Source organism: Trichosurus vulpecula, chromosome 9 (genome assembly GCF_011100635.1).
Source record: "Trichosurus vulpecula isolate mTriVul1 chromosome 9, mTriVul1.pri, whole genome shotgun sequence".
Lineage (NCBI taxonomy): Eukaryota > Metazoa > Chordata > Mammalia > Diprotodontia > Phalangeridae > Trichosurus > Trichosurus vulpecula.
The window spans coordinates 169100215-169172303 of NC_050581.1; positions in this window are offsets into that span (position 1 = coordinate 169100215).

Here is a 72089-nt window from a genome sequence, read left to right on the forward strand (position 1 = left end):
CTCAAGGAATGTTGGGGAGTATACACCACGGACAAAGACAAGTGAATGCCATATATATGTACACATACATATGTTTCTGTATGTATACGTACAAAGTCACAATATTTTCAAGAAGGAATGATCGCTGCAATTGGAGGTCATCCAAGGCAGAAAGAAACTAAAGATGCTACGAGGCAGAGGCGAGGAAGGACCACATGCTAGTCATGGCAGCGGCCTAAGCCAAGGCATGAAGATGGAGATGAGCGTCTTCTATGGAGAACAGCTAATAGGCCGAGTTGACTGGAACGGAGAGTCTATGAAGGAGAGTAATCACAATATGGCTTCCACTTAGTAAAAGGAAGGGTAGAGGGGAATCATATGAAGGAGTTTCAATGCCAGACTGAGCATTTAGGATTTCTCCTAGAAGCAATAAGGCAGGGGTGGGGAATCTGCAGCCTCAAGGTCATATGTGGCCCTCTAGGTCCTCAAGTGTGGCCTCAAGGCTGCAATAGGGTATCCCTGGAGACTTTTGAGATGGAAGTCATGTGTTAAATCTATGATTCATATAATCAGGAAACACTGGGAAATGCTCCAGTTGTTACATCCTTTCTCCTCTTTCTCCTACCCCCTTGAGATGGCTCTGCCCTTAGGTCCTGCCCTTCTGATTAGTGACTCTCTAACCCAGACTGCCTTTTTATGAGGCACATCAGTCATGCTCAATTCACTCTCCAGGCTTTGCTTCCTCTCCAGTTGCCTTGCCAGTTCCTAGATACTCTCTCCTCTCTCATCCCTGTTCCTACTTAATGTGTTGTGTTCACCTTTTAGAATAGAAACCCCTTGAGGGTAGGAATGGTCTTGTTTATTTTTGTTTGCTTAGAACTTAGCATAATGCCTGGCACATAGTAAGAACTTAATAAGCACTCTGTCGGTCTATCTATCTACGTATCTATCTATCTACCAACTTACCTATCTATGTGCATGCTGGATTTAAAAAAAAAATCATCATTATAATTCACATGCTTCATTTCAAAGCCTGAAAGCTGAGATCCTTAGAATCCGCCATGGGGACATTTGAGAATTAGACTTTGACAATACAAAGACTGGGGACATAATGAGCTTCTAGCTGGAATCACATCCCTTTTTTGGAATATTCTCTCTCCTTAATCAATACGGGCACTATATTACTCGGTGAGTTTACCCCAGCCAAATTAACCGGCAGGCAAAATCCCCATATTTCAAGGACAAAATGTAAATTTCAAATTCCATTAGGCATTTCCCTGGAATCAAGGGTCAACCCAGTTAAAATTGCCTCTAATTGGCACCCATTCCGACAATCTGTTAGATCCCCTTACCTGAATCCCCGAAGTCCGCGTGAAGGTGTGAAATCCTTTTCCATCTTTGAAAATATAAAGACATAATTTCCCAGAGGATCCTTTTGGACCAAATGTAGCTGATTGGCAGGCACAGGGAGATGAGGCTTACTTTGAGAAAGATATGATTCCCTGTCCTGAGTGCTCTCAAAGGTCTCGGTGGTTTGCAAAAGAAGAGAATATTGCTGCAATTGATCATTTGAATACAGTTTCCTTTTTAAAGCCATTCTTGCTGGTTCAGCTCTTTCTTTCGTAGCAGTACTTTCTGGGACTGACTGGGAGGTCATTTTACCCTTCCCTCTAGATGGTTCAAATACCTTTGGCTAAAGCTGTTAAAAATGTGCTTTAGAAAGGGTACAAGGCAGCATGATTGATCAGCCTTGGGAAGGCAAACACTGGATTAAATGCAAACATTTTTCATAGACTTCCTCTAAAGCAGGGGTTCTTAACCTTTTTTGGGGGGATGAGGGACCCCTTGGACAGGGTCTGATGAAGCCTGTGGACTTCCTTCCCAGAATCTGGGTTTTAAATGCATAAAATAAAATACATAGGATTACAAAGAAAAATGATCGCATTGAAATATAATTGTAAAAACATATGAAATAGAACAAAAACCAAGTTCACAGTCCCTAGGTTAAGAGGCTCTGCTCCAAATATTCAACTTGTATGAAATTAGAGATTGTATTTTACACAGTTATCTCTTCTTGTAAAAACTAATATGAAGAAATAGCGAGGTAGCTAGTGTGCACAGGCAGTTCAGTTCAACAGGCATAGTACCCTCCTCTGACCTGCTTTGGGTCAGGTACTAGGCTAGACCTGGGAAAAGGAAAAAAAACTAAAATGGAAACAGCTCCTGCCCTCAAAGAGCTTCTATTTTGCCCGGAAACCACCAAAGGATGAATAATAGTGTTGGAAAGGCCTTCAGAGGTCATTGGGTTGAACTGGACTTGAGTAGGAATTTTCTCTATAAGAGGTCAACCAGCATCCACTTGAAGACTTCCAGAGATGGGGAAGGAAAGCTACCCCTCTGCTGAGGCAGCCCATTTCCACTTTTCTGTGTTTTAAGTCTAGTTTTGATACCTAGTAGCAAGGGAAGCCTGAATAAGTCCTTATGCCTCTCTGTGCCTCAGTCTTCCCATGTGAAAATGGGAATACTTTTATCTACCTTGCCGATGAGGCAATATCTGGGAAAGTGCTTTAATATCACTGAGCTGGAAGGGACCTAATAGGCAGATTTTACAGATGGAGAAAACAGAGATCTAAGGAGATGAAGTGATTTGCCCATCATTATGGGGTTAATAAGTGTCAGGGGCAGGGTTTGATTGTTCTGATTCCTGAGCCAGGGTTCCTTCCACTGTCCTAAAAATGACCTTCATCTCCTAGTCTACCACTTTGATGTCTCATTCTGCAGTAAAGGCTCTGAGGTCTTGAACTCAGTCTCTGGTAGGTCCCTTCTGTATTTTCCATCCATTCCTAGGAATTCATCAGGGTACTCCCTGGGTGGAAATTCCCTCCCTTGATGCATCCTGGCAACTTAAATTTTTAGAGGGCTTTCTGAGAGTACTGAGAAGCATTATAAGATTTCAGATTTAGATATGGAAAGGACCTTTGAAATCATTCAGAGCACAACGCCTGGTACATGGTAGGCACTTAATAAATGTTTATTGATTGATCACTCTAGTCCAAACCCATCACTTTACAGATGAGAAAACAGAGGCCTAGGTAGGTTAAATAACCTCCCCAAAGTCACAAAACTAGTTAGTTCTTGAGGCAGGATTGGAACTCAGGGCTTCCTCATGGCAGCTCCAACTCCAATGCCACTCCACCCTTTCATTTTTGTTCAGTTGTTTCAGTTGTGTCCAACTCTTTGTGGCCCCATTTAGGACTTTCTTGGCAAAGACACTGGAGTGGTTTGCCATTTCCTTCTCCAGCTCATTTTACAGATGAGGAAACTGAGGCAAACAGGGCTAAGTGACTTGTCCAGGGTCAGACAGCTAGCAAATGTCTGAGGTCACATTTGAACTCAGGTCTTCCTGACTCCAACCCTGGTGCTCTGTATATTATGCTAGCTGGTTGCCCCACTATGCTATCCTGTCCCTTAGTAGTTTTCTAAATAAAAAGGCTTAGCCTCTAGACTAGATGACAGGTACAGGATCATCATAAGATCACTGTGGCTACTATGGAGAGATTCTCTGTCATACAGTTGTCTGCCAGGCAGGGGATGAATTTTCTGTTTGTGACCACTTATTCTCCAAGTGGGATGGCCCACCTTGGGGCTTAGTGGATTTCTGGAGCCTTCAGACAAAAACAAAAACAAAACTGATGTAACTTGTTATGATCCACATTGGTGGAGGAAAGACCCAAACTCAAGAAATCCCAGTTTTTAAAGTTTCAAGGAAATGCTTACTGACTCATGGAAGATTACTCTAGGAAAAGGAGGTGTTGCCATATTTCTTCTTCCCATCTTTGGGATGAAGGCAAGGTTTCATAATGGGTTGAGTGTGGGCCTTGGAATCCAGGGAGCTGGGATCACATCATTCTTCAGACTTGTTGGTTCATCAAAGCTTGACTTAAGTGAGGCTTACTATGCAAAGCCTATCCTGACCCTCCTCTCCCCTGGTTGCTGGTGTCCTCCCCTTCTGTGCTCCCTCACAGGAAATTCCTTGGAATATCTTTTGTATTTGCTTTTCTGTGTCTGCGCTGTTTTCTTTTCCAATAGAATGTAATTTCCTGGACAACAGGGACTTTTCTTTTTGTCTTCATATCCCCCAATTCTAAGACCAGTGCCTTACACATAGTAGGTTTTTCATAAATGCTTATTGAATGTCTTGATTCTGCATCCACATTGCCTGACATGTGTTGTTGTTCAGTCGTGTCCTACTGTTTGTTATCCTGTGGACCATAGCACACCCCTATTGTCCAAGGGTTTTTCTTGGCAAAGATACTGGTTTGCTATTTCCTTTTTCAGTGACTTACCCAGGGTCACATAGCTAGTAAACGTCTGAGACCCCATTTGAACTCTAGAAGATGAGACTTCTTTACTCCAGGCCTGACAATCTGTCCATTGCACCACCTAGCTCTCCCACCAAAAAGTGTGGTTTCCCTGATTATCCCTTTTAATTAGGTCTATTTTTGCTTTTGTTTTGCCTAAGATCATAATTGCTTTTTGTTCAGTTGTGACCTCATTTGGGGTTTTCTTGGCAAAGATACTGGAGTGGTTTGCCATTTCCTTCTCCAGCGCATTTTACAGATGAGGAGACCAAGGCAAACAGGGTTAAGTGACTTGCCCAGGGTCACACAGTTAGTAAGTGTCTGAGGCTGGATTTTTAAGCCTTCCTGATTCCAGGCACAGCACGCTATCCTCTGCACCACCTAACTGCCCCGCCATATGACCCATACCTGAAAATAATTCCTTCTTTTCAGGGTCGTCGGTAGGAAAGTGATCTCCAAAGCTTACGACGCTATGTAGGCCTGAGTTATTATTATTCATTGTCAGGAGGTAATAAATGTAATTTGAGATGTACGTTCGACCTAGCACAGATTTAGAAGGTTCCCTGTTGTCTTTTCAAGACTCAGATGGGATGAATTTGTATCCATGAGCTTTCCTTAAGGTATGGGTTAATTGAAGCCACTAATCTTAAAAAAAAAAAAAAAGTCTCCAACCCCCCACCCTCATGCTTCCACGGCTCAATGAGCATTTCACCTGTTTTTTGATTAAAACCATATGTAACCATGAAGCTTACATGTCTCATAGTGGGAAACTACAACTGAATCCATCCAGTCAGTTCCGGAACAGATTTAGCTCACTCCCTGCTTGGGAAACTCTCAAAGGGCTTTTATGAACTTGTCCCCAGATTTCTGAACCATAGGAAAACTCTCAAGCCAGGCTGGCTCACCCAGCACAACAGTCCGTCCTCTCTGGTCCCAAGGGTGCCTCACACGTTAGTACCACTCCTGGCTGACCTGTCCCTGGGCAAATCCATTCCTCCTCCTCCTCCCTCTCCCCACCCCTTCCTGCCCTCGTGGGTTCCACGTCTCCCCTTTCCTCTGCCTAATCCCAGGGTAGGATATGAATGGGCTAGACTTGTCAGGATCGCTGGCATTTCTAGGGAAAGCTGGGAGTGCTAGAACCTCACTGTTTTCTTTCATAGCAAATGACAAGTGAATCATACTTTTTGCAAAGCCTCTTAGAGAGGCTGAATTCTATAACTTGCTCATGTCAGCAGAGCACAGATTGAAACATGACTATAATAAAATGAAAGACAGTTACCTAAGCACCTGATTACACAGGGAAAAATATTTGGTTTCAGCACATATTTCAGGTCCTGCACTCAGGGGTAATCTTGAAGGACCTTCACTGTATAAATTAGAGAAATATATTGTCAGTCCCTTCCCTAGTCCAACAAAGAGACCAACAAAGCGGGGCCCTGTTGATGGTGGGGAAAATCTCTCAAGGATAGGATCCTAGAATAATTTTTTTAAAAACCCAATAAAAAATATGCTCGATTTAAAAATCTGCTGTATTCTGTAAAGTCAATCAGTGATCGAAAGCTTAGTGCTGGATAAGACCTTAGATCCTCTCAGCAAGCTGAGGCCCAAACAGATTTCAGTGACTATCCCACAGCCACAAAACTAATGAGTAGTAGAGGGAGGATTTGAATCCAGTACCCCTGCACATAGGCAGCTCCTTGCATGGAAGGGAGTGGATGGTGGTTACCACACCACTTAGAGAGCCCTGAATTATCTCAGACCAGTCCTCAGCAAAAATTTTGTGTTAACCACGGGCTGTCTTGAGCCAGGCATTCCCCCTTCCCCGGCTTAATTTTATTCTCAAGAGGATCTTAAGGGGAATTTAATCCATATGCTTTGGATTCCCGAGCTCATCAAAATGCAGTTTTCCAAGAGCTGTTTGATCGCCAAGATGTCATACGAATGTCTTTTCTTTTTCTTCCCCCTCCTCTTTCTTGTGAGGGAGGGAGGGTGGAAAAGGAACATGCTGTTTGCCAAGAGAAAATGAACTCCAAACCTGAAGAGTTTTAGTCTGCTTCGAAACATGAGGTCTAAGACGTCGAGGTGAATTGCTGCTTGGCCAGAGGCCTTGAGTATGTTTTTTGTCTGATGACAGTTTTCCTAAGCCTGGATACATCCCTTACTCAAAGCTCAAGAGAGTAGGAACTCACCCTTCCAATTTCCTGTCCCAGGTCCAAATGACCCTCTGCATCATAGCAGCTCTGAAGCCTTCTTCGGAACATGTTTCTTGGGCGGGTGCACATTTTTGTTATTCAGTTAAGGTTCACAGGTTAGAGTATTGTGTCCATTGATACACTTGGGTTAGAGTTAGGATTAGGGTAAAAGTATCACCATATTTTCTAGGTCTTTCGAGTGACTCCCTTTTCCCAGCCTGATTTTCACCCTTCCTTCTAGTCCAAAAGCTTTCCCTTTCTCTTTAGTGTTGTTGTAACATTTATTAAATGCCTATTATGTGCAAGGTATTGTGTGTGGCACCAGGGGATACAAAGATAAAAGTGGCAATCCTTGCCTTGCCTTCAATGAGCTCATGTTTATTTGACTGTGAAAAAATAAAATAACCTAGGCACCAACCTTGACTTTGTTTGGGGGTCTCTATTTTGTATGGGAGAAGAAATAGCGTACGGCATAATGAGCTGCCAGTTTGGCCAATTCTTTCAATCAAGGAGCTGGAGGTGCACAGTGGCCACACCCCAGTAAACCATCTTGGCACATGTTAAGGGTAACCGACAGGTCTCACACCCATTGGTGAGTTAGGGGGATGTCTACCTCAAGCATGTCAAGAGTTCCACGCTACCCCCCCCCCCCGCCCCCACCCCCTGGTGGAATGAGTAGATGAGAACTATTTGTTCCAATGGCCATCAAGGTGCTGGAAGCAGGTGCTGCGGAGAGCTGAGGTGGTCAGACATCAAAGACGCCAAAGTCATCCCCTGCATCCTGGGTCATCATCATCTTGACTTATGTCTTGCCACCGGACTCTGGAAAAGAGAGTGAGGCCGATGACTTTGTGCAGCTCTGGTTCACTTAAATCTAATTCATGCACAAGTCAAGATATCATCCAAGCCTATCATTGGTCCTCTATGAAAACAAAGGATGAACAAACATGGTGTTGTATTTCAAAAGCAAGTGAAAATTCGAATTCAAGGGGAGCTTTGTCTTCACTGATCTGCTTTTATTTTATACATCACCGAATCTTATTCCAAGACTTCATTGTGACAAAAAGGGGCACCCGAGGTCTCCAATGCCATGCCAGCTGATAACAAACCTTGGGGATTTCTAACAAGCTAGGAGAACTTTGAATATGGGCTCAGTAGTGGATTGCAGATGTCTGTGGCTTTGCTGACCATCTTCCACCCTCACACTCCAAGGCTATTCTCCCAATGGGGGCCTCCAACTCCTGCCCTGGGACTCTGTGGTCCTGGTCAGTGAGAGCTCACCCTATCCAGTCAGTCCCAGACAACTGATCTGCTTCACCAACATCTTTCTTCCCTTCTTCCTCCTACCCCATTTCCATCCCTTTCTATCTCTTGCTATGGGAAATCAAATCAATATTATTATTGTTTCTAGAAGAGGCACTGCCCTATGGTTCAACTCACCATCCCTGTGACTTTCCAGACCAGAATTCCCTTTCTGGCCACCGTATGTTATGCCCCCACTAGAAAATATATATATATATATATATATATATATATATATATATATATATATATATTTTATATATAAAATATATATATATTCCCTTACTCTAAGGAGAGTAGAGAAAGAGAAAAAGGTCCTATATGTACAAAAATATTTATTTTAAGCTTTTTGTAAAGGAAGTCAAGTCAACAAACATTTCTGAAGTGACTACTATGTGCCAATTACTATGCTAAGTTCTGGGGATACTAGAAAAGGCCAAAAAAAAAAACCCCACCCCAAACCCAGGCCCTGCCCTCAAGGAGTATGCAGTCTAACAGATGGGACAATATGCAAACAACTGCATGTAAATAAGATATATTAGGGATAATCTCAGAGTTAAGGCACTAAGATTAAGGAGGATTGAGAAAGGTTTCTTTTGGAAGGTGGAACTTTAGCTGAGGCTTGAAGGAAGCCAGGAGGTAAGATGAGGAGAGAGAGCATTCCAGGCATGGGGGATAGGCAGTGAAAGTTCTTGGAGTCAGGAGATGAAGAATACTGTGGGAGGAACAGCAAGGAAGCCAGTGTCACTGGACTGTAATGAGGCAAGTAAGGCATTAGAAGACTGGAAAGGTAGGAAGCAGCCAGGCAATGAAGGGTTTTAAAAGCAAAGCAGAGGATTTTATATTTGATCCTGGAAGTGATAGGGAGCTACTGTACTTGATTGAATGGGTGTTGACGTGGTCATACTTATAAACTCGACAGCCGCTGGAATGGGGAGAGACTTATGGCAGGGAGACCAAGCTGCAGGCTATTGCAATAGTCCAAGTGCGAGGTGATGATGTGATAAGGTGATGACCAGGGTGGTGACAGTGTCAGAGGACAGAAGGGAGCATATAGGAGAGATGTTATGGAGGTAGAAGTGACAGGGTTTGGCAACTGACTGGATGTGGGGTGTGAGAGAGAGTGAGGAGTTGAGGATGACCCCTATAAGACTGGGAAGATGGTGGTGCCCTCGATGATAATGGGAAAGTTTGGAAGAGGAGAAGGTTTTGGGGAAAAGATAACAAGTTCAGTTTTGGACATGTTGGATTTAAGATGTCTACGAGGCATAGAGTTTAAGATGTCCAACAGGTAGTTGGAGTTACAAAAATGGAGGTCAGGAAAGAAGTTAGGGCTGGACAAATAGATCTGCGAATCATCTGCACAGATGATTGTTAATTGAATGTTAATTGAATCCACAGGAGCTGATGAGATCACCCACCAAATTGACCTTAATTTGGGCTGGGCCCTATGGATCAATCCCCCCATGAGTGAATAGGACTGACCTGGATGAAGATCCAGCAAAGAAGACTTAGAAGAATCAATCAAACAGACAGAAAAGGAGCCAGGAGAGAGAGCAGTGTCATGTGAACCTAAAGAGAGAGAGTGATCAATGGTGTCAAAGGCTAGACAGAGGCAAAGAAGGACAATGATTGAGAAAAGACCATTAGATTTGGTAATTGAGAGATCATTAGTAATTTAGAGAGAGCATTTCCCGCTGAAGGTAAGAAGCCAGATCTTAGAAAGTTAAAAAGAAGGTGAGAGAGAAAGAAGTGAAGGCATCTATTGTAGACAATTTTCTCATAGAATTAAGCCAAGTAAGGAAGGATAGAGATGGGATGATAGCTAGTGGGGATGGATAGATCTAATGGGAGTCTTTTCAGACTGGGGAAGACACGGACATATTTGTTCAGTTGTTTCAATCATGTCCAAGTCTTTGTGACCCCATTTACGGTTTTCTTGACAAAGATACTGGAGTGGTTTGTCATTTTCTTTTCCACCTCATTTTACAGATGAGGAAACTAAAGCAAACAGGGTTAAGTGACTTGCCCATGGTCATACAACTAGTAGGTGTCTGAGGCCAGATTTGAACTCAGGTCTGGCACTCTATCCACTAGCTGCTGAGATATATTTCTAAGCAGTAGGAAAATAGCCAATAGATAAGAAGAAATTGAAGGTAATGGTGAGAGTTGCGATGAGAGAGGGGCACAATCTGCCAGAGAAAATAGATCAAAGGGGAACACTTGCTCATGTAGATGGGCCTTCCTTGGCAAGGAGAAGGGCCACTTCATGTGAGTCAAGGGTGAAACATCGGTATGATTTGAGAATAGAAAGAAGAGGAGAGACTAGGGAGCTCTTAGTGAATGAACTAGAAACTAAGAGGTTGCTCATCAATTGGGGGATGGCTGAACACAGTGTGATATAGGAATGTGATATGATAATAGACTTTAAGAAAAAAAAGGAAGAGACAGTCTCAAAGAGCCTCAGAAGACTTGTATGAACTGATGCAGAGTGAAGTGTTCAGAACCAGGAGGATAATTTATAGAATTATAATTACTATATTATTATAATTGTTATATAATTTATAACATTAATACTGTAAAAAGAAACAACTTTGAAAGACTTTAGAGCTGTGATCGGTTCAATGATCAATCATTATAACTATGCAGAGACATAACACATTTTTTTTTCTTGCCAGGGCCAACAGAAGAACTTATTTTGCTTTACTGTGCTTCTTTGTTACAAAGTTTTTGTTTTTGTTTTTGTTTTTTTTTTAGGGAGGGAGAAGAGAGAGGAGAGAAAATACACTTGATAATTTAAAAAATATTCTTAAAAAAAGTAAGCTGCTTGAGGGCAGTGACTAGTTTGCTGTGGTTTGTCATTCTCAAAGAGGACCAAATGATATCACTGTGTGGGAGTCAAGGTACAGTGTATCCAACTGTGACTGATCAGACCAATACAAGCTGGGAAGGCTCTACCACAGGTCAGGCACAAATAGTCCATGTGAACATTTGGGGTGGATTCTCTAAATTTGCACATCTCAAGTTTCTTTTGAGCTATTTCAATTCTGCTTTGTCCATAGAGCACAGTGCCTTCTCTGATGAGGTCATGGCATGCTGGGCAGTCCTGTGCCAATGTCTCTCATGTCATGCAATCAATTGCAAAGTTCTTAAGAGAGACCCTGAGAGTGTCCTTGTATCACTTTTTCTGACTATCATGTGAACACTTGTCCTGTGTGAGTTTTCCATAAAATTGTATTTTAGGCAAGTACACATTTGGCATTTGAACAATGTAGCCAGCCCATTAGAGCTATGCTCTCTACAACAGAATTTGAATGCCTTGCAGTTTAGTTCAAAAAATAACTTCAATGTTTCTTATCTTATCCTGCCAGATGATCTTCAGAATCTTCCTAAGATAATTCGAATGGAAGTGATTCAGTTTCCTGGCATAGTGCTGGTATACTGTCAAGGTTCCACAGGCACACAACAATGAGGTCAGCACAAAGGCTCTGGTAGACCTTCAATTTGGTAGTCAGTCAAATATCTCTTCTCTCTCATTCTTTCCCACAGACCCTCTCAAACACTGAGCTAGCTCTGGCAATTCATGCATCAACCTCATTATCAACGTGTACATCCCTGGAAAGTATACTGCCAAAATAAGTGAACTTATCCACAGTATTTAAAACTTCTCTATTTGCTGTAACCGATGGTTCCACATGTGGATGGTATGATGATGGCTGATGCAGCACCTGTGTTTTCTTGGTGTTAATTGTTAGGCCAAAATTAGCACAAGCAGCAGAGAATCGATCTATTCTGTTTTATCTCAGCTTCAGAGGCTGCATTGAGTGCTCAATCATCTGCAAACAAAAAATCATGCACCAACGCTCCCTCCACTTTAGTCTTGGCTTGTAGCCTTTTCAAGTTGAAGGATTTACCAACAGTACAGTAGTTGACCTTGAAATGGTGCTCATCCTTATTGAAGACATTTGACAACATAACTGAAAACATCATGCTAAAAAGCAAAGAACAAGCACACAGCCTTGTTTCACTCCATTGGTGACTGGGAAAGAGGGAAAGCATTGTCCATTATCCAGAATCCAGGCAAGCATGTTGTGAAATTGACATTTAATGCTGATGAACTTCTCCAGGCAACCAAATTTTGACATAATTTTCCATAATCCCTCATGACTGACCGCATCAGAGGCCTTGGTGAGATTTACCAATGTTGTGTACAAACCTCTCTTTTGCTCTAAGCACCTTTCTTGGAGTTGTTGGGCAGCAAAAACCGTATCAACAGTTCTTCAACCCTTTCTGAAGCCACACTGGCTCTCAGGTAGATGACCATCTTCCATGTAAAGGATCAGCTTATTAAGGAGGACTCTGGCAAGAATCTTTCCAGTAGTGACTAAGAGAGAGACTCCCTTGAGATTGTCACAGGACAATCTATTTCCTTTACCTTTATAGAGATGCACAAGAGAGGTGTCCTTGAACTCCTGGAGGATAATCTCCTCTTGTCATATAACTTTGAAAATTTCAGTCAGCTTTTTTGTGTGAGTAATGCCCACCCTCACCTTGTAAATCTTAGCTGCAGTAGAATGAGCACCAGGTGCTTTGCCACAGGAGAGGAGCCCAATGGCATGCAAAACCTCTTCTTCAGGTAGAAATTTGTATAGAAAAAGGTTGAGGTAAACAGTCAGTGGTTTTAGTGTTGATTGATGACAGTCTGTTGAGAATACTATGGAAGTACTCAGCCCATCTCTCATGTCCTTATCCCTAATCAATGTGGCTTCATCAGCACTGAGTAGTTGAGATACACCATGTGCCTTTGGCCCATAAATAGCCTTCACGGCATCATAAAAAACACTTTGGATTGTTGTTATCAGCATAAAACTGAATTTCATCTGCCTTTTTACTGAGCCAAGAATACTGCATCTCTCTAAGCTTTGCTTGTACTTTACTTTTGATGGCGTTTAATGCTGTCTTCTTAGAGCTGGACGAACTATCCGGCTGACAAACCCCCTGGAGTTCTCATTTTTCGTTTGGCAGCTTCTGAATTTCCCCATTATTTTCATCAAACTAGTCTTGATGCTTGTGAGTGTTCTGACTCAGATGAGCAAATGCAGTGCTATACACCAAGTCTCTGAAAGCTGCCCACTCCTTTTCTGCATCACTGTTGCCAACTTTGTGTTGGCTCGACTTTCTCTCCAAGTTAGTGACAAAAACTGTTCCCACTCAAAGAAGTACTCTAAGCTGTTGACATTAAGTCTTCTGGTAGTCAGTCATTTTGCTTTGGGGCTGCTGCTTTTGTTGAATGAGAATATTTAGCTTGGAGAGGACAAGTCTCTGATCAGTCCAGCACTATGTGCCACATATTGCCTCCATCACTCTCACGTCCTGTCTGTCTCTTCTCCTTACAATCACATTGTCTATTAGATGCCAGTGTTTACTGCCGTGGTGCATCCACAAAGTTTTATTGTGTTTAGGTAAACAGAAGACAGTGTTGGTGATAAGAAGATCATGAGATGCACAAATCTTCAGTAGTAAGTGACCATTGCTGTTGCTATTTTCAACTCCATTCCTCCCAAGAACCCCTTGCCATGTCTGGTAGTCTGAGCCTACTCTGGCATTAAAGTCATCTAGAACTATAAGCTTGTCCTCTTTTGCCACATTGATTACAAGGGTCTCCATAAATTTTTTCTTGCACCTTATCAGGGTTCATCATGGTGGGAGCATATGCACTAATGATGGTGGCATGGTGCTTTCCTGCAAGTGGCAATCACATAGTAATGAATCTGTCATTCACTGCTTTTGGTAGGCATACAAGCTTGTTGACTAGACTAGTTTTGATTGCAAAACATACACCAGCTTCATGGCGCTCCCCTTCACTGTGACCACTCCAGAAAAATGTGTATCCAGCTCTGACTTCAGCAAGCTGGCCTTCATTTGGCAGCCTTGTTTTATTTAGGGCTGCTATTTGAGGTAATTCCTGCTGAGTTCCTTGCAACAAGAGCTGTTTGTCTTTCAGGTCTACTGGATTTTGTGTTGTCTGTAAGTGTGTACACATTCCATGTACTGATGGTGAGTGGAATCATCTTTGCAGAAGTTTTTGTACATATTTTTGTGTGTTTTGACCACAGGATGGGACCCCTGCCTGCCACAGAAATCAGGCCAGGGTTGGGTAAGCAGGCAATTTTTAGGGTACCTTTTGTAGCCCCTTCCTCACACCAGGAGGTGAGCAGTGCTGTCCTTAAAAGGCTGCTCAGACACCCAGGGGCTTGCTGAATCCCACTGCTGCTTCCAGTAGGAAGACTTATGTCCTGGGCCACCTGTGTGTAGGGTTATCACTACACCTCCTGGTGTATCTGTACCTGCTTCTTCTTCTCTTCCCTCTTACCACAGGACTTTGAGATAGGTAAAAATGGTAAAATGGGTATGGGTGACATCTTTTGATTTGTGAGTAAATTGTATTTAAATGAGGTAGAGTTGCACAAAGTTGTCAGCCTCACTCTCTCTTCCAGAATCATCACAGTCCAGTGGCAGGACAGAGTCAAGACAACTGGTGATGGCTCAAGATGCAGTGGATGACCTTGGTGTCTTTGATGTCTAACCAAGCTCTATGTGCTCCACAGAGCCTGCTTCAGCTGCCTTCATGCCTGTTGGAACAAATTACTCTCATCTGCTTATTCTACCAGGAGAAATCTTCACATGCTTGGGAGAGACACCCTATAACTCACCAACAGGTTTTAAAGCCCTGGGTTACCTTCAACCTGGTTTAGCCCATCTGCAGAAATGGTTTACCAGGGTGTGGCTGCTGCTCATGCTATAGCTTCTTGGAGTCATGGGTGAGAGTTAGGTGGATCAGGTAGGCACCAAAGGTGGAAAACAGCCCTGAAAAGAACTCAGCAGCCCTCACACCAGAGGTACTAGTCTTTCCTGAACACACCATACACCCCACATAAATTTCTATGTTTCTTGTGTATATGTATCTTCAGTACAGCACCATATACATGGTAAACAATGAATGTTTTTTCATTCATTCACCCTTATACATGTCAAATCCAAATCTTACTTCTCATTTACTTTACCTTTCCTCCAGTGTCAGGTAGAGATGTGGCACTCATCCTTGCTGAGACCACCCTTTTATACATGTGCCCAGAATTCCATGCCTGTCCATCTCCTCCAGGAATTTCTGCCTTCAGTGATTCCCCATCCCTCCTGACCTTCAATCTCTCTTTATACATGGGCTCCTTCAATACACCTAACAACATGTCTAGATCTCTTTTGTTCTTAAACACAAAAAAAACCCTTCACTTGACAGCCACGCTCTCAAACTAACTCCTGTCCTAAAGCCAATTGGTATGGAATTCTTTCCTTATTGAGGGCTCTGCCCCAAGTTAGGGGTGAGGCACACAGCTGGTGGGAAGTGAGAGCTTCAGTTTTCTGCCAGTCCCCTTTGGGACTCTCCAAGAGAAAGTCCCCTTTGAATGCTCTTTGGAGGACTCTCCAAACAAGAGTCTTCTTTGAGTATATGAGTGGTCCTGGCTTCCAGCCTCAAGAGAGAAGATGGAAGAAGCCAACTCTACTTCAGGTTGCTGAAGGAAAAGACTCTGTGAAGACAGAGGAAGAGTGAATGACCTCCATCTATTCCCACCTTGCTACTTGGAGAGGATTTTCCTTGGGTGAGATCCAGGACATTTTCTCTTGGTTGAGCTGCTCCCCACAGGAGAGCTCTTCATTCTATTATTGCCTAGTTTATATCCTCCTATTCATACCTTCTCTGATTTCCATTTTGATCTGAGTTGGATGAATGGACATCTTTGCTATTTGCTCTGCATGTGTATTGTGGAACTGGTATTAGATGGGGGAGGGTTAAGCCTTGGATATAGAGCTTGGGTCCCACTTCCTCTCAAAATGACAAATCAATCAAAATTAGATGGAACCAAATCATATCCCCTAGATGAACAATATTTAAGGGAACAGATAGATATCCCTCTAGACTGGTAATGCGTCTCCCTGAGGAGAGTGAAGTGGCCTCAGTCCTAACCTCCAGCTTCATTTCCTGGCAGGAATGAAAACCTCCTTGGAGAAGAGTGGAGGGAGATGAGGCCAGGGATGTCTAACCTGCCTCCCTTTGATCCATACACATCACAGGCCCTCAGCACAGATGAGCCTCTCTACACATGAGGACCACTCCCTCTCTTGCTAGATTATCATACTTTGTCTCCTCCCCTTTTGCAGCCAAACTCCTTGAAAAAGCTGTCTGTCTTTGTCAACTATATTCTCTCACATCTTGTTCACTACTCAGCCACTTGCCAGCTAGTTTCCCTTCCCATCACTCTACAGAAACTACTATTTCAAAGTTACAAATTATTTCAGAGTTGCTGAATCCAATGGCCTTACTTGATGTTCATTCTCCTTAATTTCTATGAAGTGTTTGATGCTGTTTCCTTCGGGATATTCTCTCCTCCCTTGGTTTTCATGACACTGACTGCTCGCTCCTGTTTTTCCTTCTACCCTGTCTCACTGACATGTCTCTGAGTGTCTCCTTTGCTGGATAATTATCCAATATCCTATGTCTTCCTCCCAAGCTAGTGTCTGTGCCCCAGGACCCTCTTCTCATCTTTCACTATATACTTTCTCTTTTGATAAAGTCATCCAGTCACAGAGGTTCAATTTGTCATCTCTATGCAAATGATTCCCAAATCTACATATCTAGCCTGCATCTCTCCTCTGAGTTCCAGGCACATCTCTCCAACCACTTTCTGGATGGCTCTGTGTGAATGTCCCATAGGTATCTCAAACCCAACATACCTAAAAAGAAACTCATTATCTTTCCCCAAAGTCAGTCTTCTCCCTAACTTCCCTCTTTTTCTACTGAGGACAAAAATCAATCCACCAATCAAAAAGCATTCATTAAACACCCACCATGTGCCAGAAGCTATGCCCAGCACTGGGGATTAAAGGGAAAAACCAAAGCCATCCCCATCCTTTTAGACACTCAGGTCTGGCACTTCATAGTCATACTTCTCTCTTCCCTTTCTCATCACCTATAATCAATCGGCTGCCAAGGTGTGTGGATTCCACCTCTATAACATTTCTTCATTGGTGCCCTTCTCTCCATTTATACAGCCTTTAGCTCAGGCGTCCAGTCACCTCTCATTTGGACTAATGAAAAAATCTCATATAGTGTCTCCCTTCCTCTAGTGTCTTTCCTCTCTAATCCAACCCCAACCCAGCTGCTAGAGAGATATTCCAAAAGTGCACATCTGTCAATCCACTGCTCCTAAACCTTTCATGGCTCCCTATTGCCTCTGGAATCAAATACAAATTTCTCTATTTAGTTTTTAAAGCTTTTTGTAACCTGCCTGGACTGATTACACATTGCGGCCCCTTTGCCCTCTGGGTTCCATCCAGTCGATGCTACCCACTCCCCTCCAAACATGATATTCCATTTCCCATTTCCAGGTACTTGCATAGGCTGAACCCTATGCCTGTAACGTGCTCCCCCCTCACTTCTACGGGTCTTTGTTGTTCAGTCATTTCAGTTTTGTCCAATTCTTTGTGACCCTATTTGGGATTTTTCTTTTGCTAAGATACTGGAGTGTTTTGCCATTTTCTTCTCCAGCTCATTTTATAGATAAAGAACTGAGGCAATCAGGGTGAAGCGATTTGCCTAGGGTCACGCAGCTAGTAAGTGGCTGAGGCTGGATTTGAACTCAGGCAGATGAGTCTCCCTGTCTCCAAGCCAGATTCTATCCACTGCAGTGCCACCTAGTTGCCCTTACTTCTACATCTAAGAATCCTTACCATCCCTTCAAGGTTCAACTCGAGACACCTTCTACATAAGACTGTTCTTGTCTACCCCCTACTCCCCTCCCCAGTTATTAGTTCTCTACTTCCAAAAAAATCACTGTGCATTTCCTTTGAATATAGTTCATCTGTAGAAATGTTTTCCCAGAGTAAAATGTAAGCATTGAAAGCAATCTGCTTTTGTGTCTCTTTCTGTAGCAACCAGTACAACATCTACATAGCAGGCACTTAATAAAAGATTGTGGAATTGAACAAAATAAATCATAAAGAGAGTCTGCTTATTGGAACCGTGACTCCAGCATGGAGGAATCTACGTAGGTGATTTTTATTATAGGTGGGCTAATTTTGCTAAAACAAAATTGAAAGGGGGAGTTTTCTCTTAGTAAATTCCCTACCACTTTTTGCCCCCATACCCCGCCGCCAGGACCCAAGAGGCTATAACTGTGGGAATAACCCTTAATGCCCCACTGAGAAAATAAATTTTTTCAATTGGCCTGTGAGAGTACACCGAGGAGGTATGCTAATTCCTGTGTCTCTCCAACCGTATCCTACTGAGGATAGAATCTATTTTTCAAAGACAAAACTGTGATTTAATTTAGTGTCCCCTTGACATTTTCCCTCTCAAAGCCACGTGAAGGATGCTTATGTTAAGGAAAAGGTCTAGGGAGACCTTTCACAGATCACTACATTTCATGACTGGGTGGTATAACCCGTGGCTCACCTGCTTTAAATTATAAGCTGAAGAGCAGGCGCTTCTTTGTCGTGTCCTGACTGCTCTGCCTGATAAACCAGAGGCCAAGGTGTCAATTTCCCCACTATGTTGTGGAAATGTCCACAGAGGCAGCCTGGACTCCCTGCAAAGCTGCTCTGTGTAAGTTGTGACCTCTACAACCTGTCCCCTCCAGAACTATCTTTACTGGCATTCCTTAGTGTAAAAGATATTTGATGCTGGATTCAGCTCCTTTGGCAAAGCCATGCCCCCATTCTAGCAGCCTCTGAACCTGATTCCCAAGACAGAAGGACGCTTTGCTTTCTCAGATGCGGCTTTGGGTGAGATTGGGGAAGCAAGGGGAAAACAGCTCTGATATTTCTCTCCATGACTCTGCTAGTGTCTGGCATGTAGTAGGTATTTAGCAAACCCTTATTGAAGGGAAAAGATGGGGGAAAAAGTAAGAACCAAAGGGACGGTACTTCTAGACCTCAAACTATATTATAAAGCAGCAGTCATCAAAACCCATCTGGTATTGGTTAAAAATAAGAGAGCTAGAACAATGGAACTGACTAGACAAAGGAAAATCAGAAACAATAGAACTTGATAACCCAGTGTTTGATGAAGTGGAAAACACAAATTATCTAGGGAAAAACTCCATTGGATAAAAACTGATTGGAAAACTCGAAAACAGTCTGTCAGAAATAGGCTTAGACCAACACCTTATACCATACTCCACAATTGCCATTGTTTTTCATTCTTCTTTTCTGAAGAGGACCAATAACATCGTGGGGTGATGTCTTGATTTGTGCATGAATTGGATTTAAGTGAGTCAGAGTTGAGCAAAGTCATCAGCCTCACTCTTTCCTCCAGAAGTCCAGTGAAGACCAGTGGCAGGACAAAAATCAAGACCACTAGTGATGGTCCAGAATGCAGTGAATGACTTTAATCTCTTCAATGCCTGACTAAGCTCTAAGCATTCCACAGCACCTGCTTCAAGCTGCCTTCATGGCAGTTGGAGCAAATTGTTCTCATCCACCCATTCCACCAGGGAAAGTCTTGATGTGTGAGATAGGCATCCCCCTAACTCCACAATACATTCTAAATAGCCATGTGACCTTAATATTAAAGCTCATAACATAAAAAATTAGAAATAAACAGATCATATACTTCTCATAGCTATGAGTAGAAAATAAATTCTTAAACAACAAAAAAAAAAGACAGAGGCATTACAAAAGATGAAATAGTGTTGATTACATGAAACTGAAAAGCAGAGACAACATTAATGTACCTAGGATAAGAAAGAAAGTGATCAGATGGGAAAAAAAATCTTTGTATCAGATTTTTCTGATAAAAATTTGGTATCCTAGATATACAAATAATTAATAAATATGTATAAGACTAATAGCCATTCCCCAGTAGATAAGCAGTTAAAAGATGTGAACAATTTTGTAAAGTATTCACAACCACACGAAAAAAGGCTCCAAATCACAAATGACAAGAGAGATGAAAATCAAAACAATACTGAAGTTTTCCCTCAGATCCTGCAAATTGGCAGAAATAGTTCGAAAGGACAATAGCTAATGTTGGAGAGGTTGTAGAATGACAGACTCATTAATGCATTGTTAGTGGAGCTGTGAAATGGTACAATCATTCTGGAAAGCAATTTGGCATTATGCAAAGAAAGTGACTAAAATGTCTGTACTCTTTGAACTAGAGACTCCATTATTTGGCTTATACCCCAAATAAGCCCACCAATAATAAGAAAATCCCCATATACACTGAAATATTAATACTAGTACTTTTGTGATAACAAAGAATTGGAAACAAAGTAGATGTCCATCGATTAGGGAATGGCTAAATAAACTGTGGCACATGAATGTAATCAAGTATTACCACACCGTAAGAAATTGTATGTGATGAATACAGAGAAACATGGAAAGATCTATATGAACTGATTCAGAGTGAAGTAAGCAGAGCCAAGAAAATCATATACACAGTTACTACAACAATGTAATTGGAAAGAAAAGCTACATATAAAAAAGAAAGTAAATGTGACAAAATTGTAAAGATCCAGCAGGACTTGAATGAAGAGAGATGAGTTGATTCTCCCAATCTACCCCTTCGTGGAGATAGCTGGTCCACAGAAATCATATGTATCGTGCATGTTTCTGTATTTTTTCAATGTATTGATCAGTTGTGATGATTTTTTTCCCTTCTTAAAAAAGCCCTATTATTATATGGGTTTGGAGGGGGCAGGATACTTGGGATAACTGTGATGACGTACGAAACAAAAGACACCGATAAAAAACTTTTTTAAAAAATGCTTGTTGAATTGTGAAAGTGAACAATTTTGAGCCTTAAGAACTATGATCAACTATGATACCAGAGGACCAATGACGGAATATTACTCATCTTCTGACAGAAAATTCATTGATTAACATGTAGAAGCAGACACAATTTTTTAACCATAGCCAATAGGGAAATTTGTTTTGTTTGGGTATGCTTATTTATGATAAGGTGTTTGTTCTTTTTCTTGGTAGGAGGGAGAAAAAAATTAATGCTTAATATTTTTAAAAAATTGTAAAATTCTTGTTAAATTGAATTGACTTTGCTCAGAGTTGATGTGGGCTGCTCCCAATAATTTCTTCTCCCCTGCTTTCCCTCATTTTCTCTTGCTGCAAACCACAAAGGGACAGATATTGGGAGATAGAATATACAATGTAAAGAGCACTGGCTCTGAAGTCAGAGGACTTGGGTTCCAATCTTTCTTCTGTGACCTTGGGTAATTCATATAGCTTCCCTAATTACTCATCTGCTAAATGAAGGACAGAAGAAGGGGCCTTCGAGGTGCTTTTCCGCTCTAGATTTATGATCCTATGACCTCTGTCTGTTCTTGACCAGTTCTCCCTTGCCACTAAATTGGAGGTACCAGTTATTTTTTCCTGAACTTGCCTGAGGCAGGAGAGATCTGTTTGTATTGTGAGATTCAGTGTGACCCAATATTGACAGGGGGAGGTTCTCCTAAACAAGTCTATCCTGTATGACTGGAAAATCAAACACTCCCCACAGAGATTCCTCATGCCTGAGGCTTTAGCAAACAGGCCCCGGCGTGCTAGCTGGAGCTCTTTTGGCTAGAAACCTGGTTTCTGTTCTTGTTCCACATGACACTGGAATCTACTCTCATAGATTGTTTTCAGCACAGCTCCTGCACACGGTCTAGGCACACCAAGGGATGAGTCCCAGCCTTGGGGAGTGACTTATAGAAACCAGCAATAATAACCCAGGCATATCAAAGTGTCCTTGAAATTCTCCTGGACATTCCCCTACTCTAGCAGGGTCACTAAAAACCACCATTGAAGTTATTCAGCATTCAGTTGCTTTCATTCATTCACATCAATGTAGTCCTTGGGTGAATTGTTTTCCTGGTTTTGTTTCATTCACTTTGTATTCAGTTCATATGAGTCTTCCCAAATTTTCCGAGTTATTTGTATTTGCCATTTCTTAAGGTACAAGAGAATTTTGTTGCATTCATAAACCACAATTCCTTCAACCATTCGCCAATCAACTGGTACCCACTTTGGCTCCAGGTTTTCCCTCCTCAAAGAATATTCATTGGGCATAAACCATGTGATTATTCATCAGGTGTGTTGTAGTAAGGATGAGATATCTGGCCTCTGAGGTCCCTGCCAACTCTGGAGTGTCTGTGAAGTACAGATCTATGTATACCTGCTTTTAATAAAAATTGGCACATGAACATTTGCCTTTTAAAATATACACAAGATAAATTAGGAAGTTATTATATGCTTTATGGAGGACTTCTTTGCTTTACAAAACAATTCTCTATAGGATTCTTTTATCTAGCAAACTCACCAATGAACTTAAAATATAATTCAATTTATACAAATTTGTTTTAAAGCAACTTTGGAGGAAAACAATTCTAGTTAATGTAAGATAAAGCTGAAGAATATGATTCAATTGTGACAAAGTCTGTCTTTACTTATCTTTTCCTCCCCATATTTAGAAATTATATGCCTTAAAAAACCGAACTTCGCAGTCAGGTTCCAACACAATCCCAAACACTTTGTGTGTGTGTGTGTGTGTGTGTGTGTGTGTGCTCTCAAACATGCACATACACACGCGCGCGCAAGTGCGCGCACACACACACACACAATCTGCCCCCATAACAAATAAAGTTCAAGGAAACCAATCAACAAAGCAACTGTGTGTTACAGCCCATAGCATATTGCACCTGATAAACCTTTACCTCTTACTAAAGGGGAGAGATTGATCCTCCATCCTCTGTTCTTCAGAAATAACATTACAGCTATTCTGTATTAGGTTGCCTTTTTGTGCTGTTTTCATTTACATCACTGTAGTCATTAAGTAAATTGTTTTCTTGGTTTTGTTTAGTTCTCTTTGTATCAATTTATTTGAGTCTCCCCCAATTTTCTGAATTATTTGTATTTGTCATTTCTTATGGGACAATAACATCCTTTGCATACAGATACCCTGAATCCCTCAACCATTCCATTCCCCTATCAATTGCCACTAACTATAATTCCAGTTTGTTGTTATTGTTGTTGCTAACACACAAAAAGTTGCTATAAATGTTTTGATACACGTGAGAGCTTTATTTTAGTCACTCACCCAATGTTTCTAAACAGTTGCCAAATCTTGTTTCTATCTCTCCACCATCTCCTGCCTCCTTTCCCTTCTCTCCACTCTCAGAGCCACCCTGGCTCAGGCCTGACCACCTCTTACCTGGATTATTGCAATGGCGGCCTCATGGGTCTTCTGCTTCAAGTGTCTCCTCTCACCAACCTCTCTTCTATACCAGTAGTGTCAAACTCAGATCGAAACAGGAGTCACTAAAGCGTACATGAGGATCCTCATGGGCTGCATATTCACTTAGAAAACCACACATTAATGTTATTGATGTTTTATTCTATTTTTAGGGCAGCTAGGTGGCTCAGTGGATAGTTTGCAGGGGATAGAGTCAGGAAGATTCATCTTTCTGAGTTCAAATCAGGCCTTAGACACTCCTAGCTATGTGACCCTGGGCAAATCACTTGTTGCTCTCAGCTTCCTGGAAAACCACTCCAGTGTCTTTGCCAAGAAAACCCCAAATGAGGTCATAAAGAGTTGGATACAATTGAACAACAACAAAAATTCTATTTTTATTTCTTTTGTGGACTATTTCCTAATTACATTTTAGTCTGGCTTAGGCCAACCAGGCTTGTACATTCGACACCTCTGCTACCACCATCAATGTGATTTTCCTAAAGTATAGCTGGATATGTCACTGTCCTGCTAAACAAATGAAGGCCAGTGGCCCTTGACTACTTCTGGGATCAAATGTAAACTCCTGTTTGGTGTTTGACTCTTCCCGGTCAGAACTTATTCTGCCTCTCCAGTGCCTCCATGCGCTCTGTGGGCCAACCACACTGACCTATAAGGTCCTCACACATGACAGTTCTCCATGACTTTGCACTGCTCTTCCCCATGCCTGAGATGTTCTCCTCCTTCATTTCCCCTTCTTGGAATTCCTGGCTTCCTTCAAGAGTCAGCTCAAGCACCACCTTCTAGATGAGACCTTTTCTGGCGTCCCCCTCATCCCCATCCTCATCCATGTCATGTTCCAGCTTTCCCCTCTAAGTGTCTGCTTTGTATGTGTTTGTTGTATACCTACTATGTGCCTATTGTCTTAGACTGTCAGCAACTTGAGGGCAAAATTCTTTTGCTTTTTACTTTGCCTCTCCAATCGATGCCTACTGTAGTGCCTGAAACCTAACAGGCATTTAAAAATGATTATTGACTGATTGATCCATTAACCTCCTTGGAGAATATACCCAGCAGTGGGATCTTTGAGCCAAGAGAATGAATTTATTTAGTGACTTTCCTCATGTAATTCCAAATCTTGCCTAGATTATTGCAACCGCCTCCAAATTATTCTCCCTGCCTCAAGGCTCTCCCCACTAGAGTCCATCCTACACATCTGCCTCTCCTGCTCAATCAATTCCAGTGGCCTCCTCTTGCCTTCAGGATCAAATACAGACTCCTCTGTTTAGCTCTTAAAGTTCTACACAATCTGGCCACAGCTCATCTTCCCAGCCTCCTTGGCTATTATCCCCCTGTCCACACGCTGCTCACCAGCCAAGCTGCCTTCTATCTGTTCCTCATGCCGAGCCGTCATCTCCCACCTCCCCGCTTTGGCAACGGCTGTCTCACCTGCCTGAAATGGGACATTTCTTATCTCTGCTTCATATTGTCCCCCTCTTCCTTTCCAAAGCAGATCACTTTTACATTAAGCCTTCCCCAACTGAAAGTGCCCTCCCTCCCAAACTTCCTTTAGTTAGTGACTTTGTATCTACTTTATCCATTCATTTTATATTCATGTTGCATATATTAATGTATGTATTTATTGTGCAAGCTCTGTAGGAGTAGAGATCTCCCCCCTTCTTTGTACTCATATCTGCAGTAGGCAGCATAGTTATTACTTTTTATTTTATTTTTAATTTATGGAATAAAATAAACATTTCCGTAACATAGTACAACAAAAAAAAGATTGCACATGAAACTGCACATCTTCTATGCACAATTTGCTATTCCTTTCAAATATACAACAAAATTATCATGTAAATTTCTTTCCCCCTCCCCCTTCCTATGGCTACCATTAGACCCAAATAGGTGTGTGTATATATGTATGTGTATATGTATGTATATATACATATATATACACACATGTATATGTGTGCAAAATTATTCTATACCTACTTCTATTTATCACTTCTTTCTTTGGATGCATATAGTGTCTTCCTTTGTATGTTTTTTTATAGTAATTTGGGTATTTATAATAGTCAAAAGGACTTATTTGCTCAAAGTTGTTCTTAAAGCAATATTGCTGTTACTACATGCAACGTTCTCTTGGTCTTGCTCGTGGTCTGCTCTTCATTATTTCATGCAAGTCCTTCCATGTTTTTCTAAAATCATCGAACTCATCCTTCCTTATAGCACAGTAGAATTCCATCACAATCATATACCAAAACTTACTCAGCCATTCCCCAAATGATGGGTATCTCTGCAATTTCCAGTTCTTTGCCACTACAAAGAGAGCTGCTATAAACATGTAGAACATGTAGGTTCTTTTCTTTGTTCCCTAATTATCTTCAGAAATAGACTAAGTAGTGGTTTAATAACTCTTTGGACATAATTCCAGATTGCTCTCCAAAATGGCGGGATCAGTTCACAATTCTACCAACAACGATTTAATGTCACAATTTTTCCATATCCCCTCCAACATTTGTCACTTTCCCCTTCTATCATTTTAGCTAGTCTGGTAGGTGCAAAATGATATCTTGAGGTTGTTTTAGTTCTCATTTCTCTAATCAATAATGATTTAGAGCATTTTTATATGACTAAAAGTTGTTTTGAATAGTTATTACTTGTTGATTGATTGTTTTCCAGACCAGCTGGACCAATTCACATCTCCACCAGTAATGTACGAGTATTACAGTTTTTACATCCATAGGAAATTATGGGGAATTGAGAGGATCCTGGATTGGAGAGATGGCATCTTTTAAGTGCTAACTTTGTCACTTATTAACTAGATTACTTTGACAAATCTCTTTAAGTTTTCCACTAAGTTTGTGAAATGGGAATAGTAATGCTGGTTCTCCCCACCTTATGAGATCTTATCAAGTAAATTCTCTCATGCAAAGAGTTTTGCATCCACTGTCATCATCCAAGCACTTCCTGGACTGGCTGGAGCTGGAACTGGAGCTCTGGTTGACCCAGGCCTTAGGGAGTCCACAGCATGAGCCAAGCTGGCCCAGGCCAGATTTGTCTCTGACCCAGAGAAGTTTACCTGTTCTCATCTGCTTTTACTGACTGTGCCTTTAAAACTTGAATTCAATTCCTCATATGTCAGAGTTATCTCTTCTCTGGACTTTTCTTGCCAAAAAATTGTAATTCCCATCTTTTCTCTCTGGTCTGGACCAGGGCAGGGCAAAGCTATGATGTAGGATTAGAAGGCTCTTAATAGGAGATTTAGATATAAGATTAGATAGATAGAGAGAGAGAGAATGAGAGAGAGAGAAAGAGAGAGAGAGAGAAACTATTTCAATATAATTGATTTCCTTTGTAATACTATGTGTTTTATTTTATGCATTTAAAAACATTTTTCTAAGGAGATTGCAAATGGGGTCAGTCACCTGGGGACTGGTCAATAAGCATTTATTATGAGCCTACTATAGGCCAGGTGCTGTGCTAAATTCTAGAGATACTACAAAAACAAAGCAACAACAACAACAAAAAACAAAACTCAGTCCCTGATTTTAAGTTCACGATCTAATAAGGGAGATGACATACAAAATAACCATGTATGAACAAAATATATAGAAAATAAATTGGGGGTAATCTCAGAGGGAATGCACTAAGATTAAGGAGGATTGGGAAATGACTTCTTGTGGAAGGTTAGGACTTTAGCTGAGATTTAAAGGAAGCCAGGAGATGGCGATGAGGATGGAGAGAGTTCCAGGCATGGGGTGCAGCCAGTGAGAACAGTGAGAAGGCCAGTGTCATTGAATCACAGAGTGCTTAGAAGGGAGTTAGACAGAAGAAGATTAGAAAGGTAGGAAGGGGCCAGGTTATGGGGGGCTTTAAAAGCCAAACAGAGGATTTTCTATTTTATCCAGCAGGCAACAGGGAACCACTGGAGTTGATTGAATAGAGTAATGATGTAGTTATACTTGAGTTTTAGGAAAAATCATTTTGAAAGCTAAGTGGAGGATGAACTGGAATGGGGAGAGACTTGAGTCAAGGAGACCAATCAAAGGGCTTTTGTAATAGTCTGGGGAGAGGTGATGAAGGCAAAAAGGACAAGATTGGCAATTGATTAGGTATGGGGGTTAGGGATGAGCTCTAGAGAGTAGAGTTGAGAATGACCCTTAGGTTGAAAGCCTGGATAGCTATGAGTATGAATTGTAGTACATACCCTGAATAGTAATTGGAAAATTAAGAAGAGGAAAATATTTGGAAGAGAGATGGTTCAGCTTTGCACATGTTGAGTTTTAGATGTCTATAAGACATCCAATTCAAGGTATCCAATAAGCAGTTGAAGATATGAGATTGAAGGTCATGAGAGAAGTTAGGGCTGGACAAATAAAATAGCATTAATGAAAGAGTTTTAAAATGCACAGAATGGAATAGAAGGAGGTTTAGAGTGGAAATTCTTAACCTGGGGTCCAAGAGGTCTGTGGATATTTCAGAGGGTCCATGAACTTGGTTGGGAAAAAAAAATACATCTTTATTTTCACTAACCTTTACCCGAAATTTGGCACTTCTTTCAATTATTTAAAAATAATTCTGAGCAGGGATCCATAGCCTTCATGAGAATGTCAGTTAGTCTCAAGTATTTATTAAGCACTTACTGTGTGCCAGATGTTGGGAAGCGCTGGGATTACAAATACAAGAAAGACAATCCCTGCCCCCAAGAGGCTCACATTCTAATGGGGGAAGACAACATATAAAGGAGAGTGAGCAGGGTGAGGGAAGGGGAGGTGCCCACAACCGGTGCAAGGTTGGAAGAGTGTGGATGGTAGCCTGGAGGGAAACAAAACAATGGCTGCCTTGGGGTCCTCCTAAATGGAGGTTTGAGGAAGAGCCATCCAATCAGAGGGAGTAGCCACAGGGGTTGAGGGTATTTCTGAGGTATGAATTCCAGGAATGACATGATCTTTTAGGCTAAAGAATTTTCTGGGGCATGATGAAGGCAGCAGCCTTGTGAGAAATGAGGAAGAATGCCAAAAGAATCCATAATTCACAAAAAAAGGTTAAGAATGTCTGCTCTACCAAATAATATAAAGTTGGGACAGAGTAAGAGCTTAAATGATTTTTCATTCATTCATTCATTCAGCGTCAATAAGGATCTTCAATGCCTTAACCTCCATCAAAGAGTTTTAGGCATTGTGGCAGGGACAGTATGCAAGATATTGGTGGTGATGGAGGGGAAAAGGTTGGTGTACCTCACAGAGTATCCTGTGGGTTCTTGCCTCCTTCACTGGTCCTACCAGGGAAGGCCAAGTCCAGTTTCCTACAGAAAGAGAGACTGAGTCATACCAGTGATGTGTCCAAAGTCTTGGGTGGGGGGAGGTTGAATGAATCAGTTAACCAACAGGTGCCTACTACGTACCAGGCTATTAACTTCCAAGGCTCAGTGGTACCGAACCAGAGAGCCTCAGACCAGATTTGGCTGGTAAACTGGAGGGGAGTGGGAAAGAAGTGTGTTAATATACTGCTTCTGATGTACAGTAGACCTCTAGGGTGTAATTTTCAGCTTGCTGCACAGGAGTTATGCGCATAACTCCCATTATTTTAGGTTATCATTAATGGGAGTTGTGCCCTTAATTCCCAGTCCACCACCCTGAAATTTGCCCCATATGTTTTAAAAGGTTGATTACATCTGTGGGATCTTGGTCTAATATGGATGTCAAGTATAAAGTTTCAATCTGCTGCTCATGGGGACTGAGCATCTTTTTTGGAATTTCCTCTTCTTGAAAAAAAAAAGCAGTCTGCATTCAAGGTTTGCTTCTGAATGCGAATTTGATTATTAATCTGTGGATTTCTTTGTTTGAAATGGCTCCTCAATACACAATTGCCCCTTTGACAAGGACAACCAAAAAGCAAATCACTTTCATTGTTTTCTTTCAAAAAGAAGGGAACTGTCAACGGAAGAAAGAAAGTCTAGCCCTTAGACCAGACTAAAATGAGGGGGTTGTCTGTTTTTCAATGACTCCTGTTGGCAGCCACAGAATGAACTATCCAGATGGCTACCCCCAGTAGAGAACAAGGCTAGCATATGGGGCCTCTCATGCCCACACTGTCCCCACCCAGTTGTGGATACTTTTCCTTGGGTAGCCTGTGTTGTAACCACCATCCATACCAGACACATCCAATGGGCCCTCTGTTAGGGCTATGTAAAGTCACAAAAACTGAAAGTTGAGTCATAGCGGTCCTTAGAGAGGGATGTGAGGGTCAGGTGACTGGCGAGAACAGTAATGAGCATTTTCCTTCTGGAAGATCAGTAAATAACATCTCTCTCTCTCCCTCGTTCACTCTCTCTCTGTATCTCTGTTTCTGTTTCTCCCCTCCACCCCCCTGCCCCTTTCTCTCTCTCCCATCGTAGATGGCAGAGTAGAGAGAATGTTAGACCTGGAATAAGGAAGACCTGAGTTTGAATCCTGCCTTACACACTTACTAACTGTGTGACCCTGGGAAAATATAATATAACATAATATTTCTCAGTCTCAGTTGCCTCCTCTATAAAATGGGGATAATATTTCATGGAGTTGTTGTGAGGGTTAAGTAAAATGATATATGTATAATGCTTTGGAAAGGAAAGCACTATATGAATTTTATCTATTGTTTATCATCCCTTCTGCCCTCGGTAGCCAGATTCTTGACTGCGGTCGATGCTTCTGATACACGCACTTTCCCTGCCGTCAGTCACTGCTGCTCCAGAGACATCACAAGCTGCCACCCTTCCAGGCCTCTTAGGACCACAAGATCATTCAGAACCGACAAGGTCCCTGCTGGTCCCAGTCACATCTATTATGGAAAAGATACCTACCGGACAAAGATCGGGATAGAGTAAAGACAAAAGCCTCAGAGGCAGCCTCGTGTTTACAGGAGTTTGGTGGTAGATGGGCCGACTGTCACTTCCCCCGGCCAGCTCTTACAACTTCACAGCCAGAAAATGAGAGCCTGAGAGGAAAGTGACTCACCCATTTTGTACGTCCATTAAGCCATCAGCTCTCTGCTCAGCAGTCAATTCGGGCACTGTCCATCATTCACAGTCTCCAGCCTTTGGGAACCAGGAATGGTTAGTGAACATGCTCCATGGTTGGGAGAAGGGCCCACACCACACAAAGACAAAAAAACTAGCCCTGCCCAGAAGGAATTTACAAACTATTGAGACACTTATGGCCTTTTCCTCTTGGGTCCTCAGTTTCCTTGTCTGCATAATGAATAAGTCGGATTAAAGTATCTTTAAGATCCTTCCCAGATCTAAATTGATGATGCTCTTCTTCATAGCTAGTGTTCATTCTACGACACCTTCTTTTTCCTCTCAGTGTCTGAATATAATAGTTAATAATAACTTCTTACCTATATTCTTTTTTCTAGTTTACAAAACATTTTCTTGACATCAACCCTCAGTGAATTAGGTGGCACAAATATGATTACTCCTGTTTTACCAAAGAGGAAACAGATTCATAAAGTTTAACTATGTTGCTGATGGACATACTGGTCCATGGAGGCACCAGGGCACAAAGCCAAGTTTTCTAACTTGTCTAGTGTGATTTTCACTACCACCATCCCTCCCCGCCCCACTGCAGCTCTGTATGGCTTCATTTTTCCTGAATGTCAAAAGCATTTATTTAAGCATTTACTATGTTTCAGATGGGCAGTTAGGTGATTCAGTCAGTGGCTAGAGCACTGGGCTTGGAATCAGGAAGTCTCATCTTCCTGAGTTCAAATCTGACCTCACTCACTAGCTGTGTGACCCAGGGTGAGTCACTTAGCCCTGTTTGCCTCAGTTTTTTCATCTATAAAATGAGCTGGAGAAGGAAATGGCAAAACCACTTTAGTATCTTTGTCAAGAAACCTCAAAATGGGGTCTAAGTTGGACATGACTGAATGACATCAACAATGTGTCAGGCACTGTGCCAAGTACTTAGGATACAAATACAAGGAAAAATAAAGAACCTTTGCTCTCAGAGAGCTTACATTCTAATGGGAGAAGAAAACAGATAAAAGATTAGAAGTGGGGTTTGGTGTTGGTGATAAGAAAGGCGGCAAAGTCCTGAGAATAAAGTATGGTTGGCCTTTCTTCAAAATGAAGGCTCCAGGAGAAAGTCACCAATGGGAGAAGGGGGTCACAAGAGCAGAAGGATCTTCCTGAGTAGGAAGACAACTGAGGCACGAAGGGTGTCCTTGTATTTAAAAAAAAATCAGATGGGTTTTAATTTCATTTCATTGAATTTCTGCTTAGATCTGAGAGAGAATGGCTGTATTGACCCTCATCCCAGCCATCCCTTTAGAAGCTTCCCTGTGTTCTCCCAGGGTGGGGCTCCTCCTTTTGTAAAGCTGAATTAAAAAAAAATCTGCAGAATTATATATTAGAATTCAGAACTGATTTAACTCTTAATCAAAGAAGGCAAGAAAGAAATCAGCAGTAAGAGGCCTGAACTTGGATTCCCTGGTTCTAAGTTCAAATCCTGATCCTGTGTGACCTTGGACAAGTCATTCACCTCCCTAGAACTCAGTTTCCTTATCCATAAAATGGGGGGATTGGACTGGATAACCTCTAAGGTCTCTTGCAGCTCTAAATCTAGCATCCTATAATAAAATGCCCGTCTTTGGGGGGAAGAGGAAGAATATTTTAATTAGACTATCATGAGTGTCTGGAGAAGTGCCACGGCTTGGCAGCGTATGTTTTCTTGTGGGCAAGCTGTGGGACCTGCCCCAGCTCTGAACCTTAACAGGGTCAGACTATTGGACAAATGGAACAATCCATACAGAACTGTCTTTGTACTATGTCTCTTTCCCTCTGTCATTGCCTTCAATTTTGAAGAGTTCCTTTTCCTCTTATTTCTATAACTTCTGCCTCATGGGCCTTTGTACTGGTGCAGGAGGAGACCCTCTCCTATACTTGTAACTGCACCGGGTGAAATCAGGAGTGTGCTGGTAAATGTTTAACAACACACTCTCCAAAAAAAGTGCACACGATACATTCTTAAGTGCATTATTAACTTTTCTTCATGTTTTCTTACATCCAGACTTCAGCAAAACAATAAATCAAATGCTGATTTCTGAGGTGTAAATGCTCAGACTCAAAATTTAACAACGAGCTCTGGTTCAAGCAGGCTGCAGCACACCCTGGATGCAATGATCTCTATTATTCCCTATCTCCAGGTATTCTCTTTGAATTGTTTTACCCTGACCCCCAATTTCTTCTCCTTTTTTTTTAAGGAAAAGGGGGTGAGAGGGAGAAGGTGCTAGTTATTGTTCAGTCAATTTTCAGTTGTGTCTGACTCTTCATGACCCCATTTGGGTTTCTCTTGGTAAAGATACTGCAGTGGTTTGGCATTTCCTTCTCCAGCTCATTTTACAGATGAGGAAACTGAGGCAAACAGGGTTAAGTGACTTGCCCAGGGTCACACAGTTAGTGTCTGAGACCAAATTTGAACTCAAGAAGATGAGTCTTCTTGACTCCAGGCCCAACACTCTATCCATTGTGCCACCTAGCTGCCCATATAAATCTCTTAGACTTCATCTCAATAACAAAGAACAGATAATTTGTTTGAAGCAAATATGAGAGTAAGGAATCCTATCAGTGGCAAGTACCACCTCATCTCCTCTCAAGGAAGCTTATGAGTCCCGTTCCTCCTGGCCCCTCAGCCCAGCCCTAGGTACAGAGTCAATCTAGAGGATCTGAGAATGTTGGGAGGGCAGCTTTTCCACAGAATTAGCCATCTTCAGGATGTAGAAATCGGAGCTCTTTCACCGGAGACATGATTCCACCCAAGATCTCTGCTTTCAGACCTGAGCATCTGTGTGTCCTGCCCAGTGTTTAGACCTCACTGGGGCAAGTCTCGTATCAGCAAGACCCAGTGCCACAGCTGGAATTCCACATCCAGAATACTAAGGCAAGATCTCAAGTCGGACACCAGTAAGACAGGAGGCTCAGAATCATTAGAACTGCAAGCTCTTTGAGGGCGGGGACTATCTTTTGCCTCTTTTTGTATCCCTGGTGCTTAGCACAGTGCCTGGCATATAGTAGATACTTAATAAATGTTCATTGATTGATTGATAGGAAGAGAAATCTCAAATCTTCCTGGCACAATACATTTCATTTCCCGACTCTGTGCATTTTCACTGGTTCTCCCCATGCCTTGGAAGGTTCTCCCTCCTCATCTACACATTGCAGCTTCGCTGGCTTCCTTCAGGTCCTTCCCACTGAAGTCCCACTTTCTGAGAAGCCCTTTCTTGGTCCTCCTTAATACTAGTTCCTTCCATTTGTTGCTTATCTCTGATTTAACCTGTGTATATCTTGTTTGTTGGGACAGTTAGATGGTGTAGTGGATAGACTGCTGGGCCTGGAGTCAAGAAGACCTGAGTTAAAATCTGGCCTCAGATACTTACTTCCTTATTAGACTGAGCTCTTTGAGAGCCAGGACTGTCTTTTGCTTTTCTTTGTATCCTTGGTACTTGGCACAGTGCCTGGCACACAGAAGGTGCTTAATTAATGCTTCCTGACCACTTTTCCCAATCTCTGGAAGGACGGGTAAACTTGAACAGTTGTGTTAATCCCTTCCCCCACTTCCTTCCTTTTGACAGACAGGCTTTCAAAGTACTAAGTACTATATATTTATTCCTTATGAACCTCTCTCCCCCAGGCGGAAAGCCTCTCCGGAGAAAAGGGCTAGGGAAGCTGTATTGAAACACCCCTCTTTACACTTGTCATCCGCAGCTGTAGAAGGAGCTACTCCCAAGACCTAGTTAAAAAAGATGCTGAAGAGGTGAATGATCCTGGATGCTGAAAGCAGAAAGAAGCCTTAAGCATTGTTCACCTCTCTTCAATCACTCTTCCCAAGCCTTCACGGAGGGAATTATGCTCTAGAAGGATATTATGCTCATGGCTGCATCAATCCCAGATTACCTGTCAGGAGTAGCAGAGAGGAGCAATTTGCCCACATAAATGGCCTTCCCTAGCCCTCCCTTTTTTTTGCAGCAAAATGCAGCCTGCCTGGCTAAAGTATGACCTGAAGCATCCCAATACTTCGATCCTCCAACGAATTTGGGATCTCGATGAAATGGATGGTCCCTCCAGTGATGGAGACTGTCACCTGTCCATGCCTGCCCATTGTAGGAGGTTGACATTTCTGGCCTTCTATAGGTTCATCATGCTGGGGGCCTGCCTCTTGAGACTGCTAGTGTACCATGGAACTTCCATACTTGCCTCAGTTAAGTCTCACTCTCTCCACATGATCATCCCATCTTCTTTTTCACTCAGACCTCACTTTGGTGAAATCTTTTAAACAGCTTCTCCAGTATGGAGCTTTGCAGCTGCCTCTCCATTGTCTTTTGGATGATTTTTCTTTCAGAGTTTAATGACTCTGATAACTCTTAATAGGCTTAATGACTTTGGATGATTTTAAAAAAATTAATAACTGACATAGTTAATGACTTCCAGCCACACAACATCACCAGAAGAATATGGATGTTAAAGATGGGTTTTCTTTTCAGGGAGACATTAAAATAACTTTATAATTTTTCAAAGGCAACCAAACCTATCGTCTTCCTTTTGTTGAAATCTAGACCTAACTCATTGCCCTTGTGCAGTGTCACACACACACACACACACACACACACACATATGCATGCATATACACAAACACAAATGTATATATTTAGTTAGGTGAGCTCTATATGTTTTATTTATAATCGTTTATCATAGTTTGAACCAGAAGCAATTTTAATTTCCCCCCCACTTAATATTTTATTTTTTTCCAATTACATGTAAAGATAGTTTTCAACATTGACTTTTATAAGATTTTGAGTTCCAAATTTTTTCTCCCTCCTTCTCTCCCCTCCCTTCACCCCAATACAGAAATCAATCTGATATAGGTCATACCTGTGCAATTACATTAAACATATTTCCATATTTGTTATGTTGTGAAAGAAGAACCAGAACAAAAGGGAAAAACCACAAGAAAGAAAAAAAACAAAAAAAAAGTGAAAATAATAAGCTTTCATCTGCATTCAGACTCCATAGTCCTTTCTCTGGATGTGGATAGCATTTTCCATCATGAATCTTTTAGAATTGACTTAGATCATTGTAGGGCTGAAAAGAGCTAAATTGATCACAGCTGATCATCACACAATGTTGTTGTTGCTGTGTACAATGTTCTCCTGGTTCTGCTTACTTTACTCAGCATCAGTTCATATAAGTCTCTCCAGGTTTTTCTGAAATCTGTCTGCCCATCATTTCTTATAGAACAACAGTATTCTATTACATTCATATACCACAACTTGTTCAGCCATTCCCCAATTGATGGGCATCCCCTCAATTTCCAGTTTATTGCCACCACTACAAGAGCTGCTATAAATATTTTTATATATGTGGGTCATTTTCCCTTTTTCATAAAAATTTCATAAAAATGATATCTTTTGGATATAGGCCTAGTAGTGGTATTGCTGGATCAAAGGATATGCACAGTTTTATAGCCCTTTGGGCATAGTTCCAAATTCCTCTCCAGAATGGTTGGATCAGTTCACAACTCCACCAACAATGCATCAGTGTCCCAATTTTCCTACATCTTCTCTAACATTTGTCATTTTCCTTTTCTGTCATATTAGTCAATCTGATAGGTGTAGGGTGGTAGCTCAGAGTTGTTTTAATTTCATTTCTCTAATCAATAGTGATTTAGAGCATTTTTTCATATAACTATAGATAACTTTAATTTCTTCCTGAAAACTGCCTGTTCATATCCTTTGACCATTTGTCAACTGGGGAATGACTTATATTCTTATACAAGTAATTCATTTCTCTACATATTTAAGAAATGAGGCCTTTTTCACAGATACTGGCTGTAAAAATTGTTTCCCAGTTTTCTGCTTTCCTTCTAATCTTGGTTGCATTGGCTTTGTTTGTGCAAAACATTTTTAATTTTATGTAATCAAAATTATCCATTTTGCATTTTATAATGTCTTCTATCTCTTGCTTGGTCATAAATTCTTCCCTTCTCCATAGATCTGACAAGTATGGACAATAGGCAAGTTTCATCCACTTAGTTTTTCCCATGTGAATAGTTAAACCAAAATCTATTTTGGTGCTTATAGATCTTAATTAGGAGGTGCTGTAATATGTAAGGGCTTGATGCAACTAATGAAAAGGAGTCAGTCATGAAAAGGAGTATCTGGAGGACCTCACTACCCTTGGGAATTGCTCTCTGTCTTGGACTCTGCCCTCCACAATAATAGCAAGCCCTTTTGATGGACATATACCTTGCTTGATATTAATAACCAGAGGTTCAACAAAGGAGATTCTATTGTTATATATTCCAAGGAATCATATAATTTTGGCATATGCATCAGAGCCATCTTTTCATTGAAGAGTCTTTAATAAGGTCATATTTTTCTCTACCAAAGCAAATTATCAACAAATATAGACATGTAGTCAGGTTAAATGCACCAATACTAAATATTAAACATGCATATGTAAACAATAGGTGTGTAATGAGTCATGTAGATGAGTTCTCCCTGATTTGTGGGATCCCAGGCTACTTTGAATGGGCTGTGTATTCTGGCTCAGTGCTGAAGAACTTGGGATATTGTAAAAAGCCCTAGGTAGTCCCAACCCACCCCTGTCAGTGGTAAGGATAAAGATGGGTGATCCTATGACTGTTTAAAAAAGAGAGATAAATTCTGCTGTCTCTCCTGAATTTGTGGCCCTCTCTCTGGTGTTTCCCTTGAAAAATGGGGACTGATCTCACATGGCTGCTTAGCATAGGGCCTCATCTAGTCGAACCTGAATCAGAATCTCAAGGCCTTGGGTGCTTCGTCTTCATGGTGTTTCTTTGCCTGAGCATAGGGGACTGAACAGTGATCCTGAAGTGATCGTTTCCAGCTTTGGAGGAAACTTTCTGAGTTCAAGAGGTCAGGAGTTCCCGAGTCCCTCAGGCAGTACCAGCTAGATTGCAACATCTGCCCATGATTTCAGTGCTTCTTGGAGAAGACAACAGACAGAAGAATGAACGTACCTCTTGGATTGGCTTGCCAGAAGACATCAACTTGGAGAAAGCTATTTAGATAGTGCAAAGCCAAGGGGAATGTGAAATGCTGATTCAATAACCTCCCTAAGTGGTTAATGTTTTAAGTATCAACCTCCTGGCAGGGTATAATTGTAGGATCACTATCTCCAAAAGCTATCAAATGGTGGGAAGTCTCCTCAAGTCTCTACAGCTTGCCAAAGCATGTCTCTTAGCAGAGCATTGGTTTTTGGTGGAAAATCCAATTAGACTCATGTACTTTTAATTGTTGACACATTTCCTATGATTTCACTGGTTTAGCGGGCTCTTAATGATGAAACTATCTCTACCAATGCAGGCTAACAACTGTTCTGTAACTTATAGTCTGAAAAGAGTATTCAAAATATACTCAGACAAACATACTAATATCATTATTATAGCCAAATAATATTGGTGCTATATGAGTAATCCATAATTGATGATGATGATGACTATAAGTCAACCAACAAGCACTCATTAGGCACCTGCTGCATGCCAGCCTCTATGCTAGGCTCTAAGGGTATAAAGACAAAAATAAAAGTCCCTGCCCTTTCTTGATTGCATTAGGAGTGAGGGACTATGGGTATAGAATACCACATATGCTGGCAGACAAGGTTGACATGTTGGTTAGTTTTGCTTCTGCTCCTCCATAGACTGGGCTGCTTTCTGACCTTGAGCACCTGGGATCTTCTCTCCCTTGAACTTTCCTCTGCCACCGCCCTTTCTCCTATTGGAGAATTCTTTCCAGGGCCCTCCATTTTGGGAACAAGCACAGACTAGCCATGCTTCATTCCCCTTCCAGCTGTGCATCTGACTTAGCTACAATGCCCCCCTGCCACATTGTCTTCCTGAATTAGACTGTAAATTCCTTGAAGGCAGGGAATGGGTTTTGTTTGTATTTATAACCCCAGTGTTGTGCGCAGCATCTGGCATAGAGTAAAGAAATGCCTGCCTAAATGGATTTTTTTCTCTTTCTTTTTAAGTCTTTGTTACAAGATATGATTTGTTGGGAAAGAGAAGGGGAAGATTTATATTAGGAAATTATTGAAGTTTTAAAAAAGGTATTATTAAAAACAAGATAATTTTTTAAAAAGGAATTCTAGGGACTGAGATGAATGGGAAAATTGGATCCAGGAGCCAAATTCTGGCTGGAAGGGCAATATCTGGTCGGGGGTGGGGGGGAAGGTGTGGGGTACATCAGAGAGATTGACCATTTGCTAACACAACTCATCTACCCCATAGCTTTTGTCTTCTTCTGATGGCTTTCAGTTAGCATTCCCTACTCCGCCCCCTATGCACCCACGACTCATCCTCAAGCCTGGTTGCAGAGCAGAGACTCAGTGCCCTTTCTTCACTTATGGGCTTGGAGCCAATAAACCCCTCAGTTCCCTTGTCACATGGACTCTTCTAGCCCTAGCTCTCCTAGCCTGTATTTGTGTGGTTGATTAAAAAAAAAGCATAAGACTTTCCTCCCTATGAAATTTCATCTGGTTATTTTTGGCTCATGGTTCTAACCTGTCAAGGTCTTTTTGGCCCCTGATTCTGTCATCCTGGGTAGAAACTATCCCTCTCAGCCCTGCATAACCACACATTTGATAAGCACATCTAGGCCTTCGACCAAGTCGTTAATGAAAATGCTGAAGAGTCAGGTCAGAGGACGGAACTCTGGACATTCCAGTAGAAGTGGACATCAATCCCTTTATTATCGGAATAACAAGGCTTGTTTTATTTCATAAATGTAAAATTAAATTAAATAAATAAAACTAAAAATCAAACAAAAACCCTCCCATGATAGCAGCTAGCACTTGGGCAGCATTTTAAGGCTTGCAGAGCACTTTGCAAACATGATCTCATTTTATCTTCACAACCACCCTGAGAGGCAGACGCTATTATTGTCGCCGTTTTATAGATGAGAAAATGGAGGCAGACAGAGGTTAAGAGACTTGTCCACAGTCACCGTATCTGAAGCAGAATTCAAACTCAGGTTTTCCTGACTCCAAATCTAGCACTTTCTTCACAACACCACCTCTATATCTAAGGAGATACAGCCTTGACCTCCAAGAGCTTACTTTAGTAGAAGAAATAAGATGAGGCCAGAAATATTATAATTAATTTTTTTTAATCTTTTTTTTTGAGGGGGGAAGGCAGAGCAATTGGGGTTAAGTGACTTGCCCAAGGTCACACAGCTAGTAAGTATGTCAAGCGTTTGAGGTCAGATTTGAACCCAGGTCCTCCTGACTCCAAGGCCGGTGCTCTACTTACTGCCCCACCTACCTGCCCAATATTATCATTAATAACGGTATGTGATAAGTGTTATTTGAAAGATACAAAGTGTCCTAGAGGGCACAAAGAAAATACCCTTAGATTAGGACGATCAGGGGAAGTTTCAAGGAAGAGGCAAAAATTAATAATAATAATAGCTAACATTCATGTAGGGCTCTCAAGTTTGCCAAGTACTTTATGTCTGACTCTCCTTTTGATCCATACAACAATTATTCCAGAGAGGTGCTATCATTATCCTTGCTTTACAGGTGAGTAATCTCAGTCTCACAAAGGTTCAGTGACTTGTTCAGGGTCATACAGTTAGTAAAGTGTCTGAAACAGGATTTGAACTCAAATCTACCTGATTCCAAGTCCAGTGCTCTAGCTTTCCTCATTTTAATCCTAGGGGTAATATAATGGCCCTTAAGGTCCCTATAGATCCCTCTTCTGTGCCTTCAGGGAGGTTATTTTATGTGAAAGATGAGGAGTATAATCACGATTGTTTTGAGATCCTGTTTAGGAAAATTCTTAACATTTAGGCAGAGGTTTGTCTCTATGCTTTCATTTACAATTATAGCTATCTCTGACCAGCCCTTGACCTCTGCGGTTGAAGGCAAAATTCAGGTTGTTGGAAGTGTTGGAGTAGCAGAGCAGCACATTATACCACAGTGTCTGTGGCTGGCCAGACACTGGAAGGGGAAATTGGGAAAAGAGCAGATATATTCTCGGAACTTTCCTCAGTCCTAGAATAGGTGACTACAATTGGGGGCATCAGCCCAAGTCTTCTGCTTTACCTGCAGGGCCAGTGGTCCTCCTCACTATTTCCTCTCTCAGCCACAGTTCAGTCCTCCCTTGTTTTTCTCCATCCACTCATTGTCCCTGGGTTGCCCTTTCTTGCTGGGTCAGCTCTACATGACCCCACTGCTTCCTCTTTGCTTCCAGACTCTCAGAATCTCTATAGCATTTCAGCTTGAGCTTTTAAGGATGAGTACCATTTCAACAGATACAGAGGTTGGGGAAAGGTAACAGAGACAAAGAGGATGATGTAAGCAAAGCATAGCAAGGGTAAAACCCAGTCTCCTTTGTAAGATAGCAAGCAACCCTGTCCTCAATATACAGGTGGTTATCTGGCATCTAGTTTGAAGACCTCCAGTGAGGGGGAGCTTTCCAGTTGAAGACCTTCAGTGAGTCAACCCATTTTGCCCTTGGAAAATCTAATTGTTAGGCAACATAGACTAGATTAGAGTGGAGGAATCTGGACTGAGAGAGCAGTTAGGAGGATATAGACCAAGTGAACAGTAACAAGAGCCTAAGAAGATGGTACAAATGGACATGGAAAGAATATTGGATGCAAAGGAATTGAGAAAGAAAAATAGGCTGGATTTGGTGACTGATTGGTAAGGTGAATGGAAGGTGGGCATAGTAAAAGAGGAACCCTCGATTCACTGCCTTAGTCCTCGTATATATGACTTAATCTCTCTGGAATTCAGTTGCTTAATCTGGAAAAAAGTGCCCATTTCACCTTTGGATGGCTTTCATTGTTAGGTAATACAAGAAGGGATTGGAGTAGAGCACTTTGGGTAAAGGCCTCATTTGCTCTGGGACTCAGTTGCTTGCTATGAAAAAAATTAAATGGTTGAGCTGGTGAGGCAGCAACACTGGCACAATAGAAAGAGTACCAGTTTTGGAATCCAAAGACTTGAGCTCGAAGCCTGGCATTACCACCTACCATCTGTTCAGCCCTCAGCCTTCTCCTCTATGATACGGAGAGGTCATATATGACCTCTGGGATATCTCCCAGCTCTAAGTCTATCATTTTATGATTGGATGACCACTGACCACTGGAAGCTCTTCGGAGGGTCTATGATTCTCTTCAACATGCACATGGATATGTGAGCTCATTGATTTGGGAGTTCTCTCCAAGGATAGAGATCAAAACCTTTCCATGGTTGCCACTCCTAGGCTACTGTTGTCCATGTCCTCCCAAAAGTTTGCCACTTGATCACTCTGGCTTCATCTCATGTGACTGGCCCATTTTCCCATCCTATCATGACCATCCATGGTGACGTTCTTGGCTCCTGCTCTTTATTGGGTTCTTCATTGGTTGTAGGTTGCAGCCTGCTTGCATCCTCCATGCACCTTTCCATTGCCCTTGTGATAATAATTTTTAATTTACCAAAGCTTAGATGTTTCATGTCTTGCTGTCATGTAACAACCCTAGGATTCTAAACTGAATTTTTTTTGGGAGGGGAGGGAGGATCCAGACCTCTGATCTCGCCAGTGTAGGAACTCCTTCTGCCAATGGGACAATTGATCTGTAATTTAGAGTCTTAACCTGAGATTTTGAGAGATTAAGTGATTTGCTCATAGTCACACACCCAGTATGTGTCAGAAGCAGTAATTAAGCCCAAATTATAGTGTTAGAGTTAAAAAAAGAAACCTTAGAGCAGAGATTCTTAACTTGCAGTTCGTGAACTTTTAAAAATATACATATTTTTGATAAATATATTTCAATACAATTTTTACTTGCAAAGTATTTTATATTATGCATTTAAAACATTAATAAAAATACTAACATTTACATGATGTCTAAGATTTGTGAAGCACTTTACAAATGTCATATGTCATGAAGTCCTCACTACAACCCTGGGAAGTAGGGGCTATTATTAGTCCACTTTACAGGTAAAGAAACTGAAGCTGAGAAAGGTTATGTGACTTGTCCAGGGTTGAACAGCTAGTAAGTGTCTGAGGCAGGATTTGAACTTGGGGTTTTCCTAACTCCAGGTGCAGCATTCTGCCCACTGTATCAAATGACTACCTCGATTATTCTGAGAAAGGGGCCATAGACTTCAGCACATTGCCGGAGTTCCATTACACATAAAATAGGTAAAGACCCCCTGCCTTCACATCAGCTAGTCCAACTGTCTAATTTTTACAAACGAGAGAACTGAAAGTGACTTGCCTGAGGTCCTAAGGGGACAGATCCCAGGTCCCACGACTCAAAATCCAATACTCTTTCCTCTAGACTTTGGAAAGAACAAAGGCCTCTTCAGATGCAAGGTGTTATTTATTATTTATGAATAACTCATTCTTGTTATTCATGGGAAACAGGTAAGTAGAGTGAGTGTCGGTAAAGAAAGGCCAGAATGATTTTTCCAGAATTCGGAGGGATGTTTCCTTAGCATTCCGGGTGCCATGCTGTGGGTTAAAAGAACACAGGACTCCTTAGTTGGCTATTTTCCTTTAAAGGGCTTATTCCAAACTGTATGGAGATCTGGTCTGACCTTATATATTTATAAGATAAAAGGTAATGAGACATCATACATTTCCTGGCAGAATGTCCTTACTAACCTTTCAATTGCTTCTCCAATGCCCTCCTGAAGCTTCCCCTTTAGAAAGAGATTAGAGGTCTTAATTCTCCTCTTATCACAGACAACCCCCAGGGGAATAGAATCATGTCCTTCTCCTCCCACTCTCCTTTAGCATTTAATTTCCAGATCAGATCATAACGGAGGGAAGCAGCTTGGATTCCAGCATCAATGCCCTGGGAGAGAAGAGCAGCGGGGAATGTGGGAGGCAGTGTCCTGCATATGGATGTGCATTTCCCCACATGTGGGCATTCCTTTTTTCCCCCAACCCCTAAAACTCACTCAAAGGGCAACCTATCAAGAGTAATTTTTCTTGGGGGGGGGTCTTTCAAAGGAAAATCACCTACACCCACATTTTCTTTCTTTCAATTTTGTCACTCGCTCCTTGGTTAAGGCAAGGATACTTTGTTGGGCAGAGCCTTTATTGTGAAAGAACTATGCTGGAGCCTAGTGACTCATGAAGAAAAGACACAGGGTATCAGTGGGGATGACCAATAAGTTAGTGACTGGCAAGAAAGCTTTGACTCAGCCCCTTGGAAAAGTTAAAAAGCATTTAGACTTTTTCCATTTCAGCCTCAATCATCAGACAACTTCACCTGAGCTATTATTCCTCTTATCATTATAGACAGACAAACTATGGCTAGAAGGAACTTTAGAGGTTGTATAGGATCATAGATTAAGATTTGGGAGGGGCCTTAGAAGTCCTCTTGTCCAGCCCCCACATTTTATAGATGAGGAAACAGACCCAGAGAAGCAACCCCCCCCACACACCTCAATTTACAGAGAGGAAATTGAAGACTAGAGAAGTTACCAATACACCCCAGGTCACACAGGTAGTAGATGGCAGAGCTGGGATTTGAACCCAACTCCTTTGATTCCGAATCCAGTGTTTCTTTTCCATTGTACCCAGGGTTTGGTACCAGTTAGCAGAGCCAATTGTTAAATTTTCAGCGAAATTCACAGATATCGTTACCTCAGAAATCAACAAATGCTAAAAATCAGAGCTTGATTTATTCTTTTGTTGCTTGCCTAGACCTAGGAAAGTAATGCAGGAAATATTAATAATGCAGAATAAATTTAAAAGTGTATTCTGTGTGTTGGGGTTTTTTTGAAAGCTGGTTGTGACTGTACCACACTGCCTGCAATGACAAAGATTGAGTGGATGTATGCAATGTACAGGGTTAGGCGCTGGTGACACAAGCCCCAGTCTAGACTGATTTCAGACTACTCCCATTCACCTGTTCTATATTCTGGGCAAACAGGCCTGCATGCTCTTCCCTAAAGCTGGCCTTCTCTCTTCTGCCTCCATGTCTTTCTATGGGCTCTCAGTCTGCTGTACTACTCCCTCACCTCCTTCTTATAGAAACCCTAGCTTCCTTCAAGGCTCAGCTCTTGTGCCAGTCACTAATGGAACCGCTACTCATTAGTGTTCTCTCCCTCCTCAAATTGTTATGTGCATACTTATCTGCTTATATCCTGTATTCTTTCAGTAGACTGTAAGCATTCTGAGGGTAGGGACTACAGTATTTACAATATTTTATCTTTGTCAGTACCTGGAACAGCATTCTGCATATGGTAAGAGCTTAGTAAATGCTTGTTGAGTTAAATGAGTAATGTTCAGGGACTCAAAGCTCTTCTATTGTGTGTCCTGGTTTATATTTCCTCCTTCTAGTCATCTCTGTCACACTTTAGACACAAAACCCCTGCATCGCTTATATTCAGTCTCATGGGGAATAGAGTCATGGGAAATTTCTCCCAATAAGAGATCATTTATTGGACTTAGGGATCATGGTAAAAGGAGTTAGATGGCAAATGTAGTCCAAGGTGCCTTAGTGCCAAAAATTTATGATGCAAATTAGAGTGAAGCAGTGGGAGATGAAGTTGGAGAGGTAGGTACTAGCTGAATCACAGGAGCCAGGGTGATGGTTTGGGATGTGTCATGTAGACACAGGATCCATTGAAGGTGTTTGAGGAGGGGGGGTCAATGGTAAGCAAATTGGTATTTTTAAAGATTAAGTCTAGCAGGATGAACCAGAAAAGGAGATGGGAAGAAGAGACTTACTAGAAAACTATCACAATAATTTAGTCAAGTGGTCATGGAAGCCCCAGGTGGAGCGATGGAAAGGGAAAGGGAAGGATGGATACAAAAGACATGATGGAAGACTTGACTCCAAGATCTGAGCCTGTAAGCCAGGGAGGATGATGATGTTTTGGTTAAAAGAGAACCATAGAAGGGGTAGATGGTTATAGTGGATGGCATTTTGGACTTGGAGTCAGGAAGACCTGAATCTGAATCCTGCGTCTGACACTTGCTAGCTATGGATTGTGGCTACTTAGCTACTTAGCATTTGTGAGCCTTAGTGTTCTCCTCTGTAAAATAGGAATTCAATCATTCAACAATCATTTATTAAGCTTAATAATAGTATCTGCTCTAGCTACCTCACGGGTTTGCTTTGAAGCTCAAATGAGATAATGTGCATATCTTCGCAGACCTTAAAGTGCTATATTAATATCAGCTATCTTTTTAAAAAATAAACAGATATTGATTTATGAGGAGCAAAGCAGCCTGCTAGCCAAGCTTCCCCTTCACCCTTTCTGGCTCATTTAAAACTTGAAATGCTGCCCCTGTTCACTCCTCGCACACTGATTGTCAAACTTCCCAGAGAATTTTTGTCCAAGGTAATAGGAGACTTTTGAAGAATACATAGGTCTGGAGTTAGCTTCATTTCAACTCAATAAACAGTTATTAAGCACCTACTATGTACCAAACACTGTGTTTACTGTTTGAGACACAAAGAGAGACGAAAGAGAGACATCATACTAACCCCGCAGAATTTAGCTTGACGGATATTATTCTGCAACTTAAATTTTTACAAAAAGAGAAAAAAAACCCACTCCCAAATAGAAACTTATTTAGTTAAATGTTGCCTAATAGACTGTCAACTCTATTGAGTAAGTGGGCAGTTCAAGCTAAGAGCCCCATTTCTCACTAATAATCAAAAACTGTTTTATATATTCTCTCTCATCTTCTCCAGGATAGAATTACTGAGCACCACACCTTGCCCCCCAACCCTTGGCTAGACCCAATGTGGAAGGGGTTGGACCATCCCAAAGCCCAGTAATTGTGAAATATTGTTCACCTACACTGGTAACAATTGGTGGCTGGGCTCTCTCCCTTACCCCATGAATACAACTGCACCTATTGTCATCTCTGGCCTATCCAGGGTCTGCACAGGGAACTGCAGGGAGAAGCCCCTGGAAGCTGTAAATCTCTCAAGCCAGGGACCACCAAAGGAAGGGAATTTAGGTTACACTTCATCTGAAGGTTACTGGCGCCCCTGCTTACGTCTGGGAGATGGCAAATGGGATTGACTTATCCAGAGAAGATGTAGTACGGCTGGCCTGATGCCAGGGCCCTGCCAAATGGCTATTGATTTTTCTCAAAGGGGGTCTGAGATGGAGACAAGAGCTGCTCTTTAGTCCTACTCTAGTCAGTAACTAAGGGGAAGGCTCAGGAGAGCTGGTTTTCAAGAGGCAGCACGTGCCCTTCACTGAAGAAAAAGGAGGGTGTCAGTGTGAGTGTGTGTGTGTGTGTGTGTGTGTGTGTTTCCAGAAGCCCTTCCTGCTTTCTACCTCTGTGGAAGAATAATGACTGATTTCTAGTTCCTGTTTAGTTCATAGAAATTGGAAAAGCAGACAAAAAAAGATAATAAGGCCTCTGTTGAAAGCTAGCAAGCAGTTGGACTGGATTTAAAAAAAATTGGGGGGGCAGCTAGATTACCCCCTTCTGTCTCAGTCATAGCACCAGAAAGCACCTCACATCATCTACACTGAGTTTCCATCTTCCTCCAGGCCTCGCAGAGCTGACCCACAAGCCTTAGTATTAACGACTGGCAAGATACTCATATTTCACCTCGTTAGGAGGCTGCATCTGTAGGGGGACTGTAATTCCTGAGCTTTCCAGGGATGGAGATCTCTTCCTCTCCTGGCTGCCCACAGAGGTTGGCGGCTGTCCGTTTTCTGGAATCCCCATCTGGCTTCCCCTAAGAGTGGCCAGGGGCAGGCCCAGAGAGAAGTAGAGCCAAAGGACATGGCAGCTCTGGCTGCGAAATTGCAGAGGGGGAAGAAAGCAGCTGAAATGACTGAGTTGCAGGTCAGAGAGAGCACCACAAACCAGGATGGGGAGTTTTCTTCATGCAGCGCTTCAAGAAAAAATAAAAATATCTTTTGGGATGATCACCGGCCTTGCATCATTCTGGCTTCAACCAGGTCCAAAGAATCCTTTGATGGAGGATCTTTCTACCCCAGGCCATGTGTTTTTTGTTGCTGCTTAATCCTCCTCTTGGCAGAGGCCTGAACTGTCCATATCTTTGCCTCTTCTTTAACTGCATGAGCTGTATCCGACATGCATGAGCTGCCCCTCTCACAGCTGGGGAAATTAAGCCCGGAGTAAAAGACTACATCGTGTGTGTCTTTAAAAACAGTAATTCCCCATTTTCCCCTTCCCTTCCCCCTCCCCCCATTAGTGGTTGTTGGTTGATTGGGGGGAGGCAGGAGGTAGATGAGTGTTAATCAGTCTCTGTGCTCACACATTCTTACACATGAAGTTGACTGTTATGTAAGTGTCTCACAGAGCTGCCGCCAATCAGCTAAAGGGGCTTGTTGCTATAACTACAAAGCTCATAAATTCAGCCTGAATTTACGATGATGATGTGTTTTTTAAGCTCTCCCAGTGAGGATTCAGAAGGGCCAGGCAAACCTGATGCTGGACCATGGGTCAAATTCTTATCTAGAGCCCAAATCTATCATTTTAAAGTAAAAATTTAAAACAGCAATGGCTTCCGACCAGGGTTGTCATTCCACACAGAGTCTTGATAGGGTAAAAACTATTTCATTCAGGTCTAAATGCATGGCACATTTTCCACTTTCTCCAGTCATATAATTGGCTTCACCCTTCCCACCCCACTGAAAATAGGAGCTGGAAGGTAGAAAGATAAAGATTCCGACAGACCATATCTGGTTTTATCTGTGTCTTTTTTTGTGATCAAGGATGAGTCATAGGTTTTGTTTTTGTGTTTGGTATCCACTTCACATTCCCTGAAAAATCTTGAATTTCTGGCAGGAGTTCTTATCCTGGATGTGGCTGAGAATCAGACCACAGCACAAAGCTCAGCTCTGGAGTGAGAGATTATATGAAGCTTCCAAGCTCTTCCGTTCAGAGATCTCCCTTTCCTCAGATTCCCTTACATTAATAGTAAAAATAATAGGAGGAAGAAGAAAGAAAGGGAGGAGGAGGAGAAGAAGAAGAAGGAAGAAGAGAAGAAAAAGAAGGAAGAAAAGAAGAAAATAAAAAAGAAGGAAGAAGAAGAAGAAAAAGGAAGAAGAAGAACATTTAAATACCATCTTAATTTTTCTAAGAATAGCCAAGGGCACAGTGGATAGAGTGCTAGGCCTGGAGTCAGGAAGACTTATCTTTCTGAGTTCAAATCTGGCCTTGGACATTTACTAGCTGTGTGAGCCACTTCACCCTGTTTGCCTCAGTTTCCTCATCTGTAAAATGAGCTGGAGAAGGAAACAGCAAACCACTCCAGTATCTTTGCCAAGAAAACCCCAAATAGGGTCAGGAAGAATTAGACATAACTGAAAATGACTGAATAACAAAAAGGTTTGTAAAGCACTGTAGCACTTTCTTCTTTCTCAAATTATGTATATACTTATTTGTTTATATCTGTTGACATACTATATTCTGTCACTAGAATATAAGCACACAGAGTAGGGATCATTTAAAATATTTTATCTTTGTACTATGTCAACAATACCTAGAATGGTGTTTTGCACATTGTAGAAGCTTAGTAAATGTTTGTTGGATTAAGCTAGAAAAATGAGTGATGACTAGAGATCCAAGGCTCTCTGTGCTGTGACCTGGCTTATATTTCCTTCTAGCCACCTCTGTCACACTCCAGACACAATATCCCTGTATCACTTGCACTCAGTCTCATGGAGAATGGAGTCCTGGGAAATTTCTCCCTACTGGAGGGCAGCTATTGTATCCTCCTGCTCCCAACCCCTTGCCCTTCTCTCTTTCAAGTTAAATTTCAAGTTAATCCTCATAGGAGATAAATGGCACAGTGGGACAAGTTTTGAGTTGGAGGCAGGAGGGATGTGGATTCAAATCTTGACCCTACTACTTATTACGTATGTGACTGCTTTGGGCCTCAATTCCTCTAGAACAAAATGCTTGAACAAGACACCCCCTGAGCCCCCAGTTCTAAATAGATGATTCTGATCCTTTAGGGTCCTACTTGCTCTTCTCTGCATGGCCTCAGCTGATCCAGGGCCTTCCAAATATGTGGTGCTCAGAGTGGAACATGGCACTGCAGATGTGGTCTGACCGGGACCGAGTGCAGTGGGTCTGTCACCTACTTGGCAACCCAAATATATTCGCTTCTTCACCTTGATTTCTATTGAAGCCCCCCTTTCCTGTTATCTATGTTTGTGTTTATCTCTTCATCTCTTTCTCTGTCCCTTTTTCTTTGTTTCTCCCATTTCATTTTCTGTGTCTCTCTATGAGTCTCTCTGTCTCTACCTCTATCTCTTTATCTCTGCCTCTCTCTGTGTGTCTGTGTTTCTGGGTCTGTTTCTGCCTATCTCTGTCTCTATGAATGTCTCTGTGTCTCTCCCATTTCATTTTCTTTGTGTCTCTCTATGAGTCTCTCTCTTTATCTCTGTCTCCCTCTGTGTATCTATGTCTCTGGATCTGTCCCTCTGTTTCTGTCTCTCCCTATCTCTCCCACTTCATTTTCTGTGTGTCTCTTTATGAGTCTCTCTGTGTCTCTGGATTTGTCTCTGTCTCTCTATGCCTCTGTCTCTATCAGTATCTCTGTGTCTGTCTCTCTCTCCCTGTCTCTCCCATTTCACTTTCTGCATGTCTCTCTATAAGTCTCTGTCTCTCCCTCTATCTCTTTATCTCTGTCTCCTTCTGTGTGTCTGTGTCTCTGGATCTGTCCCTCTGTTCCTGTCTCTGTATTAGGAGGGCAGAGTTTATAATCTCAAAGAGGATCATAAACATGTCTGAAACGTTCGGAACCGCCGGATATAAGAAACTCTCAAAGTAGAAGGCAAAAGAATCAAAACATATATTTAGGCTCCACAGTAACCAACCCATGAACCAGCAACCCCATTTTGATATATTGATCAAAAGCTTCCAGGCCCAATAAGTACGCCTTGAAAGAGTAACCAGGAGGCTACAGAGAAGCATGATTGCGTAAAGCAAAATCATGCTTCCCCCTCTATGGTAAAAAGATTACCCACTGGCCTGAAGTCTTTGTTCAGCTTCCTCCCGTAGGTCAGCTCTGCTACTGGCAGCTCCTGCTTCGGCTGTGGCTATAGCTATAGCAGCCTCTGGCTCCAACAGGAGCTGCTTTTAACCATCCGGCTTTTGCGGGGGTGTAAGGTACGCCGGGGAAAGCACAGGTTCTTTCCATCAGCTTAAGCAAGGGAAGCAAGGTGAAGGGGCCGACAAGCTTACTCCAGTCCAAGATACAAACAGCATTCAGTTCAGGGGAAAAAACCAAACTAGTCAAGGGCACTTGTTGACTAAGTGCTAAGGAGCCCATTTTTGGTTGCCAATACAGTCTCTCTCTCCCATTTCATTTTCTTTGTGTCTCTTTATGAGTCTCTCTGTGTCTCTGTGTCTGTCTCTGTCTCCCCATATCTCTGTCTCCATCAGTGTCTCTGTGTCTGTCTCTCCCTCTCCCTGTCTCTCCCATTTTATTTTTCTGTGTTTCTCTATGAGCCTCTCTGTCCCTCCCTCTATCTCTTTATCTCTGCCTCTCTCTGTGAGTCTATGTTTCTGGGTCTGTTTCTATCTCTGTCTCTATCAATGTCTCTGTCTCTCTGTCTCTCTCTGTCCCCCCCCTCCCCCATTTCATTTTCTGTGTGTCTCTCTGAGTCTCTCTCTTTATCTCTGTCTCCCTCTGTGTGTCTGTGTCTCTGGACCTGTTCCTCTGTTTCTGTCTCTCTCTCCTCCATCTCTCCCATTTCATTTTCTGTGTGTCTCTTTATGAGTCTCTCTGTGTCTCTGGGTCTGTCTATCTCAGTCTTTCCCTGTCTCTGTCTCTTGCCACACGTGGACACACACTCCATATTCCTCTTGCCATCAGTAAATCTTTCTTGTTCCTGGATAGACCAACTAACAGTCAGTCAATGCCTATTTCCCTGAGACAGCCCTGAGTAAGCCTGTACCTATGTTGTGGAATTGTACAGGAGGACCCCTGAGAAACTGTGCCTCTTCCCTTATAGTTCTGATTACTTAGGGCACAAAGCAGGATCAGGTGACTTTGCAAATGAAGGGCAGGCTCATTATATTTGCAAATGACTTATCTCTCTTAGCTGGGGCCAACTCCCTGTCCTGCCCAGTTGTTCAAATGCTCCTCACACACTAAACCCTGAGTTGGCAAATTCCGTAGCATCCTTCAAAGACACTGTCAGATGGGTCCTGCCAATGGGGACCACAGCCAGGCATGGGGAAGATGAATGGGCTGATATCATCATCTCCACAAGACAAATCTCTTTCATATCCTTACTCTTATTAGAGCATCCAGCACTGGCAGGAGTCTCCCCTTTTCTGTTTCTGTAGAAGAGATAGCAACTCACTTGAGTCTCAGAAACTTCTTTGGTTGCTCTGCTTGTGAGACCCTGGCTAAGTCCCCTAACTACTCTGAGCCTCAACTTCCCTTCTTGTAAAATGGGGATAATAGTGCTTAGAAGAGTTTTTTAAAATTTTAATTGATATCTCTTGTTTTTACATGATCTTCATTTCTGGAAAATATGTAGCTAGCTAGATGGATGGATGGATGGATGGACTGATAGATGGATATGTATGTATCCCCCCCCCCCATATCCCTTATAAAAAAAGGAAGAAAAAGTATTTCAACACAACTAACCAAGACATCAATGAGAATGATAACCCATAGTTCCTGACCATGCCAGGCTTCACACCCAGAGTCCCCCACTCCTGCAAAGCACAGAGGGAGGTCACAGGGCTGTGAGGTTCAGATGAGATAATGTCTGCAGTGCACTTGGCCTATATAAACATCACCTATTAAAGGTGGCAGCAAGGTGCAGCCTAGGAATCTAGATCATCTCAGTTCATGTCCTGCTGCTGACAGAGATGGGCTGTGACCTTTAGCAAAAGGGCTGAACCTCTTAGGGGCCCAGGCTATGCTCTGGGACTATAAATTGCAGAGTAGCCACTGCTTTGAGAGGGTTTTCTGCACCAGGGAAATGACAGGTGTGGCCCTACCCCTCCAAATGAAAGCTTGTAGAAGGTATCTCAGCTCTTCCCTCTGTGCCTCAGGCTTTTGGTGGGATGGAAATGGGAGCCCCACTGTGGCTCTAGAAGGAGACCAGGGAAGAAAAAGGTGAAAAGCAATGAAAGAATTCCATATTAATGATCACCGAGTGGATATTTCAAACTAGATGTCCCAGGTTCATCTGAAACTCAACGAATCCCAAACTGACCTTATTATCTTTCTTCCCAAACTCCTCACTTCCTGACTTCCCATTTCTGTTAAAGGCACCTCCATCCTTCTAGTGTTCCAGATTTGGAAATTTGACATTATGCTGGTGTCCTCTCTTTCTCAGAAAATAAAGGGGGAGAGAGAGACAGACAGACCGACAGAGACAGAGAGACAGAGACACAGAGAGAGAGAGACAGAGACAAAGAGAGAGAAAGACAGAGACAGAGAGAGACAGAGAAAGAAAGAGAGGAATGAGAGAGGAGAGAGACAAGAGAGAGAAAGAGAAAAGAGAGACAGAGAAAGAGAGAGGAAAAGGAGAGAAAGAGAAAGAGAAGAGTGAGATACAGGAGAGAGAAGAAAAAGGTGATAGAGAAAGAGAGAGAGGAGAGAAAGAGAGAGGAAAGAGGGGAAAGAGAAGATAAGTATGAGACAAAGAGAGGGAGATCTCACTGATATAACCAGTTGCCAAATCTTGCTTTTTCTACCTTCATAGCATCTCAACTCTGACCCTGTCTCTCCACTCGTATAACTACCACCTTAGTTCCTGCCCTCACCACCTCTCATCTAAGTTATAGCCACCACCTCCTAGTTTGTCTCCCTGGCCCACGTCTCTCACCAGTCCAGTCCATCCTACACACCACGACAGAAGGAATTTTCCTTATTTGCAGAAATTTCCATGGGACCCCAGTGGCTTCTTCTTGTCTCTAGGTTCAAATAAGAAGTCCTCTGTTTAACTTTTAAATCCCTGTACAACCCAGCCCTGACCCCTCTTCGCTCAGGGCTGTTTAGAAGGATTCTCTCTGAAGAGGAGAATTGGCAGAGAAAAAGCCAGAGGGTTCTCTAATATCACTCTTACAAGCATCATGGTTTCAGGTATCTGGAGCATGGCAGCCTACCATGGTAAACAGAGCACTGGATTTGGAGTCCAGAAGATGTGAGTTCAAATCTCACTGCCTCAGATACTCAAGAGCTGTGTGTACCTGGGCAAGTCACTTCTCTAAGCCTCTGTTTCCTCGGTATAAAATGAGAGAGTTGGATTTGATGGCCTCTAAGGTCCCTTATGGACAGATACATGATATTATAACCTAGCTTCCTTTTCAAACTTTAGGGTGATTATTTATCTCATACACCTGTAGGATTCCTTATTTCCAAACTGCCCTCAAGAGATTTGAGAAAACACCCTCAGGGTCCATATTCTCTTTGAAGTAAGGCTCAGGATACAGTTAGGTCATCTCTTTCACCAGTCCATCAGAGGTATACTATATCAAAAGATCCTGAAATTCCCTAAAGTCTTATGCAATCTGATGCAGAAAGCTATCGCGGAATTATAGAGAGAGAAAATTAGGGTCTAGAAAGGTTTCGATCATAAGCTGTAAGGCTGGTCCTACCCAAAGGCTCCTCTACCTCTATAGACTTAATTAAGGAATGTGGAAGAGTCTCTGTCTCTGTCTCTCTCTCTCTCTCCCCGTGTCTCTGTCTCTGTCTGTCTGTTTCTGTCTGTCTGTCTCTGTCACTGTCTGTCTCTGTCTCTCCCTCTCTCTGTAGAGAATTGATTTTCTTACCAATCTACCACACCCAGCTTGAAATTACCATCATTAGAGCCACCTACCCTTTGTGCCTTAGGCCCTGGGTAAAGTGCAAATATGTTTCTTAGAATGGTTAACAAACACTTTAACTCTTACCATTCCTTCACACTTCAACCCAGATTGAGTATTAAAATTAGCTAATCCTCACTTCAGAGATCAGGGCTGAGGAAATGAGATGCAGGGCAGGTAGCTGTCACACAGATCTCGCTGTTGGGCTCCTACTCAGCCAGGGAGATTCACACTCACTCACACTTTTTTTCAACTGGCAGTTTCCCATGAAACCAGGTTGTAGCTGGCAGACGAGCTTTACCCATCAGCTTCTAGTCTTCTTCTGTGTTCCCTACCTCTTTCTCATGTCAAATCAGTTTGTGGATTCTCCCTCCACAACATCTCTCTCCTCTGTCCCCCTTCTCGATTCACATGGCCCGTTGATCAGGCCTTTGTCATCTCTTACCTGGGCCATTCCAGTAACTCCCTAATTAGTCTCCCTGCTTCCAGTCTCCCCCCCTTTCAATCTATCCTCATATACTTGCCAAATTGATGTTCCTAAAACTATTTTAACCACGTCTTCCTACACTAATCCAGCTTCCACATGCCTGACAAGGTGACCTTCCTAAAGTACAGGCCTGACCATATTCACTCTTACTCGATAATCTCCAGTGTCCCCCTATTGCCTCTAGGGCCAAATATAAACTCAATTTAACATTTAAATCTTTCATAACCTGTCCTCTTCTAGCCCTTTCCAATCTTCTTACACATTTCCCCTCAGCCATACTAGCTACTCGAAATGTGCTTAACCTCCAAGGGGGTCTGTGGATAGATTTGGGGGGGCAGGGGTCTGTGTACTTGGATGAGAAAAAAATTACACCTTTATTTTCACTAACCTCTAACTGAAATTTAGCATTTCCTCCAATTATCTAAAAGCATGATTCCAAACAGGGGTCCCTAGGCTTTAGCAGAATGCCAGAAAGGTCTATAGTATGAAAAGGTCGAGAGCCACCATTGTAGAAGAACACACCAACTCTTTAGACTGGGTTTTAAAGCCCTCCACACCATGGCTCTCACCTTCCTATATAGCATGATTTCGTATTGTTCCCTTTTACAGATTTTTCATTTCAATTAAATCATACTGCTAGCTGTTCCCCTTACAGGCTTTCCACCTCCTGTCTCCAGTCTAGTGGTCCCCCTGTCTGGAATTCCCTCCCTCCTTGTCTGTCTCTTAGAATATTTAGTTTCCTTCAAAGCCCAGTTCAGCTGCCATCTCCCATACGAAGATCTTTCAAGCCATTAGTACTTTCTCCCTCTGTAAATTACACTGTATCACATATTAAACATTTTGTATTTACTTATTCACTTTACTTGTATTTACTTACATGTTGTATCTGTCTCCAGGTAGGATGTCAGCCCCTTGAGAGCAGACAATGTTTCTTTTGATGGCTCTATCTCTAGCATCTCAGACAACCTTTAATGAGTATTTGTTGAATTGAATTAAAACACCCAGTCCTAGGTTCCCTTAATGCAAAGGTCATAGGACTTCGGTTTTGCACAATTTAATATTTAAAAAAATTTTAACGTCATAAATGGGCAGAATGTGAGTCTGGAAGGCTTTAGAACTGGCCCTGCTTATAAACTTGTGCAGTGATTTGAGAGACATGGAAAGGGTGAAGTCCAGCTCATCCCTACCCCCAATATCTTAGGTCAACTTTCTATCTAACTTGAAATTGCTATCATTAAAGCCACTGAATGAGTGTTGGCCCCAGAGGTGAAGGGCAAACATGTTTCTTGGTTAACTCACACAGGAACCCTTATCAGGCCTTCACACCTTAGGTGAGATTGATTTATCTGATTAGCTAATCCTTACCTCAAAGATCAGGACCCAGAGGGAGCGAGATACAGGATAGGTAACTACCACATAGATGGCACAATCAGGCTCCTACGAAGGTAAGCAGGTTCATACTCACTCTCACAGCTCTTTAGCTGGCTGCTACCCACTAACCTGCTGTAGTTGTAGCTGACACCCTGATAACCACCCTGGAGGCTGGCTGCTGGCAGAGGGACTTCTCTGTCAGCTCCCAGTTATCCAGGCCTAGAGCCCAGAATAATCCTTGACTCTTTGGTCTTCCCTACCTTCCTGTGTCAAATCAGTTCCCAAACCTTGCTTTTTCTACTTCCACTCTATCTCTCCCATCCATCCCCTTCTCTAGACTCACACATCTTCTTCCCTAGTTCAGGCACCCATCATCTTTCACCTGTACTATTGCTACAGCCTCCCAATTGGTCTCCCTACTGTCTCTAATTCATCCTCTTCACGGCTGCCACATTACTTTTCTCAAGCCACATAGATTTGGCTGTGTGACTCTCTCGCTCAAAAATCTTCAATGTCTCTCTGTTGCCTTTTGGATAACTTACAAATTCCTCACAATTTGAAGTCCTTCACAACCTGGCTTTCCCATAGCTTTCCAGTCTTGTTTCTCCCTACTTTATTTCATGCTTGCTACACTCTAGGTATTCCTACAAACTGTGCCCCAAAATAGCAATGTCATCTCTCATATCTGAGCATTTGCACAGACTGTCCCAAATGCCTGGAATACAGTTTTACTTCATCTCTGCCTCTTGGAATCTCTCCCTTCAAAGCTCAGCCCAGGAGCCACCTCCTATTTGAAGTCTTTTCTAGTTCTCCTTCCTAGTTGGTAGTGTTTTTTCAAATTATGCAGTACCTAATTATTTGTGTATAAATTGTGTTATATCCCTCTCGTATGGAATAAACACTTTTAGGATGAGACTGTTTCATTATGTTTTTGTGTCCTTATCACCTAACACAATGCATGGGCTTAACAAATGTTTGTTGAGTCAAATTTCTCAATATGAACCGAAGGATGCATCCTACCTGTTACTGGTAATGGCATTAGGACATCTGACTATCTGTGTTCACAGAATTTACTCCATGTATTGACACAGAAACTGACCTGACTTGAATTGTAGTGATACATTGTTTAGTAGATGAATTGGACCCAAAGCATGTTCCTCCCAAAGTTGCAGGGGACTAACTTCTTTCCTTGGCATGTTAAATTTGTGTCCCACCCAGCAACTAAGACTGCTAATGGAGTGCTAATGAAGCCTCTAGCAAGTCTGCAGTTCACATAGATCTATCACTTTCAAATTTACAAAGCAATTTACATATATAATCTTTGTGTTGGGGGCTCATCCACATAGTTTAAAAATTTTTTTTCCGGTGAACAAAGCATTTTTTTCCTTTCTTTCTACCTTCTTTTTCATCAAATTGAAGCAGAATAAGAAAAACAAAAGCCCTTAAAATAAGTATGCATAGTCATGAAAAAACAAATTATTGCATTGTGAATGTCCAAAAACGTACATTTATATTTCATCGTGCGTCTGGCTCACCACCTCTCTTCCAGGTAGTGAGTAGCATGCATCATCATTGGGCCTCTAGAATTGTGGTTGGTGGTTGTATTGAGCAAAGTTCAGTGAGTAAGTCTTTCAGCAATGTTTGTCTTTACGGTAAGGGCCAGCAGGGACATGGCCACACAGTTGGTTCTTCCATTTCTCTGGCTTATTGCTCCCATTCAGATGATCTAAGAATTTCAATTCTACTCTTTCTTTATGCCTTGAGTAGTCACCAACTGCTCTTAAAACACATGTTCCCACAAAACTGAAGACAAGAACAGTATTATTTACAAGTTAAAGGAAACAAGCCATACATGAGAGCCTACAGAAAGTGACAATAGCTAGCAGTAAGCAATCCTGCCTTCAGAAATCAGTACAATCTCTGGGACTTTCCACAAGAGATGAGAAGCCACCTCACTTGGGGCCTTAGAAGCAGGTCTCCTTTGCCAGTTCTATGTAAGCTGATGGTGGCTATTACCACCTTCTCACCAATGCACCTTCTTTCTAAGGCTCATTTAGCATCTTCTCTTGCTTGTATCAGCGCATTTCTCTGTGATTTGGGTCTGGTTTACCCATCTCTCTCAAAGTGTCTTTCCTTTCCCTATGAGGGTGGGGGAGCCTGAGGCCTCAAGGCCGTATTCGGCCTTCCAGGTCCTTGGGCGCAGCCTTTTGACCAAGTCCAAGTTTTATAGAACAGATCTTTTATTAAGGGGATTTGTTCTGTGAAGGTTGGATTTAGTCAAAGGGCTGTACTTGAGGACCTAGAGGGCCACATGCGGCCTGGAGAACTCAGCTTCTCCACCCCTGCGGGTCAAAACTTTCCCCTGGGCAGCTGGACAGAGTTATGCAAATAGCTGAAGCTGTTTCCTGAAACATTTAGAGGGGGAAGGAGGGAAGACCCTCACACTTCTCCTGCAATTACTTGGTTATATATAGGGAGAGAGAGATGTGTAATCTCTGCTTCACAGAATCTTACCTGAGGCAGAGCTATCTGAGACTGTCTTTAGTGGACAATCTGCAGGAGCAGAATAGGAAATCAGCCAACCATGACAGTGAATTTTGATGAGAGGGAGATTAGAAAAAAAAATCCAGAACTCCTGGAGAATGAAAATACAAATGAACATCAAGGGTCTGAGCAGCCACAGGGCAGGGAATGCCAGAGGGAAGATGTAAGGACCTGCTGTACCTCCTACACATTTATGCTGAGAATTGATAATAAGAAAGGTATCAGTGAATGGACTCTGTCTTGATAGGAGGTCTAGAACAACTGGTTTCTGGGTTTGTTAGCTGAGTGAGTTAGAGAAAAATTGTTAATGCAGCCAAAGGAAGAGAGAGGGAGAGGGAGGAAGAGGAAGGGAGGGAATAATAGAGAAAAGAGAGAGAGACAGAGACAGACAGAGAGATAGAGAGAAAGACAGAGGGCATGGGAGAAAGAGAGAAAGGGAGAGAGAGTAACAGAGAGGGGGAGAGGAGAGACACAGAGGCAGAAAGAGGGAGAAGCAGAGAGAAAGACAGAAAAGGAGAAAAACAGAAAGACAGAGAACAAGGGAGAGAGAGAGAAAGAAAGAAAGAGAGAAAGAAAGAAAGGGAGAAAGAGAGAAAAAGGGAGGGAGGAGGGGAGAGGAGAGGAGAGAGAGGAGAGAAAGAGAGAGAGAGAGAGAGAGAGAGAGAGAGAGAGAGAGAGAGAGAGAGAGAGCGAGCTGTTTTGCAGCTGCAAACAGCTTCTTTGAGCCCCGGTCTGCAATCTGAAGGAGTAAGCTATTTGAGAAGCAGGCACTAGGGCAGACAGAATAAAAACTTTAGGATTAGGAGAGACCAGGGTTTGCGCAAGCCTGTTTTTTATCTGTGTGACTGTGGGTATGCTGACTAATTTTGTGGTGTAGAGATAAAAACCACAGGCCTCAGTCAGAGAGCTTGGGTTCAAATTTCTGCTCAGACAGTTGCTACTTGTGTGACCTTGGGCAGGTCACTTCATTTCTCAGGCCTTCAGTTTGCTCATCCTTAAAATGGGTGGGGGGGTCAGACTTCCTGGCCCCTCAGAACCTTTCTAATGCTACTTCTAGAGTCTAAAACCTTTCCTGAGCTAGAGTTTCGGCTGTAAGACAAACAGTGCTGCAAAGTAGAGAGCTGACCTCCAAGTCAGGAAAGCTGGATTTCAATCCTGGTCTCTGATTCCTACTGGCCGTGTGACCTTGGGCAATTTCCTTACCCTCTTGATGCTCTATGCCAGGGCTGTCCAAAATGTGGCTGCAGTGTGATTTATACAGCCTGCTTTTAGAAATTTACGTAAATGCTTTAGTAAATGAAGCTGAACTACCACAGAGTTTTCACTAAAATGGCAAATCAAAATATATTGTCTGTTGTTTCAATAAAAACCTAAGGTTGGACAGCCCTACTCTATGCAATTCTAAGACTATGAGTTGCAGAGAAGGTGGTGACCCACATTGGTAGAGGGAGTTTCCTCCTCTGGAAGTTCCCTATACCAATGACATGTTTTTGCCATTTTTTGCATCCCCAAATCTTAGTAAGATGTCTGGCATACAGTAAAGGCTTCATAAACATTTACTGACTTGATATCACAGGTGCAGCTCCTATCAATTTGTCTCTATCTCCATCTAGACACCCTTATAGCTAATCTATTTATCTACATTTCATATTCTGTATCGATATCTAGAACCCTATATATCTAATGTATTTATCTACATTTCATATTCTGTATCTATATCTAGAACCCTATATATCTATATTCAACCTATTTAGCTGTCTGCATTTCATCATCTGTATCTATAGCTAGAAACCTATATAGCTATATTCAACCTATTTAGCTATCTATATTTCATCACCTGTCTCTATAGCTAGAAACCTATATATCTAATCTATTTATCTATATTTCATCATCTATATGTAACAACAAATCTATAGCTAGAAATTTATATCTATTCACTTATCTACATGACTTATTTCTCAGTATTTAACAAAGAGGAAATTTAAAAATGATTTCACAGTGAGGAAAGTTTAAGACACAATATGAACGTAAATGATTACTATTGGGCTGAGTGTACCACTGTGGATGATTCAGCATTTGTCTGAATGCTGATGCCCTCATAGCACCTTCTTTTTACACGTGAAGATTAGCACAATAGAATTAATTAGTAGAATTGTATTCCAAATGTTTAAAAAATATGTGTGTGACAGAGACCATCAACGACTTTAAGGCTGTTAGACCACATATTCTCCTCACAATCCACCACCCCCTCCCTGAAATCTTTCCCTCTAATTAAAATCCCTATCACAAAGGAAAGGAAATTGACAATGCTAGGGTAACTATTGAACTTGCGACCACCCTGTGGTTTAATGCCTAACATCTCATCAGTCAATGTAAATATAATCTTCCCACTTAAGGAAGGCGGTGTATACAATGCAGCCGGGAGAGAGGGATGTGTTGCAGAATGCAAAGCGGTGATTTAGAAGAGCCCCGGGAGCTGATCTGATACCAAGCAGCTGCTGTTCTCCTTGATGTCACTGGAGCCCCTTGTCAGAGATCATCTCTTCAATCACAGGCACTCCAGCAGCCCAGGACGATCAATTCATAACATGCCAGGAGAGGAAGAATGGCCCCATTTGCCATTCTCTAAGATATATCCGCGGCCAGACTGCCGAGACTCGATGGGGGCCACTTTGCCCTGGAGCAAACAGAGTGGAGAGGAGAGGGAAAGTGAAAGAGTAATCCCAGGGAGGTGAGGAGAGCTTTGCTAGTGACTGTGCCCTCAAACCGACTTTTTAAGCTGAGGCATTGCCCCATCCGACATCTGGTGACAGCACGAGGCCCTCCTAGGCAGGAGGACAGAGCAATTTGGGGCCAGTATGGGGACGAGTTCCCGTGGGCCACAGATCCCAGGAGGAAGAAGCAGGCTATATGGTAGCTTTCTGTTTTAACCAATTCTTTCTAACTTGAGGTTCTGCCATTTCTGTACTGCTGGAGAACTGCACAGACTTTCAGAATTCCCTAAATTTAGCACCCTGGGGCTCAGGTCTTATCATCCTTCCCTAATTATGTCTCTGCTAAGACATTGGGTTACTTGGCTATTACTTGGTTTGCTTTCTCAGCCTAGAGTCAGCCTTAATGTTTTAAGAGAGAATCAGCCCGAGTTCCCTATAATCAATCCTTATTGGATTTGGCAGTTGGCAATTGGTTTGGCATCTTAAACTTCTCAAAGCATTTTTCAGGTGTATCATTTCATTTTCTCCTCTACAGCACTCCCAATGGGTCAATAGAGTAAATACTATTTAACCGTATAGGAGAAATAGATAATAACCCCATTTCACAGATAAAGACATTAAGGTATAGAAAAGGTTAAACAACCTACTTTCACTCAGGCAGCCAGTAAGCTTAAAAAAGGGGGTGGGGGGGTGCAAACACCCTTGTTTCCACTTTCTTTAGTCCCAGGTTCTTTCCATTATACCACAGGACTTTTTAGAGAAATAGCACTGTTCCTGCCTCTTATCCTGCCATTGCCAAATTTGCTGGTTTTTAAAATTTCATCCAACATTTATTAAGCACCTGCCATATGCATGTCATTGTGTTAGTCAATGGGGATGCAAAAATGGGTAAGATTATGACCCTGATCCTGCCTTTCAAGATGCAGCCTAATTGGGGAGAAAAAACCCTAAGTATGTAAACAACTGTCCCAAACAATGCTCTTCTTCCTTGTCTGCTCCTTGCAATAGCTAACATTTATTTAGGGCTCTAAAGTTTACAAAGCACTTTGACATACTTAATCATATTTGATCCTACCCTTGGAAGCAGGTGTTATTATTATCCAAATTTTATAGATGAGGAAACAAAGACTGAGAGAGATTAAGTGACTTACCCAGGGTCACACAGCTACTAAGTATCTGAGCAGAAGGATTCAAACTCAATCATTCCTGACTCTTAAGTCCATCTTGCTTTCTTCAAAGCCCAGCTTAAGTACCATTGTCTAACCATATGGGGTCTCCACCCACAGTTCAAGAAGCACTGAAGGGGTCTTGAGTGGAAAAAGTTTAAGGAACCCTGGTCTACATGAAGACTTTGCTGAGTATCCTCAACTACTCCTGTCCTCTTGCCTTAAGCTAATTTGTATTTTTATGCTTAATTTGGCATATGCTTATTTAGGTACATCTTTTCTTTCCCAATAGAATATAAACTCCTAGAAGACAGGGACTATTGTGTTTGTCTTTGGATTCTCAGGATCTGGCACAGTGACTGGCGCACAGTAGGCACTTAATAAATGTCTGTTGATTGATTGATTTCTGACAGAGCATAGAGGTGCAAGTAAGCTGAGGCCACAGGGACTGGCAGTCTGTTCTACCCCAGTCAGTATACAGCTGGGTGTTACTGGACTAGGATCAGTGCTAAGTTAGTTAATTTGACCTTTCCTGGGCTTCCCATTCTCACGTTCATTGGTTCATTACTCCCACGCTTGCTAATTATAGTGGAAGGTACTTCCCCAGAAGAGGAAGATAAAAAAGTACTAAATGTACAAACATGAACCAGGTATAGCATAGATGATTTATTCCTTTTTACACACAAAAAGAACATTATACTTCAAAGAATCATAACTTGTATAACAGAATGGTTAGAACAGAATTCAGCAATGCAATTTATTACTACACATTTATGTTGTTGGTTAGTCATTTCAGTCACATCTGACTCTATGTAACCCCAACTGGGGTTTTCTTTTCAAAGATACTGGAGTGGTTTGGCAATTTCCTTCTCTAGCTCATTTTATACATGAAGAAACTAAGGCAAATTAAGTGACTTGCTCAGGGTCACATGGTTAGTAAGTGTCTGAGGCTGCATCTGAACCTCAGGTCTTCCTGAGTCCAGGCCCAGCGCTCTATCGATTATGCCACCTAGCTGTCCTTACAAATTACTACCATTATTAATAAATTATTAATTTGTTGCTAATTAATGTTATATTGCTATACTATTACTACCTGAAACAGTCCTCTAGCAAGCTAATATCCAAGTTTACTGGGACATTAAATAGTTTTGACAAGGCTGCTAATTAGCCATATTATATTTGTATCTCCCTGGCACTGTCTGATTAAGTAGCCAATCTTCATATTCTTTCCAGTGGCCTCTTCTCTCTAATACTTACTCTGCTGTCGGCCCTCTGTTTTTACGACACTGCAGCTATCAACACTCAAAAGCCCTCTAGGACCTTCTGACCTTTTAAGACTCACAAGGTCACCACCTACACATGTGCATCTGCAGGTTGCTGTTCAGTCATTTACTCAGGGAAAGAAACATGTAAGAAGGAGGCAAAGGCAGCCAGGCTGCCTCTTGTACCCCTGGTACAAGACCAGGTAGTTGAGTTCATACCCAATGTAAGGAGCATTAGCCCTTGCCATCATTATATCTGGGTAGAGAAGCTTGGTCCTCCTCTAGCCCTCACTCTAAACCAGTCTTGTCACCTGGAGGGCTGCATTTAGGAGAGCACCATCCTGAAACTGACTTTTTTTTTTTTTTTTTACGATGTATGGCATCCATGTGTTAGTAGTTCTACCAGCTCAGCACCAATTAAGCGTATGTTGGCAGGGGGAGGAAAGAGGGTAGTTACAAGGATTTGATGCAGGAATAGATGGAAAGCTTGATTGAGTGATTGAAGGCAATAGTAATAACAGCTCGTGCTTACGTAGCGATGTAACTTTTGCCAGAAGCTTTACATTTATTACCTCGTCTGATCCTCAGAACAAGTCGGGAAGGTAAGGTTCTGTGAGTCTGTGATTATTGTCATAGAATGTACTAAAGGCAAAAACCAGGTCTGGGCACAGTATCATAAGAAATAAAAGGAGGAAATGGCAACAGAGTTGAGCCATGAAGGAAGGGAGGGACACATATCAAACAACATATCAAAATGGACAATTGCTAATTCCTAGAACAGAGGACATCTCAAACAAAGATGTAGAAAATATTTTTGACTTGATCTTCCTAATATAGCATGTAAAAATTTCATTCCCCTACTAAACGACTCCCAATTGCTTATTGATTAAAATATTAACTCCACAATGTGGGCCCCACCTAGCTGTCCAGCCTTGCCATGGGGTTTTTCCTTTCAGATTTTATATGTTCCACTCTAGGCAATGGGGATATAAAAATGGATATGATTATGACACTGACCCTGCCTTTCAAGATGAAATTGTTTTTCAGCCATGTCTGACTCTTCATGATGCTATCTGGGTTTTTTTTTTTTTTTGGCAAAAATATTGGAGTAGTTCGCCATTTCCTCTCTAGCTCATTTTACAGATGAGGAAACTGAGGCAAATAGGGTTAAGTGATTTGCCCAGAGACACACAGCTAGTAAGGTCTGAGGCTAGATCTGAACTCAGATCTTCTTAACTCCAGGCCCTTACTCTATGTACTTTACCACTTGAAGGCAGAAAAAAACCGGAGCACAAATAAATGTGGCACAAAGAATACTCTTCTTCCTCGTCTCCCTCTTATAATGCTAATAGCTAGTATTTATTTAGAGCTCTAAAGTTTGCAAAGCACTTTACATACTTTATCTCATTTGATCCTATTCTGGGATATTGGTGTTATTATTATCCTCATTTTATAAATGGGGAAATTAAGACAGAGGGGTTAAGGGAAACTAGCAAACTAAAGCAGCTTCTGTGCCTCGTTCTTATGCAGCCTCTCTGCATCTTTGCTCACACCATCCCTCATGTTGGGAATGAAGGCGCTCTTTCATATCAATCAATCCACAAATATTTAGGTGCCTACTATGTACCAGACACAATGCTAAGTGCTAGGATTACAAATACCAAGAATAAAAAATCTCTACTCTTAAAGACGTTACATTCTAAAGGGGAGACAAAGTGTGTATGGATACACAGAGTAAGTTCCCTCCTCCCCAAGGCTTTCCCCCTCAACCCTCTCCTGCCCCTACCATTTGAAAAGATTTCTCCCTTCTCAAATTTCCCATAATCCTTTCCAAGTCCTTTCCTTTGTACCTTTTTCTCTTCTTCGCATCATGATTATTTGTGTATTTGTCAATCCTCCTGTTAAGATGGAAGCTTCTGAGCGCACGGCCTTTGTAGCATCTCTCTTTGCATTCCCAATATTTAACATAGTGGCTGACTCTAAGTAGGTACTTTGTAACCTTGAGAGTTCAGTAGCAGAGAAACCAAGAGACAAGAAAGTATCGATGAGACTTAACATTATTTAGTGGTACAGAGGTGTCAAGCAATAGGGAGAGAGAAAGAGGGCTGTTGTAATTAATGAGAAGGATGTCATTTGTGACCTTGGAGAGAGCTATTTCAGTAGAGTGATTGGTATGGAAGCTAAATAGTCTTTCTGTGATTTCCATTCATTGGTCTTAGTTTTGGCCTCTGGAGCCACACACAATGACTCTAATCCTTCTCCATGAAAGGTGAGGGGTTTGAGTAGAAGAGGCAGTGGGCTAGAAATCAGGGACCCCAGGAGTTCCTAGTTACATGACCTTGGGTGAGTTGCTTCCTTTTGCTGGGACTCAGCTTCTTCTTGAAGGTAAAACAAAGGAATCAGAGGTTAAGGCATCCTGAAAGATGTCTTCTAGATCTCGTAGTCTATGAGTCTGTGAAATATTTGAACATGACATTCCCTATAAGTCTTCTATTTTATCTACCAGAGTATATTCTAAAGCTTGGATCTACTAAGATGTTTTTATTAAAAAGATTTTTTAAAAATCTTCAGCTCCAGGGATGGAGATTGAAACCTGAGATGGGTTCAAGAAGGTGGTGATCCATTCCCAGCAGCTTCCCCCAGGGCCCAGGAGGAAAGGGAGTGCAGAGATTTCCTGCTAGTCTAGAATCTACCCTTTTTTCACCCTTCCCTAGCACCTTTAGTTGACCTTCCTCCAAAGCATGTTTCTCTTAGGGTTGTTGTTGTTGAGGAGGACCAAAGATATCATGAAAGTGGTGTCTTCACTTATAAGTGAATTGGATTTAAGTGAGGCAGAGTTGGGCAAAGTCATAAGCCTCACTCTTTCCTCCAGAGTCAAGAGAAGGGACTCTTGCATTCTCTCAGTCAATCAGGAATGGTGTCTCCTTCCCCATACAGCACTGGGCTACTCCTTTCCCACCCTGTTTGGGTTGGAGCTGGGTTACACGTATATCAGAGAGTCAGAGTTGACATTATGCACGGTGAGAAGCTCATTGGCCCTGTAGAGACATAGTCCACATCTCTTTGCCAGGGTCGGAGAAAGCTCAAATGCCTAAATATTTTTTCCCATAATGCTATACTAGTGTTTGTGAAATTGTTGCTCTAGAACTAAAAGAGACTCTAGAGTCCACCTAGTTAACCCTCTCCATTACCCCACCCTTTGCATTTTTATAGATGAGGAAACTAAGGCCAAGAGAAATTAAACATTTAGCTCAAGTTCCCAAATGTAGCAAGCATCAGAGGTGAGATTTGAACCTAATTCCTCTGATCTCAGTCAGTGATCTTACCATTGTAGTGTGTGTGTATGCTCTAACGGGCTCCCTTATGATTCTCCCAATGAGAAGGTACTCAGAAAAGCCAGCTGTGGATAATCATGGAGATTCTCAATTTTCGGGTATGATCCTTTTTTTCCTGTTCCACTCTTTATACAGAAGTGCTCATTTTATTTAGAATTTGTTAATTTCCAAATAAAAAAAAAAGAAGGGATTTTGGTACATTTCCATTCAGATCTGAATAACTGTGAGTAAGGAGGCAGCCGAACAGGAAGTAGCTGAGCTGAATTGTATTCCTCACACTGGCATGTGGGAGCTACTGGGAGTCTTTGTATATTTAAGGGGTAAGTGTGGTGATGACCATCAGTGGCTAATTAGCCTGGTGCTAACCTCATTGCTCTTTGGCATAGTGAGTTGTTTGTAGAGCAAACAGGTAAGCCTCTAGAGCTGGGTAAGGGCTTGGATGCATTGGCTGGATTCCCTAGGAAAATTGCCCGTTGTGGGCACGTCTATATGTATTTCTACCAGGACACTGCAAAGGAGAAAAATGTGAAATACATGGATTGTGTCTGCATTTTCCCTGTGGCATGCTGAGTTCTCTGGCTACGCTTGTGTAAAGAGGCTTTCTTCGGCATGGCCCCATAGCCTACCATGGAATCTCCTGATGTCTCCTACCACATGGGTGGGAGTGGTCTCCTTGGTTTGGCTGCATAGCAGGAAAGGCCGTGTCTTTAAAAGTGGCCATTCTGGGGCTGTCTCTCCCTTTCTAGCCAGAACTTCCTTTCCTATATGTTCCTCCTGCTGTGTCTAGAGGGTGAAGACCCCAGTTCACTCCCACCTTACTCTGTAGTCAGCCCTCTATCCACTACTCCACACAGCCTCTCTAAGACTTCATACTTAACAGCTGTCCAGGACCATTCACCTTCTCTTGGTGACAGAGCTTTGTCACCTAAAGGTCGAGCCTGCCATAAGACATGTATGAAATCCACTTTTCCATGTTCATTACTACAAGTTGGCATATTCCCCTGAAGGAAGCATAAAGAAGGATTTGCTCCTGTGAAGGTGGAATTTGAAGACAGGTAGAAATGATTATAAAGAGATGCAGGAAACTTTAGAGAGCAGGAGTGGGTGATATTCATTTTCTGGTACTTGTCAACAATCCACAAGCATTTATTAAGGCTTTACTATGTGCCAGGCATGGTGCCAAGCCCTGGGAATACAAAGAAAGGTGATAGCACTTGTCTCTATCCTTAAAGAGCTCAAATTTTAGTGCAGAAACAGCATGAAATGACTGTATATGTAAGACAGTGAGATGGAAGAGTGGGGGGAAGGGAATTTCCAAAGGAAAGCACTGGAGAGGGTGGGGCAGAAAGCCTTCTTGCACAAGGTGGGGTTTGGTCTGAGTCTTGAGAGGAGCTAAGAGGCCCAGAGCACTCCAGGCATGGGGGACAGCCAGTGCAAAAGCAGAGTTGGGTATGGATTAGATCAGATGGCCACTGAAATCCCTCCCAATTCTGAGCTTCTGTAATGCTGGTGACCTGGTCAAGTCAATGAGCATTTGTTAAATGCCTACTATGTGCCAACCTGAACCAAGAATCAGGCTGAAACAGCTTCTACTACAAAGGCCCCTAAGGTGATGGGGGAGTCACTCCTTCCTGACACTTCATTCTACTTTTGAATAGCTCTAATTGTTGGAAAGTGTTTCTTCATATTGAGTGTGAATTGCTGAGAGTGGGGATAGGGTGGAATTGGGGGTCACTTTTAGCCTTTTGGCCAAAGTTCTTCCCTCTGGGGTAAAGCAAAGCAAGTCTAATCCTTTTTCCATAGGACAGCCCCTCATATACTTGTAACAAGCATTAACTAAGTGCCTACTGTGTTGTCAATCCCTGTACCAGGCCCTGCAGATACTGAGGCAAAAACAAAATAGACCGAGTACTCAGGGACCTCGAATTCTAGCCAGCTATCACGACCCCTCTCCCTAGATCAGCCTAAGAAGTCCACACTTACAGGACAAGAGGACCTAGGGCTGGAATGGCTATAAAGGTCTAACAGTCCCACTTCACAGATGAGGAAACTGAGACCCTGCAAAATTAAGTGATGTATTCATGTAAGTGGTGCAGAGCCAGGATAGAATTCAAACTTGGCTCCTCTGACTACAAAATCCAAGACTCTCTTTCCCCGGTACGGAATTGTCATTCTAGTTGTTTAAACTGATCTGCCCAGGGCATGGCCTTGAGTCCCCTCATCAGCTTGGTCATCCTCCTGTGAATCTACTTCATTTTGTGATTGCCTCTGCCAGACAGAGGTGCCAGTCAGAACTTGAAAGTGGCATGACCAGGGCAGAAGATAGTCAATCAATAATTAATAATCAGTCCACAAGCATTTTTAGGGTTTACCACGTGCCAGAGGCTGTGCTAAGAATTGGGGAATATAAAGAGAGGCAATAAAACAAAGAGAGCTAACATTTGGATGGGGAGACAACATGAAAATGGTATAAACACACACATTAGATAGAAGGTAATCTCAAAGGGGGAAGGCATTAGAAGCTGGGGGAGGAATGGAGGGGGAGGCCTCCAATAGAAGCTGAGATTTGAGCTGAGTCCTAGGGAAGCCTGGCCTCTAATCAGGACTTCTTCTCTCACACACTTGCTCAGGACACAGGCTTTGCATTCTATGGCATATATTCTAACCCAAGCCCCTCAGATAAACACATGCAAAAGATATGCAAATTAAAAGCAAAGAATTTGGGGGGATGCAACTTTTTCTCTCTCCTTGTAACCTCCTCTTTATGGATCCATCCTCCCAAGCTGAAACTTGGTGTATCTCCAAGGGGGTGGAGACAAGATGGCAGAGTAAAGGCAGGGACTCACCAGACCTCTTCCAAATTCCCCTCCAAACAACTTTAAAATAACACCTCACAATGGATTCTTGAATTGATGGGGTACAGGCTCTGGAAACTCCCCCCTTCACCCCCCCACCAAACTCTCCTTGAACTTTCCCACATGGTCAAGACTCTGGTGTTTGCATGAGGCATCTACCCATTCCAGTAATCCTCTCAACTGGCCTTTCATTGTGGCCTACACCCAATCTCCCAATTCTCTGTTCCCAGACCTCCATTCTCTGTTACGTCTGGATCACGCCTGGCTACTTCCCACTCTTGATCCTATCCAGACCTCATTCTCCCTTGGCCACATGGTCCAGGTCCTCCCCATCCTTCTTTGTTACCTCACAGTCACCCCAGCCTATTGGCCACTCGCATTCAAATCTTCCCTAGACCCCTTATCCCAGTCACCCCAGACTACTCTGCCACTCCTCTCAGACCTTCTGTATAAAAGATCCATCTTGCCTCTATGAAGGTGCTCAGATTCAATCTGGCCCACTTGCATAAGCAATACAAATGCTTAGATTCCTTAAGAGTCTAGCCAATATGGCAGATTTTTAGAATCACGCCCACCTAGAACGGTGTTCTAATAAACCTTGTTTTTTGGCTGAAAGAAGGCTTGGGTTGAATTCATTCGGGCAGGAGCCACATGTTGCTATTTCAGGGTCCCAACATCCCTAAATCTCAACAAAATAGCAAAATCAACAAAAGGATAGGGTGAAATGATATTCCAGCCCAAGACAACTTAGAAGGTTGGCAGGAAAGATCTGTCTCACTGGGTTAAAAGGGGAGTATAGTCTAGCACAGTGCAGTCCTCAGCCCCTGAAAGTCAGCAGCAAGGCCCCAAGCTCTTGCACAAGACAGGCCTGGCCTAGTGAAAGCCAGCAGCAGGCCTTGGGGTCAACTGAATCTGTGGCAGAAGTATCTGGAGCTCTCAGCCTACAGGTGATAGAAGAATTGGACAACCAGTCAGAAGATTATGAGAGAGCCATTGCTGGCTTTTGGTGGCTCTGTTACATTGTCCACACACAGTTCTGGGTCACAGTCCCAGGGTGAGGAGGAGCACTAGTACACTAGAGCTCCCAGCTGCAGGGAAGGGGTACCCTGGTCACATTTCCAGGGTGGAAAAGATTGCTTGTGGTCACTCACAGAACAGAGCACAAGCCAGGAGAGCACTGACCACACCTCTCCTTAGATCATATGACCTTGGAAGAACTGAAAACTTAAAGACTTCTAGAATTACCTCTGAAAACAACAGAACAAAAAATCCCCCTAGCTTGGAACAGTTCCTTCTCCACCCTGGGCCCAACTTTAACATAAAGTTAATGAAACAGGTTGGAAAAATGAGCAAGCAACAACAAAAGTACCTAACCAGAGAAGGTTACTATGGTAACGGGAAAGATTAAAACACAAATTCAGAAGTGGACAGCAATGTCAAAATGGCTACAAGCAAAGCCCCAAAGAAAAATGTGAATTGGTCTCATGCTTCCCACCCCCCTCCAAAAAAAAGAACTTATGGAAGAGCTCAAAAAGGATTTTAAACATCAAATAAGAAAGGAAGAGGAAAAATTGGGAAAAGAAATGAGTAATACAAGAAAAAAGTAACTTCCCTCCTGGATTCTACTCCTCCTCTTAAAGCCCTCTCTTCTTTTCTCTCAGTATCCCTGTTTCCCTGTGCAGTTCCCTATGGGATACTGGCTCTGTCTGCTGCTGCAGCTCCAGCAGGCAGGAAATACTGGCTTCAATCTGCTTTTGACATAATGTTTTCCAACACTGTAAATAAGCACCTATTTTGTAATTTATAATTTAAAGAATTATCTGGGGCACGGGCAGGTTAAGTCACTTATCCAAGGTAATACAGCCAGTATATATAAGCAGCTGGATGTGGACCTAGGTCTTTCTGATTCTGAGGCCAGTGCTCTACGCACTAGCACAGTGGTGTCAAACTCAGATAGAAACACAACCCAGCTGCACATTGATTTAGAAAACCACAAATTCACATAATCTAAGTTGTATTGTATTTTTTCATTTACCTCGTTCAACATTTCTCAATTATATTTTAATCTGATTCAGGATGTACTCCAGATAGCTTGTCCAGCTTCAAGCCTTGAATGTGACACCTCTGGGTGACTAGAACAATTGCTTCTCACTTAGTATCATTGGGGGTGACCTAGTACCAACCTCACTTTAGAGTGGAGAGAATGGAGGGGGCCTAGATAGGTGAAATGACTTGCCTTAGATCACACAGGTAGTCAGTGACAAAGTGGAGGATTTGAATCCAGATCCCCTACTCCAAAGTCAGTACTTCTTTCACACATTTCTCATATTGTACTGCACCATCTACACTGCTGTAGCTGTTTCATCTCTCTTGCTAGATTGCAAAGCCCTTCAGAGCACATTTTGCTATCTCTCCCAGGGCTTGTT